Raw genomic sequence first — 72,089 nt, forward strand, 5'->3', positions numbered from 1 at the left:
GGTAATGGGGGGAGCAGGAAAAGGGGCTGAGCTGGACCCAAGGAAAGAAACAATAAGCATCCAAAACACTCCTAAGCTAGACTAGCCTACTTTAACAACAGCTAACTAACTAACCAAAAATACAGTGGGTGGTCCGCCCAGTTCTAACTAGTGTTTTTAACAAAGTCTACCTACGGGTAGTGTATGCCCATGGGCGACTTGTCTTGGTTTCCCCTTTTCCCACCAGCAATCAAACAAACACCATAACCAAAAACAATACTCACAGGAGATGACAAAGTGATTTGGAGGTGCTCAAACAAAAGAGGTTAAGACACAAAATGAGAGTGAAACACAGCGCTCTACATACATGGCATTTGCAGAGAGATTGCGCTGAAGAGCAAACAACTGATGGGGTTTTTAAACCAAGGGAAAGGAACTGTGATAGGGTAGGAAACAGGAGGAGGTGTGTCTTCTGATTGATGATTGATTGTTGACTGATTGGGGAGTGATGATTTTCACCTGTGAGGGGAGAAGGAGAGAAAAAAACACACAGGATACACACACAGGATACTTGTATCCGTAACAACAACACTGAATGTTGGCCAAGTGACAGTTTAGACTTAAATCTACTTGAAAAACTGGGGATCTCCCGAGTGGTGCAGTGGTCTAAGGTACTGCATCGCAATGCTATAGGTGTCACTAAAGACCCGGGTTTGATCCCAGGCTGTATTACAACCGGCCGTGATCGGGAGTCCCATAGGGCGGAGCACAATTGGCCCAGCGTCATCCGGGTTAGGGGAGGGTTTGGCCTGGGGGGCTTTACTTGGCTCATCACACTCTAACAACTCCTTGTGGCAGGCCAGGCGCCTGCAGGCTGACCTCGGTCACCAGGTGAACAATGTTTCCTCCAACACATTAGTTCTTATTATTGGTGTCCTTTAGTAGTAGTTTATTTGCAGCAATTCGACCATGAAGGCCTGATTCACGCAGTCTCATCTGAACAGTTGACGTTGAGATGTCTCTGTTACTTGAACTCTGTGAAGCATTTACTTGGACTGCAATCTGAGGTGCAGTTAACTCTAGGTAACTCTGGGTTTTCCTTCCCTGTGATGGTCCTCATGAGAGACAGTTTCATAATAGCGCTTGTTGGTTTTTGCAACTGCACTTGAAGAAACATTCAAAGTTCTTGACATTTTCCGGATTGACTGACGTTCATGTCTTAAAGTAATGATGGACTGTCGTTTCTCATTGCTTATTTGAGCTGTTCTTGCCATTAGATGAACTTGGCCTTTTACCAAATAGGGGTATATTATGTATACTACCCCTATCTTGTCACAACAAAACAGATTGGATCAAACATATTAAGAAGGAAAGAAATTCCACAACTTAACTTTTAACAAAGCACACCTGTTAATTCAAATGCATTCCAGGTGACTACCTCATGAAGCTGACTGAGAGAATGCCAAGCGTGTGCAAAGCCATCCTCAAGGCAAAAGGTGGATACTTTGAACAATCTCAAATATAAAATATATTTTGATTTGTTTAACACTTTTTTGGTTACTACATGATTCCATATGTGTTATTTCATAGTTTTTATGTGTTCACTACTATTCTACAATGTAAAAAAAAAAATCAAGAAAAACCCTTGAATGAGTAGGTGTGTCCAAACTTTTGACTGGTACTGTACATATGGCAACAGCCTCTAAGGTTCAGGGTTGAGTAACCGGGTGGTAGCCGGCTAGTGACAGTGACTAAGTTCAGGACAGGGTCCTGGGTGGAGGCCGGCTAGTGATGGCTATTTAACAGTCGGATGGCCTTGAGATAGCCTGTTTTTCCGTCTCTAGGTCCCAGCTTTGATGCACCTGTACTGACCTCGCCTTCTGGAAGATAGCAGGGTGAACAGGCCGTGGCTCGGGTGGTTGATGTCCTTGATGATTGTTTTGGCCTTCCTGTGACCTTGGGTGATGTAGGTGTCCTGGAGGGCAGGCAGTGATGTGTTGGGCAGACTGCACCACTCTCTGGAGAGCCCTGAGGTTGTGGGCAGTGCAGTTGCCATACCAGGCGGTGATACAGCCATACAGGATGCTATCAATGGTGCATCTGTAAAAGTTTATGAGGGTCTTAGGGGCCAAGCCGAATTTCTTCAGCCTCCAGAGGTTGAAGAGGCGCTGTTGCACCTTCTTCACCACACTGTCTGTGAGACAAAGTGGAGTCGCAATTCAGCGGCTCAGACATGAAACGAATGTGGCAGGGACTCCAGACAATCACGGATTGCAAAGGGAAAACCAGCTACGTAGCGGACACTGATGTCTTGCTCCCAGACAAGCTAAACACCTTCTTCGCCTACTTTGAGGATAACACAGTGCCAACAACGTGACCCACTCCCGAAGACTGTGGGCTCTCGTTCTCTGTGGCCAAAGTGAGTAAGACATTTAAGCGTGTTGTCGTGAAAATTCTTACACAGGGATACTCTCATTGTTTATTTGTCAGCGCGCTGGAGAGGTTCCAACCAACTCAATGCATCATAGTACACATGTCAATCAGGAGCTCTGCATGGGCAAAACCAGCAGTTGTCTTATATATGGCTATACACAGACAAGATATATTTGCATGATTTAGAATAATTAATTAATCAATGCCGTTTTGTTTCATTCATGTGACCGACCAATACAGTTTCATAACATGTGACAGACCAACGAAGCTTCTCCTCTAAGCTGAGATCTTGAAACTGAGATGTCTTTTGATTGTTCTCAAAACAAGGTCTGGGCATTCTGCAAAATTGCAGCTACTGAGAAGGATTTGTTCAGTCAACCACTTGCAAGAACACAGAAATTGGTTTATAGAACAGTACAAACATTAAAATATCACTTACATTCCATCCTCTTTTCACTCGTGAGATACTCATTACATTTTAATGTAAGCATTTAAATTTTAGCTTATGTATCAAAATATAATATACTCTATTAAAGTAAGGGAACTTCATAATTTCAAACCCTTCATTCTGGGTTGTACAATCCACATAGTATGGTAATACTTTAATCATAATAAAGGTTATACTTTATTAATGGGAGTGAGCATCAAAAATGCACACACATACACCATATGTAGATTCAGAGGTGAATAAATCTCTCAATCTTAACCATTATTTCCACATTTCTTACCACAATCGGGTTGCATTTTCACTAACTGTGTCACAGATCCCTCTGGAACTTTCATTGCGCACACCTGGCCTTAATCTCCCTCTCTCTCTGTCACAGAGTTGAAGGATTTCAACCTTCGAAGTCCGGTGAAGGCAGGGCCCTTCATGGCGGTGGACATCCCCCACAATATTCTGCTGAAGTACCGTAGCCATGGCCCCCCCATCACATGGACCCCTCTCAGCATCAGTCAGCTGCACTATGTAGCTAATTAGCTGGATGGAGGCCTCCCGGGTGGCGCAGTGGTTAAGGGCGCTGTACTGCAGCGCCAGCTGTGCCATCAGAGTCCCTGGGTTCGCGCCCAGGCTCTGTCGTAACCGGCCGCGACCGGGAGGTCCGTGGGGCGACGCACAATTGGCCTAGCGTCGTCCGGGTTAGGGAGGGCTTGGTCGGTAGGGATGTCCTTGTCTCATCGCGCACCAGCGACTCCTGTTGCGGGCCGGGCGCAGTGCGCGCTAACCAAGGTTGCCAGGTGCACGGCTGGTGCGGCTGGCTTCCGGGTTGGATCAAATCAAATGCGCGCTGTGTTAAGAAGCAGTGCGGCTGGTTGGGTTGTGCATCGGAGGACACATGACTTTCAACCTTCGTTTCTCCCGAGCCCGTACGGGAGTTGTAGCGATGAGACAAGATAGTAGCTACTACAACAATTGGATACCACGAAATTGGGGAGAAAAAGGGTAAAATATATATTTTTTAAATTTAAAAAATGAGCTGGATGGCCTGGCCGGGGGCCACTGTTGTAGTCATCAGTGTTTGGGCCCATTTCTGTACCTCCCCTGTGCAGGTTTACATTCGTCGACTCCGCCACATTCGAAGAGCGGTTGTGCGGCTTCTGAACCGGGCTCCGGGGACTGTGGCGCTCGGCAAACCTCCGGGCCCAAAGCCTAAAAGAGAGCCTCATCGTCAGTGACTGGTTTTCGGTTCAGTTGGATGGGGCCTCAATATCAAGTTAGTGGATGCCTGGGAGATGACCCTTGCCCACCACCTCCCACACAATATCCACCCGCACCCTCCGATCATTAAGAACATGATAAACACGTCTGCCCAATGAAGAAGTAGCAGAGAAAGTTAAATTATTTCTGGCACAATTTACAAAATAACTAGCATGGGTGGAGCGTTGTCCGACTAGGTCACATGATTCATCACTTGAGCCTGCTAAATTTTAACATCTACGAGCAAAAAGTATGTCTCTACGCAATTAATAGTCTAAATGGCAATGGCATCCTACTAGCATATCTAGTGACAGAAAGATAGCCTCAAATCAACACATCAACATGTAGCTTTTGTCACACACCTTTTTACAAAGGTGTGTGAAACTGGTGATGTCAGTCTTTTTGTGCCCACTTTGGTTTTGGAGAAGTGTTTGACGGAAAGACACCAAAGGGACACCTGCCCACGGGGCTCAACAGTTTTAATGATAAGGTTTCGTTTTAATGATAAGGTTGTGTCCAAGTGCCCTACAGAAACAAGGGTGTGCAGATTTGTTGGCGTCATGGTTGCACCACTACTACAGCAGAAACGGCCTGCTTCTCACCCAACCAGGTCAACAAAGTTTCTCTGGTAATATGAGTCAGATCATTTTTCTTCCTCTAGCGAATCTCCAGGACCGCATTTTACATTCATAAACCATGTAGTGGGCTGTTCTAAAAACTACTCAAGTGTCGTTGACCCTTTACACTTTGTTCAGTCATGTTACATCATTGGCTAGCTAGCTAACAACCTTGTAACTTTACAAGTATATCCAAACATTTCAGGGCACAGAAAGAAAGGAAACGGGATGGCTTCTTCAGGAGATCAATGATCATAGCAATGAATGCTTGACAGGTCTCTTGTATGTCATCATTACAAACCTGACATTTTTAAGGAGACAGTGTACAATTTTCAATGTATGCTGAACAAAAATATATACCCAACATGTGAAGTGTTGGTCCCATGTTTCATGAGCGGATATATAATACCCCAGGAATGTTCAATATGCACAAAAAGCTTATTTCTTTCAAATTTTGCGTACACATTTGTTTACAATACCTATTAGTGACAATTTCTCCTTTCCCAAGATAATCCATCCACCTGACAGGTGTGGCATATCAAGAAACTAATTAAACAGCATGATCATTGTGCTGGGGACAATAAATGGCCACTCGAAAATGTGCAGTTTTGTCACACAACACAATGCCACAGATGTATCAAGTTTTGAGGGAGCGTGAAATTGGCATGCCGACTGCAGCAATATCTACCAGAGCTGTTGCCGGAGAATTTTATTTTCAGAGGACCCATGGCTTTCGACCTTCGTCTCTCCCGAGCCCGTACCGGAGCTGTAGCGTTGAGACAAGATAGTAACTACTAACAAATGGATACCACGAAAAGGGGGTAAAGTTTAAAAAAAAAAATTCAAGTACAAGACCGTGACAGACAATCCAGTCAAAGGCACTCAGTAGCAGTTATTTTGGTCTGTCTTCACCTAAAGGATTCTGTTGCTTTATCAGGTAAGAGAGGACTACAGATGGTGTTCATGCATATATCAACAATCAAAGTTGATTTCAAGAAATATAAATGTAAAGTTAAAATAAGAAAGCATATCTTAGGAAAGTTATGTAGCCTCTTTATTCATTTTTCCATTTTTGGACTTACAAATGAATTATATATAAACATTAATTATTGAGGAATGTAACTGATAAATGTATCATGGGGGGAATTCCGACCTGAGTTAAGAACTAGTAAATGGAATGGAATTCCCTTTTCATGCACTTTTCTCTCTCCGGACCTTGAACTTAAGCATGAGAATAGCATGCTATTCACTAGCTATTTGTTGGCAGTGGAGATTAAATGTTTAATTTTTTTTTTTCACCTTTATTTAACCAGGTAGGCTAGTTGAGAACAAATTCTCATTTACAACTGCGACCTGGCCAAGATAAAGCAAAGCAGTGTGAACAGACAACAACACAGAGGGGATGGGGATGAGGTAGGGAAATTGGGTGGGCTATTTACCGATGGACTATGTACAGCTGCAGCGATCAGTTAGCTGCTCAGATAGCAGATGTTTAATGTTGGTGAGGGAGATAAAAGTCTCCAACTTCAGCGATTTTTGCAATTCGTTCCAGTCACAGGCAGCAGAGAACTGGAAGGAAAGGCGGCCAAATGAGGTGTTGGCTTTAGGGATGATCAGTGAGATACACCTGCTGGAGCGCGTGCTATGGGTGGATGTTGCAATCGTGACCAGTGAAGGTGTGGCGGATGTGTGTCTACAGATATACATTAATCTGAATTTGACTTTACAGGTGAGGAAATGTTGCGAGATATATACAGTGGTGCAAAAAAGTATTTAGTCAGCCACCAATTGTGCAAGTTCTCCCACTTAAAAAGATGAGAGGCCTGTAATTTTCATCATAGGTACACTTCAACTATGACAGACAAAATGAGGGAAAAAATCCAGAAAATCACATTGTAGGATTTTTAATGAATTTATTTGCAAATTATGGTGGAAAATAAGTATTTGGTCAATAACAAAAGTTTATCTCAATACTTTGTTATATACCCTTTGTTGGCAATGACAGAGGTCAAACGTTTTCTGTAAGTCTTCACAAGGTTTTCACACACTGTTGCTGGTATTTTGGCCCATTCCTCCATGCAGATCGCCTCTAGAGCAGTAATGTTTTGGGGCTGTTGCTGGGCAACACGGACTTTCAACTCCCTCCAAAGTTTTTCTATGGGGTTGAGACCTGGAGACTGGCTAGGCCACTCCAGGACCTTGAAATGCTTCTTACGAAGCCACTCCTTCGTTGCCCGGGCTGTGTGTTTGGGTTCATTGTCATGCTGAAAGACCCAGCCACGTTTCATCTTCAATGCCCTTGCTGATGGAAGGAGGTTTTCACTCAAAATCTCACGATAGCCCATTCATTCTTTCCTTTACACGGATCAGACGTCCTGGTTCCTTTGCAGAAAAACAGCCCCAAAGCATGATGTTTCCACCCTATGCTTAACAGTAGGTATGGTGTTCTTTGGATGCAACTCAGCATTCTTTGTCCTCCAAACACGACGAGTTGAGTTTTTACCAAAAAGTTATATTTTGGTTTCATCTGACCATATGACATTCTCCCAATCTTCTTCTGGATCATCCAAATGCTCTCTAGCAACCTTCAGACGGGCCTGGACATGTACTGGCTTAAGCAGGGGGACACGTCTGGCACTGCAGAATTTGAGTTCCTGGCGGCGTAGTGTGTTACTGATGGTAGGCTTTGTTACTTTGGTCCCAGCTCTCTGCAAGTCATTCACTAGGTCCCCCCGTGTGGTTCTAGGATTTTTGCTCACCGTTCTTGGGATCATTTTGACCCCACGGGGTGAGATCTTGCGTGGAGCCCCAGATCGAGGGAGATTATCAGTGGTCTTGTATGTCTTCCATTTCCTAATAATTGCTCTCAGATGAAACCAAAATGTAACTTTTTGGTAAAAACTCAACTCGTCGTGTTTGGAGGACAAAGAATGCTGAGTTGCATCCAAAGAACACCATACCTACTGTGAAGCATGGGGGTGGAAACATCATGCTTTAGGGCTGTTTTTCTGCAATGGGACCAGGACGACTGATCCGTGTAAAGGATCCATGTAAAGGAAAGAATGAATGGGGCCATGTATCGTGAGATTTTGAGTGAAAACCTCCTTCCATCAGCAAGGGCATTGAAGATGAAACGTGGCTGGGTCTTTCAGCATGACAATGATCCCAAACACACTGCCCGGGCAACAAAGGAGTGGCTTCGTAAGAAGCATTTCAAGGTCCTGGAGTGGCCTAGACAGTCTCCAGATCTCAACCCCATAGAAACTCTTTGGAGGGAGTTGAAAGTTCGTGTTGCCCAGCAACAGCCCCAAAACATCACCTCTCTAGAGGAGATCGGCATGGAGGAATGGGCCAAAATACCAGCAACAGTGTGTGAAAACCTTGTGAAGACTTACAGAAAAGGTTTGACCTCTGTCATTGCCAACAAAGGGTATATAACAAAGTATTGAGAAACTTTTGTTATTGACCAAATACTTATTTTCCACCATAATTTGCAAATAAATTCATAAAAAATCCTACAATGTGATTTTCTGGATTTTTTCCCTCATTTTGTCTGTCATAGTTGAAGTGTACCTATGATGAAAATTACAGGCCTCTCATCTTTTTAAGTGGGAGAACTTGCACAATTGGTGGCTGACTAAATACTTTTTTGCCCCACTGTATATCGCAGAATCTGTTTAGTGTTACATATTGAATAGAGCCTTTGGTTAAGGGTTAAGCAAGAACCCAGAGAGGTTAACGATAGAGTTGCGGGACAAACTTGCCACATGCAGTTGGGCTGAAACATAAACCATGGCTTTCCTTAAAACATTTCTGACCACAGATTTTATGCATATTGAAAATTATGCATGTGAGAACATTTGGGAATACATGTTTATGATTCTTCCTCTTTGCAAATTATACCCAACATATTTATTTGGACTTCGTCCCCATTTGTCAAACAACATAATCTACTAGATAAGGGTAACTGATCTTGTTAGCTATTGGTGGCACGTCTTAGTTTAACAAAACCAAAGTACTGATTGCACTTTCTCCTTGTCCATAGAGTGTATTTAAGGTAAGGAAACGAATGTATTGAAAAGGAAATACAGAAATATCTAATTTACATAAGTATTTCCATCCTTAGGATTTTGGCTGTGCTTAGCTTCATTCAATTTATTCTTTATCGTGAAAAACTCCCCAGCCCTTAATGATTACAAGGATACCCATAACATGATGCAGCCACAACTATATTTGAAAATATAGAGTGGTACTGAGTAATGGGTTGTATTGAATTTGACCCAAATAACACATTGTATTCAGGAAAAAAAGTAATTTGTTTAGTCACCATTGACCTAATGGGGAAATCCCTGAGGGGTTTCCTTCCTCTCCGGCAACTGCGTTAGGAAGGGCGACTGTATCTTTGTCGTGACTGGGTGTATTTATACACCATCCAAAGTTTAATTAATATCTTCACCATGCTCAAAGGGATATTCAATGCCTGCTTTTTAAATGTTTGGCGATCTACCAATAGGTGCGCTTCTTTGTGAGGCATTGGAAAACCTCCCTTGTCGTTGTGGTTGAATCTGTGTTTGAAATTCACTGCTCGACTGAAGGACCTTACAGATATCTGTATGTGTGGGGTACAGAGATGAGGTAGTCATGCACAGTCCATGCAATGTATTATGTGACTTGTTAAGCACATTTAATTTTTTTACTTATTTAGGCTTGCAGTAACAAATATGTTGAACAATTATTGACTCAAGACATTTCAGCTTTTCATATGTAATTTGTAAGAATTCCCCCTTGACATTATGGGGTACTGTGTAGACGCCAGTGACAAAACATCTACATTTAATCTGTTTTAAATTCAGGCTGTAACACAACAAAATGTTGAGCTGTGAATACTTTCTGAAGGCACTGTCATTTTAGAAGTTTCTCCCATTTCCACAGAGAAACTCTGGAGCTCTGTTAAAGTGACCATCGGGTTCTTGGTCACCTCCCTGACTAAGGCCCTTCTCCCCTGATTGCTCAGTTTGGCCAGCTCTAGGGAAGAGTCTTGGTGGTTCCAAACTTCTTCCGTTTAAGAATGATGGAGGCCAATGTGTAGGAGGAAACACTGTACATTTTGCAACCGTATCAGCGTGCACTGCGCCCGGCCCGCCACAGGAGTCGCTAGTGCGCGATGGGAAAAGGATATCCCTGCTTAGACCACTGCACTACTCGGGAGACCCCCAACTGTGGGACCTTATAAAGACTGGTGTGTGTGCCTTTCCAAATCATGTCCAATCAATTGTATTTAAGACAGGTGGACTCTAATCAAGTTGTAGAAACATGAGGATGATCAATGGAAACAGGATGCACCTGGGGATGCACTCGAGCTCAATTTCAAGTCTCATAGCAAAGGGTCTGAATACGTATGTAAAGCTAGAAAATGACCCATCGTGTGACCTGTTAAGAGGAAGTTTGTTATTGTTGCCTCATGTAGAGTGCTCTGTTTCAGTTGTCTGCCAACAATATTCATCCATCCTTTACGTTGTATGCCATAGGAAGCTTTGTCAGTGAGTATTTTCATTCCTTTTGCATGCGTCTTTCGTTTCAGAGCATTATCTCTGGAATTTGGATGTGTATGTTTACTTCGTGGACTAGATGGACAGCACTAGCTTAATTGCTACAGTATGTTAGCCTAGCTTTTGTTGTCAGTGAGTAAAATATCAGGTTACGTTCATATCTAGTTTGTATTTTAGGACAGATTACATTGTCTTATGCAGACATTATTGCCTTTGTTTCAGTTTCACACTATTTCAACTCAATGAATCTTGTGAACATGGAGATCATGATTTGAGGATTATTTTTGGGAAGGAGTTTTCTTGTCAAAATATGCACACTAACCAGTATAAAAACATACTTGGACGCTGTAAAAAGTGTTACCAAAATGCTAATAAGCTGTTACGTTCCCCAGCAAGAAACTCCAAATTGTCCTCCAAACAGAAGGGGGAACTAAAAAATAGTCACTAAAACAAAACAGGTGGTGTTCTGGGAGTGGTTTTGAAAGACACTCATGGGGATGTCCACTGAAATTTGACTAGCAACAACTGGGCCCTAAAAGACACCCAGAATGAGCACACACTAAAGTTGCCCAAGAGGCAAACAAAACCCACACCAAACTTAAAAGACAGGAAGCAAACCAAAACAAAAAAGAAGATCAGAAGGTTTTTCTTACAAATCAAAATAGGGAGTGCCAACTAATCTCACATAGGGCAAAACATGCAGTCAAACAAAATGTGTGCCAGGGCTACACTCTGACTAAACAAAGCCCACTCTTGAAAGACAATCATCAACCAAGTTGTCCCTACCAAGGACATGTTTGATTTCAAAGGGGAACTCCTGCAATATGAGACTCCAACGAAGGAGTCAGCAATTATTGGAGCTCGTCTTATGCAGGAAAACGAGAGGGTTATGATCGATATAGACCACCAGAGGGGTAGAGGCCGATGCATGAACCTCAGTGCTGAAGAGCCAGTAAAAGCGATCGTTTCCTTCGATAGTCAAGTACAGTTCCTTTGAAAAGTACCCCACTGGTTGCTCAACATCTCCTGCAGAGACTAAAAGGGTCTTTGTCGTCTCAAAAGCTTCCTTTCAACATTCTGTTTCAGACTAGGACAAAATTAGTTACGCAAAATACGGACATATGTCTTGTTGACCTACCATACTACCATCGTGAGTCAACCTCAGTATCTCTTGTCGAAGTGTAACTGGAACGACAATTTGAGATACTGGGCCTATCATCTTGCCCAGAAGTGGCACGTGAACGCCAAGGGGGAACTAACAAACAGTTACTAACAATCAAAACAAAACTGGTGGGGTTCTGTAAAACACTCATGGGGAAAGGAAACACTCACTGAAAGATGCCTAGCAATAACTGGGCCCTAAGACACCCACCATAAGCGCCCACTAAATTTGCCCAAGAAGAGGCAATTTCAGGCCGAGATGGAAATACACTTTCACTGTAAACTCAAACGACCTGAACTAGACATAGGATAGTACAAACTATAATGGACCAGTATGTTTAAATAAATAATCTTTGAGGACTAACAATCACCAAAATAAAAGACAGACAGGGCGAATTGAAAATTCCCCAAAACAATGAATTGAGCAGTATTGGTTTTGAAATGTATATATGTTCGAGCAAAAGAACACAGCATTAACCATGGCAAAATGTACATAACTGCAAGAAATTTGCTTTAAAACTTCAACATTTTCTCTCAGCTCCATGTCAAAATGTGTAGAATTGCAGGAAATGATCTTTAAAATTCTAAAATGTATCTACACCGACGACCTTTCGGGCCTCTATGTTCTCAAAAATCCTGCCACCTAAACATTTTTTTATCCAGAAAAAAAACCTGTTATAATTTGGCAAGCTGAGTTTGATTAGCTGAGCACCTTCCTAATGTTGGGACCACCTCCAGGAGCAGAGCCTAAACGACAATACTAAATTATCATTCACATGTTATGTTCAATGAAATGTGATGTCAACCGAATAATGTTCTCATGACAGAACTGTATTTTGGGTTAAGCTCACGGTGCATTAGAAGTTATTCTTCAAGAATAAATTGGTTAGCAGTATATCACTAGATGAAATTAACATTTAATAGCAGAAAATCTTCCAGATTGTTTCAGAAAATGCCCATACAGTCACTACCTCAAAAAAGCCAACAAGTTAGTTTTAATTACACTGATATGGCAGTCAGTACTAACTGAAATCCATGAGTGTAACAGGAATTTCCAGGTGAACCAAAAAGGAGAGCAGTCGTTCATAAAGTCAATTCATTCAATCTTCTTTACAAGTTTTTTTGTAAACAGGGAGAATATCATTCAGCACAGAAGCAGAGAGAAATGTCTACTTCGTCTTCTCTAGATCAGACCCTTATATTCTTATCACACTGCACCAAATGTTCTGTAAACACTGGCCTTAGAGGCGTGTAGGATGTAAAAACAAGACAGTGATGTCATTACCTGGAAGTGATCGGAAGGCAAGCATTTCGCTACACCCACAATAACATCTGCTAAATATGTGCATGTGACCAATGAAATTGGATTTGATCGCAGGTAAAATAAAACAGTAGTGTGTGCTTTGCCCAGTCTGGCGACATCCAAATCAACAGGTAGTTTCATCTTTACATTCAAGTCTAGAGACCTGCTCTCACACTTTTAACTAGTACCCACATTGGATATGATTGCGCCTTTCCACCTTCCAATCAACACCATTCGGTTGTTCTACTACTACAGTGCCTTGCGAAAGTATTCGGCCCCCTTGAACTTTGCGACCTTTTGCCACATTTCAGGCTTCAAACATAAAGATATAAAACTGTATTTTTTTGTGAAGAATCAACAACAAGTGGGACACAATCATGAAGTGGAACGACATTTATTGGATATTTCAAACTTTTTTAACAAATCAAAAACTGAAAAATTGGGCGTGCAAAATTATTCAGCCCCCTTAAGTTAATACTTTGTAGCGCCACCTTTTGCTGTGATTACAGCTGTAAGTCGCTTGGGGTATGTCTCTATCAGTTTTGCACATCGAGAGACTGAAATTTTTTCCCATTCCTTCTTGCAAAACAGCTCGAGCTCAGTGAGGTTGGATGGAGAGCATTTGTGAACATACAGTTTTATATCTTTATGTTTGAAGCCTGAAATGTGGCAAAAGGTCGCAAAGTTCAAGGGGGCCGAATACTTTCGCAAGGCACTGTACATTTCCGCATTAGTATTTAAATTCAACAAGTAAAAGATTGCAGCAGACAACCCAGTCAGTCGGTAGCGTTCTTTTGGTTTGTCTTCGCGATAAGGATTCTTTGGCTAAATGAGGTAACAGAGGACTACACATGGTACATTACAAGAAATATAAATGGAAGGTTGCTCAGCCATTTCCTGGTTGTATGGATTGTTAACGGTTTGCGTGGATTCAGTTTGTCACAAAACAAGGATAGTGTAGAGAATCATTGTGCAATTTAAACGGCTGTGAAATATCTGTTCAATAACCAAAAATTATGTATAGTGTAACTGGTATGTATAGCCTCTTTAAAGGGAAAATGTCACCCAAATTACAAACAAACCACTATCTCCAAATATTAACTTCTTATTATCTGTGTGTGCCCAAAATTCAATGTAAATCAGTATCCCACAAATTAGCATGTTTCGTGTCCAAATTATACCAACATTTCTACAAATGGATTGTGTTGCTCAATAATGTTAATTGTGAGATGATTTCAACATGAAACATGAAGGGTTGGGCTCAAATTTACCCTAGCTGCCTATCCTACCCAATGATAATGTATAGTGCATTTGGAAAGTATTCAGACCCCTTTACTTTTTTTCCACATACATTACAGCCTTATTCTAAAATGCATTAAATACAAAAAAATACAAATCAATCTACACACAATACCCCATAATGATAAAGCAAGAACAGGTTTTAGAAATAAAAAAATTAAAAAGCAGAAATGCCTAATTTACGTAAGTATTCAGACCCTTAGCTATGAGATTCAAAATTGAGCTCAGGTGCATCCTGTTTCCATTGACCATCATTGATGTTTCTACAACTTGATTAGAGTCCACCAATGGTAAATTCAATTTATTGGACATGATTTGGAAAGGCACACAGCTGTCAATATAAGGTCGCAGAGTTGACAGTGCATGTCAGTGCAAAAACCAAGCCATCAGGTCGAAGGAATTGTCTGTAGAGCTCCGAGACACGATTCTGTCTGCGGCAGAGATCTGGAGAAGGGTACCAAAACATTTCTGCAGCATTGAAGGTCCCCAAGAACACAGCGGCCTCCATCATTCTTAAATGGAAGCAGTTTGGAACCACCAACACTCTGCCGAGAGCTGGCTGCCCGGCCAAACTGAGCAATCGGAGGAGAAGGGCCTTGGTTAGGGAAGGGACCAATCACATTATCTGTTACTTTCTCACGGGAAACTTTCACTCTTGCGCTGACATTGAGAAACAAAACATGCCAATTTGAAAAAAAAAAAAACAGGAGTTTTTTGGCGAGAATTAAGACGACTTTCGAGTAGTAAGACGTATGTATAAATGCAACCAATACCATTAATAAGAAGGGGCTAGAAGCATCTTATGGTGAGCTACCGAGTGGCTAGGACAGGCAAGCCCCATACTATTGTGGAGGACTTAATTATTTCTGCTGCCCCAGATATGGCTGGGACAATGCAGGGGAAAAGGCAAATAAAACTACACAGACAATGCCTTCATCAAACAGCACTGCTTCACGATGCATCAGTGACATGGCAGGAGATGTTTTGAGACAATTACTGCTTCGCATACAAGCCAGCGAATTCTATGCATTACAGCTGGATGAGTCAACAGACATGGCGGGCCTGGCACAGCTCCTGGTATATGTCCGTTACATTTATGGGAGGTCAATTAAGGAAGACATTCTCTTCTGCAAACCACTGAAAACCAGGACAACAGGAGAGGCTATTTTTAAAGTACTAGACAGCTTTGTGACATCAAACAGACTTTTACAACATTCAGAAGTGTGCTGGTTATCAAGGGGCAAAGTATTGACACGTTTTTAAAAATTGAGAGACGAGCTTAAAGTTTTCTTTACTGACCATCATTTTCACTTGTCGAACCTCTTGCATGATGACGAGTTTCTCACACGACTGGCCTATCTGGATGATGTTTTTTCTTTCCTGAATGATCTAAATCTAGGATTACTGGGACTCTCTGCAACTATATTCAATGTGCGGGACAACATTGAGACTATGATTAAGAAGTTGGAGCTCTTCTCTGTCTGCATTAACATGGACAACTCACAGGTCTTTCCATCATTATAGGATTTTTTGTGTGTGCAAATGAACTCAAGCTTTCGGACAATGTCAAATGTGATATAGCGAAGCACCTGAGTGAGCTGGGTGCGCAATTACGCAGGTACTTTCCCGAAATGGATGACACAAACAACTGGGTTCGTTATCTCTTTCATGCCCTGCCTCCAGTCCACTTACAGATATCTGAACAAGAGAGCCTCATCGAAATTGCAACAAGTGGTTATGTGAAAATTTGATTTAATCAGAAGCCACTGCCAGATTTCTGGATATGGCTGCGCTCAGAGTATCCTGCCTTGGCAAAAGGCACTGTTAAGACACTGATGCCCTTTGCAACCAAGTACCTATGTGAGAGTGGATTCTCGGCCATCACTAGCATGAAAACTAAATACATGCGCAGACTGTGTGTGGGAAATGATTTAAGACTCTCTCCAAGACAACCCAACATTTCAGAGTTCTGTGCATCCTTTCAAGCACACCTGCCTCATTAACCTGTGGTGAGTTATTCACCATTTTTGATGAACAAATAAGGTTTTATATGTAAGATGGCTAAAATAAAGAGCAAATTTATTGATTATTTTTATATTATTATTTGTGCCCTGGTCCTATAACAGCTCTTTGTCACTTCCCACCTGCCGGGTTGTGACCAAAACTCACACTCATTCTTATGTTTAATAAATGTATCGTATAATGTGTGTGTGTGGCAGGCTTACAATGATGACAAAAACATTTGAGAGTGCTCTGACCCTGGTGCTAGAGGGGTACGCAGTTGTAGGTTGAATGTTTGAAGGGGTAAGGGGCTATAAAGTTTGGGAAGCACTGGCCTAGACTAAAAACTCAAGGAATGAGGTAACTCCTATTTCAAGAGAGAATAAATCAAATCAAATATTATTTGTCACATGCACCGAATACAATGAATACCATGAAATGCTTACTTACAAGTCTGCTGCTGCTACTCTCTGTTTATCATATATGCATAGTCACTTTAACTATACATTCATGTACATACTACCTCAATTGGGCCGACCAACCAGTGCTACCGCACATTGGCTAACCGGGCTTTCTGCATTGTGTCCCGCCACCCACCACCCATCAACCGCACTTTTACGCTACTGCTACTCTCTATTCATCATATATGCATAGTCACTTTAATCATATCGACATGTACATACTACCTTAATCAGCTTGACTAACCGGTGTCGGTATGTAGCCTCGCTACTGTATATAGCCTGTCTTTTTACTGTTTTATTTCTTTACCTACCTATTGTTCACCTAATACCTTTTTTGCACTGTTGGTAAGAGCCTGTAAGTAAGCATTTCCCTGTAATGTCTACACCTGTTGTATTCGAGGCACATGACAAATAGAATTTGATTTGATTTTTACCAAGAACGCAGTTAAGAAAAATAAGAGTTAAGAAAATATTTAGTAAATAAACTAAAGTAAGGAAGTAACACAATAAAATAGCAATAGCAAGGCTATATACAGGGGGTACCATGTACCGAGTCAATGTGAAGGGGTACAGGTTAGTCAAATAAATTGAGGTTATATGTACATGTAGGTAGGGGTAAAGTGACTATGCATAGGTAATGAACAGTGAGTCACAGCAGTGTAAAAAACGGGGGTCGATGCAAATAAGCCGGATATTTTGGTATTTTATTAGGATTCCCATTAGCTGTTGCAAAAGCAGCAGCTAAACTTCCTGGGGTCCACACAAAACATGAAACATGAAATAATACAGAACATCAATAGACAAGAACAGCTCAAGGACAGAACTAAATACATTTTTTCAAAAGGCACACGTAGCCTACATATCAATGCATGCACACAAACTATCTAGGACAAATAGGGGAGAAGCATTGTGCCGTGAGGTGACATTTGAAACCAGGTTTGCTGTTTATTTGAGCAACATGAGATGGAAGAAAGTTCCATGCAATAAGGGCTCTATATAATACTGTACGCTTTCTTGAATTTGTTCTGGACTTTGGAACTGGCATGTCTGGTGGGATAAGTGTGTGTGTCAGAGCTGTGTGTAAGTTGACTACGAAAACCATTTGGGATTTTCAACACATTGTTTCTTATAAAAATAAGAAGTGATGCAGTCAGTCTCTCTTCAACTCTTAGCCAAGAGAGACTGGCATGTATAGTATTTATATCAGCCCTCTGATTACAAGGAAGAGCTAAATGTGTCACTCTGTTCTGGGCCAGCTGCAGATTAACTAGGTCCTTCGTTGCAGCACTGGACCACACGACTGGACAATAATCAAGATTAGACAAAACTAGAGCCTGCAGAACTTGCTTTTTGGAGTGTGGTGTCATGATCATTGAATCTATATGTTTTTACCATGACAGTTTCAATCTAAGGTAACGCCAAGTGTCTCCTCAACTTGCTCAACAGCCACACCATTCATTACCAGATTCAGCTGAGGTCTAGAACTTAAGGCACAATTTGTACCAAATTTGATTAACTGTTCAGCAGGGGGTAGAAGATGTTAAGGAGCCTTTTGGACCTAGACTTGGCACTCTGATACTGCTTTCCGTGCGGTAGCAGAGAGAACAGTCTATGACAAGGGTGGCTGGAGTCTTTGACAATTTGTAGGGCCTTCCTCTGACACCGCCTTGTATAGAGGTCCTGGGTGGCAGGAAGCTTGGCCCCAGTGATGTACTTGGCCATATGCACTTCCCTCTGTAGCGCCTTGCGGTCGGAGGTTGAGCTGTTGCCATACCAGGTGGTGATGCATCCAGTCAGGCACTCTCGATGGTGCAGCTGTAGAGGTTTTTGAGGATCTGAGGACCCATGCCAAATCTTTTCAGGTGTCCTGAGGGGCAATAGGCATTGTCGTGCCCTCTTCACAACTGTCTTGGTTGGTGATAGTTTGTTGGTGATGTGGACACCAAGGAACTTGAAGCCCCTGTCCTGCTGCACTAATGCATGTGAATGGGGGTGTGCTCGGCCCTCCTTTTCCTGTAGACCACGATCATCTCCTTTGTCTTGATCACGTTGAGGGAGAGGTTGTTGTTCTGGCACCACACTGCCAGGTCTCTGACCTCCACCCTATAGGCTGTCTCATCGTTGTTGTTCAGGCCTACCACCGTTGTGTCGTCTGCTATCTTAATGAAGGTGTTGGAGTCGTGCTTGGCCTCATAGTCGTGTGTGAACAGGGAGTACACGAGGGGACTAAGCATGCAACCCTGAGGGGCCTCTGTTTTGAGGATCAGCGGGTCAGATGTGTTGTTGCCTACTCTTACCACCTGGGACGGCCCGTCAGGAAATCCAGGATCCAGTTGCAGAGGGAGGTGTTTAGTCCCAGGGTCTTTAGCTTAGTGATGAGCTTTGAGGGCACTATGGTGTTGAACGCTAAGCTGTAGTCAATGAACAGCATTCTCACGTAGGTGTTCCTCCTTGTCCAGGTGGGAAAGGGCAGTGTGGAGTGCAATAGAGATTGCGTCATCTGTGGATATGTTGGGACGGTATGTGAATTGGAGTGGGTCTACGGTTTCTGGGATGATGGTGTTGATGTTAGCCATGACCAGCCTTTCAAAGCACTTCATAGCTACAGACGTGTGCCATGGCTATGTCCATGTAATCTGTGTCATCTTCCAGGTCTATGTGCTTCTTTCTCAATGGACTGTAAATGGTGCTTACCTGTGTTCTCAACTCTTGCATTATTGTATTATTTTCCTGGGACACCTCCCGCCTTCCCCAACAGCAGCCAGAGTCTTGTGAAATCACAAGATAGTATTGTAGGAGAAAAAAAAGGTTTAATCAGCTAGTTTAACCGGTGTATGATCTGATTTGTTACAGCTTTCCTGCAAATTGAGTTGCTTGCAACTATGTTGTATTCGGATAGCTTCACGTAACACCCCAAGCAACTGATAAGCAATTACTCGGCAACTTGGTTGCATCCAGTTGCAAAAACATCTACTTTGTGAAACTAGTTGTAAGCAACAGTCAATCAAAACAAATGCTTTTGTCACCTGATCCATAGCTGTCATTGCTGCAGGATCCGCAATCAAGTTGAATAGAGGAGACATTAGCCTAATGGGAGCTTTAAATAAATATTGTCATCGTGGACAGTCATGGTTTATGTACATGGTTTATTAGTCAATAAATGTTATTTTTCTGGTGAGGCTAGGTTGTTATAGTATTTTTTACAAGAAGATCAACTTTTTTTCCTGCTCGCTTTCTTTCGAAATGGGTAAAGCAATAGTCACATGGGAAAATATGAAATTAAGATGAAATTCTTAATCTGGTGTGCCTCGCCCAGATCAACATGAATTTGTATGGGGTCTAGTCTAGGTCTGATAAACGCACACCGTGTTTTGGGATATCAAATACAGATAACGTCATTGGAGAAGCATGTTAACAGTTACCAGCTTCTATGTGTCCATATAAAGGGTACTGGAGACTGGGGCCATGTGGAAGTGCCTGTCCAAATATGTCTGCATCTTCCTCCTGCTGACCCTGTCAGGCGTCTTCTTCCTGTTCCGCAACATCAGCATTCTAGAGGTGAGGAGGAAAGTGATCTTCCCCAGTACAAGTCCAAGCTTACTTCCATCACAATCTACCTGTGTTACTCTATGACCTTCTCCCCCTCAGTGACCTCTACTCTCATCCACAGTGGAAGTTAGACCTATGCATCTGGGAACTATGCAGCAACCACTCAGAGGGCCCTACTCCCCTGGACCACAATCAAAGCTGTAACCACCTGAGCCAGGGCCAGGAGCGCACACCTGAGGAAGCTCTGGAGGAGCATTACCTCCTGGAGTCCATTGCCTGGCCAGAGCCTCCGCCCCGGCCCACGTCTATACCCCTGGAACAGACCAGTGACCCTGCGCACAGCCATTTTGCAGTGCTGCCAGCAGTGGGTGGGAGAGAGTGGCACGTGGGGGACCAGCTGGAGTCTCTGGTCCTTATGAAAGATTTCCAGGGACATCCCAAGAGCCATGGTGGGGACTTCTTGCTGGCTAGGCTGCACTCCCCAGAGCTGGGGGCGGGCGTTGCAGGACAGGTGTTGGACCACCAGAATGGGACCTACTCTGCCATTTTTCTGTTACTGTGGGAGGGGTCTGTACAAGTGGAGGTGACACTAGTTCATCCTAGTGAGGCAGTTGCTGTTCTACGAAACTTACGTGAAGAACGGCCCAACCGGGTGCTTTACAAGAGCCTGTTCAAATGTGGATTACTCTCTGAGACCACAATGTGTAACCTTTGTCTGCCGACCAACCAGGAGCCGCTGTGCAATTACACAGACCCCCACACGGGTGAACCCTGGTACTGCTACAAGCCTAAGCAGCTGCTGAGCTGTGACACACGAATCAACCACTTCAAGGCAGGCTACCAGAAAGATCTGATAACCGACAAAGAAGCACTGCTCTTCCAGAGGTTAGAGTGGGGTAAAAAATAGTGTGTGTGGCAATGAGCGTATGTTTTACCTTAGACCTACGCAGCCTTTTCTCCAATATACAATTACAGAATGTTGTTCAGGTGATTGTTATTGCTTGCGTTTAAACATTTCAAATTATTATTTTACTTTTTTAAGTGGCGTAAACCTCAAAACACGTATTCGGGCTAAGGGGTCTGCCAGTGTCACTGTGCTGCCTAAGAAGAAAGGTAGGAAAAATTGTTGCAGTGTGAAGACAAATCGGAGAGTGTATATAAAGTGATGGTAGCTGGTGCATCATGTTTCCTCTCTTATTTCAGACAAACCAAAGGTGGAAAGCAGCCATGCAAAGCCAGCGCCTGTCAGGACCACTCCCTCTGGGTATTACTTCCAAGGGTCATGGCAGTCCCTGGGTGATGTCGTGATGCGCCAGTTTAATGATCCAACTGCCATTACTCAGTGTGTGAAGGGCAAGGTGGTGTACATGTACGGAGACTCCACCGTTAGACAGTACTATGAGTTCCTCACCAACGTATTGCCAGGTGAGTGCTGTTTGCCAAACCTATTACATCTCACACTCACACATTCTCTCTCTATAGATCCGTTTATACAGGGCTGTTGTGGAGCAGGTTGAGAGCTTCAAGTTCCTTGGTGACCACATCACTAATTACCTAACATGGTCCACACACACCCGCACAGTCATGAAGAGGGCACGGCAGCACCTCTTCCCCCTCGGGAGGTTGAAAAGATTTGGCATGGGCCCTCGGATCCTCAAAAGTTCCTCAACTGCACCATCGAGAGCATCTCGACTGGCTGCAACACCACATGGTATGGCAAATGTGGACAGCCCAGTACATCACTGTGGCCAAGGTCCCTGCCATCCAAGACCTCTATATCAGACTCCAACCACTAGACTATATGTGCAAACCATATACACACTCACTAGACTATATATACACACACACTACATTGACACTCCTAAACAAAACCAACACATTCACATGCACTACATGCGCACATACACACATAACACACACGCAGACCGACATAACACATTACACACACACACACTCTCACACACACACACTTTCCATAACCGTCCTTTGCTGCTGCTGCTCTGTTCTTTATTTTACTCATATTATTATCTATCCTGATGACTAGTCACTTTACCCTGCCTTCATGTATATACAGTTAAAGTCGGAAGTTTACATACACCTAGGTTGGAGTCATTAAAACTCGTTTTTCAACCACTTCACAAATTTCTTGTTAACAAACTATAGTTTTGGCAAGTCGGTGAGGACATCTACTTTGTGCATGACACAAGTAATTTTTCCAACAATTGTTTACAGACAGATTATTTCACTTATAATTCACTGTATCACAATTCCAGTGGTTCAGAAGTTTACATACACTAAGTTGACTGTGTTTACATACACTAAGTTGACTGTGCCTTTAAACAGCTCAGAAAAATTTAAAAAATGGCTTTAGAAGCTTCTGATAGGCTAATTGACAAAATTTGAGTCAATTGGAGATGAACGTGTGGATGTATTTCAAGGCCTACCTTCAAACTCAGTGCCTCTTTGCTTGACATCATAGGAAAATCAAAAGAAATCAGCCCAAGACCTCAGAAAAAAAGTATGGTTCATCCTGAAGGTACCACGTTCATCTGTACAGACAATAGTACGCAAGTATAAACACCATGGGACCACGCAGCCGTCATACCGCTCAGGAAGGAGACGCGTTCTGTCTCCTAGAAATGAATGCACTTTGGTGCGAAAAGTGCAAATCAATCCCAGATCAACAGCAAAGGACCTTTTGAAGATGCTAGAGGAAACAGGTACAAAAGTATCTATATACACAGTATCTATATCCTATATCAACATAACATGAAAGGTCGCTCCGCAAGGAAGAAGCCACTTCTCCAAAACCGCCATAAAAAAAGCCAGACTACGGTTTGCAACTTGCTTGTACTTTTTGGAACAATGTCCTATAGTCTGATGAAACAAAAATAGAACTGTTCTGCCATAATGCCCCTCGTTATGTTTGGAGGTAAAATGGGGAGGCTTGCAAGCCGAAGAATAACATCCCCACCGTGAAGCACAGGGGTGGCAGCATCATGTTGTGGGGGTGCTTTACTGCAGGAGGGACTGATGCACTTCACAAAATAGATGGCATTATGACAAAAGAAAATTATGTGGATATATTGAAGCAACATCTCAAGACATCAGTCAGGACTTTAAAGCTTGGTCGCAAATGGGTCTTCCAAATGAACAATGACCCCAAGCATACTTCCAATATTGTGGCAAAATGGCTTAAGGACAGCAAAGTCAAGGTATTGGCGTGGCCATTACAAAGCCCTGACCTCAAACCTATAGAATATTTGTGTGCAGAACTGAAAAAGCGTGTGCGAGCAAGGAGGCCTACAAACCTGACTCAGTTACACCAGCTCTGTCAGGAGGAATGGGCCAAAATTCACCCAATTTATTGTGGGAAGATTGTGGAAGGCTACCCGAAACGTTTGACCCAATTTAAACAAAGTTGGAAGTTGGAAGTTTACATACACCTTAGCCAAATACATTTAAACTCAGATTTTCACAATTCCTGACATTTAATCAGAGTAATAGTTCCCTGTCTCAAGTCAGTTAGGATCACCACTTTATTTTAAAAATGTGAAATGTCAGAATAATAGAAGAGAGAATTATTTATTTCAGCTTTTATTTCTTTCATAACATTCCCAGTGGGTCAGACGTTTACATACACTCAATTAGTATTTGGTAGCATTGCCTCTAAATTGTTTAACTTTGGTCAAACGTTTTAGGTAGCCTTCCACAAGCTTCCCACAATAAGTTGGGTGAATATTGTCCCTTTCCTCCTGACAGAGCTGGTGCCAGTGCAAAATTGAATAATTGAAAACATCATGGGCTACATAAAGGCCAAGGACTGAATTTAAACTGAACTACAAATGTACTGGGAATGTATGGGACAGAGTATGATGGAGTTGCAGAAGAAAAGCATGACAAGTGTATGGCCTAATTCTCCGCCTGTAGGCTACCTTTAGATCTAGCCAGAATGAAAGGTGGATGGGTGGTGATTAGTCTATTTCGGTTGCTGTATCAGATATGAAAATGATACATTAGCATTGCAATCCTTTTCGATTTGATTCTATTCTTTAATATTCTGTGAATATTTGAGCATTTTCCAGCTGTCAATCAAGTGCAGCAGATGTCCAAACTGATGCGTAAAAAGCGCATAGCTTTCTGCAAGCATGAGCAGGGCCTTATCCAATATATTGCAGGCTTCAATATGAAGGCCTCTTTAAGATACCTTTTATATTTATACATGATTCCTTTATAAAGCCACTTGACTGACATGCTTCTTTGCACTTTTTATCATTTGCTGCTTTTATCCATGCATTTTCAGAATTTGACCACTCGTCTTGCTTATCAGAATTATTGAGGTTCCATTAGCGAATGATCAATGATTTGTCCTATACCAAAGGTTATTTAGAATACAAGATTACAATAATATAAAGACAACGTATGTAAACATCCATGCGTAAAGAACAACCCTGTCCAGACATGTTTGGATAATATGTTGCGCCATTCAGAGATGCAATTTGTATCCTACTCAATAACTTAACCTGTTTCTGTTTTTACCGTGTACATTAGGACCCAAGTGTCCTTTTTATTTATACTGTGCAATAATTGTATTTTATACACATATCCAGATGTGGTGACCTTTTTAGGGATGGGAGAGATTCACTGAATATTTATTTGAATGGCTGTGGACAGGTTGAGGTTATCGGGACAGTAGCCTATTGCGCCCAGTCTTAAATCGTTGGATAACAAAAGTAGGCTGTAATGATGAGTATAAAACTATTGTTTATAAAAGTGTGCTGTTTTCTGTTGATTTACACAGCTTGGGTCATAACGGGAGGTCCAAGGCAGTTTAGATTAATTTGCATACAGGTAGGGACCAAGAAATCTGGTCCAAATACGGACGAAGTGGGCAGAGAAGAGACATATGTAATTAAGTGTAGACAACAAATCTCGATCAGATAGTGATCAAATCTTGATCGCGATGGCGACAACCATGTTTATGCAAGGTGTAATCGTGGCTTCTGTCACATACATTCATCTCACTCTCTCTCTCTCTGTCACAGAGTTGAAGGATTTCAACCTTCGAAGTCCGGTGAGGGCAGGGCCCTTCATGGCGGTGGACATCCCCCACAATATCCTGCTGAAGTACCGCAGCCATGGCCCCCCCATCACCTGGACCCCTCTCAGCATCAGTCAGCTGCGCTATGTAGCTAATGAGCTGGATGGCCTGGCCGGGGGCTCAGACACTGTTGTAGTCATCAGTGTTTGGGCCCATTTCTGTACCTTCCCTGTGCAGGTTTACATTCGTCGACTCCGCCACATTCGAAGGGCGGTTGTGCGGCTTCTGAACCGGGCTCCGGGGACTGTGGTAGTGGTGCGCTCGGCAAACCTCCGGGCCCAAAGCCTAGAAGAGACCCTCATCGTCAGTGACTGGTTTTCGGTTCAGTTGGACGGGGTGATCAAGGCCATGTTTAGGGGCCTGAATATCAAGTTAGTGGATGCCTGGGAGATGACCCTTGCCCACCACCTCCCACACAATATCCACCCGCCCCTCCGATCATTAAGAACATGATAAACACTATCCTCTCTCACATCTGCCCAGTGAAGAACTAGCAGAGAAATTACATTATTTCTGGCACAATTTACAAAATAACTAGCATGGGTGGAGCATTGTCCAACTAGGTCACATGATTCATCACTTGAGCCTGCTAAATTTTAACATCTACGAGCAAAAAGTATGTCTCAACACCATTAAGAGTCTAAATGACAATGGCATCCTACTAGCATATCTAGTGACAGAAAGATTGCCTCAAATCAACATGTAGCTTTTGTCCAGGCTGCGCTCTCCAAATTCCAAAGATTGCAATTTATTGTACAATGAAATCGTTTTTTTTTACAGTTGTGGTTTTAGTCTTTGTACTGTACCTCTGCTTTAAAAAAGAAAGGAATTCACTTTTCAATTAAAAAAAAGCCATTTATGGGAATTTTTTCAAAGGTGTGTGAAACTGGTGATGTCAGTCTTTTTGTGCCCACTTTGGTTTTGGAGAAGTGTTTGACGGAAAGACACCTGCCCACGGGGCTCAAAAGTTTTAATGATAAGGTTTCGTTTTAATGATAAGGTTGTGTCCAAGTGCCCTACAGAAACAAGGGTGTGCAGATTTGTTGGCGTCATGGTTGCACCACTACTACAGCAGAAACGGCCTGCTTCTCACCCAACCAGGTCAACAATGTTTCTCTGGTAATATGAGTCAGATCATTTTTCTTCCTCTAGCGAATCTCCAGGACCGCATTTTACATTCATAAACCATGTAGTGGGCTGTTCTAAAAACTACTCAAGTGTCGTTGACCCTTTACACTTTGTTCAGTCATGTTACATCATTGGCTAGCTAGCTAACAACCTTGTAACTTTACAAGTATATCCAAACATTTCAGGGCACAGAAAGAAAGGAAACGGGATGGCTTCTTCAGGAGATCAATGATCATAGCAATGAATGCATGACAGGTCTCTTGTATGTGGGATGTTGGCTATCAACAACAAGGCAACTCCTATGACTAATTGGGAATGGGACGCAAGCGTAGGATTGATCACCCTGTCGCTGGCCGCCTTTGGGGAGGGTGTATAGTGTGAAAGGCCGAAACACCCTAGGAACCAAAGGTACACTACTGACGATGCGCTCCCCAAATTTCACCACGCTCACTGTTCATTAACTCTTGGAAGTGCTTGCACAAAGGATAGTAACATCTCATCCTGTGTTCTTATAATCTATGTCATCATTACAAACCTGACATTTTTAAGGAGACAGTGTACAATTTTCAATGTATGCTGAACAAAAATATATACCCAACATGTAAAGTGTTGGTCCCATGTTTCATGAGCGGATATATAAGATTTCAGGAATGTTCCATACGCACAAAAAGCTTATTTCTCTCATATTGTGTACACATTTGTTTACATACCGATTTAGTGAGAATTTCTCCTTTCCCAATATAAGCCATCCACCTGACAGGTGTGGCATATCAAGAAACTAATTAAACAGCATGATCATTGTGCTGAGGACAATAAATGGCCACTCTAAAATGTGCAGTTTTGTCACACAACACAATGCCACAGATGTATGTAAGTTTTGATGGAGCGCGCAATTGGCATGCTGACTGCAGGAATGTCCACCTGCGCTGTTGCCAGAGAATCTATTGTTAATTTCTCTACCATAAGCCGCTTCCAACGTCATTTTAGAGAATTTTTCAGTACGTCCAACTGGCCTCACAACACAGACCATGTGTAATCACGCCAGCCCAGGACCTCCACATCCAGCTTCTTCACCTGCGGGATCATCTGAGACCAACCACCCGGACAGCTGATGAAACTGTGAGTTGGCACAACCGAAGAGTTTCTGCACAAACTGCCAGGAACCGTCTCAGCCGAAGCTGTGCTCTTCATGGATGAAACCCGGTTTCAGCTCTACTGGGCAGATGGCAGACAGTGTGTATGGCTTTGTGTGTGCTACCAATTTATTTATATATATGTTTTTGTTTTTGCCCTGCCTGCTCATCAACATTTTCTGGTGCGGTTGTTTTTCTAACGTTCCTTTATTGCCTGGTCAGACTCTGGCAAAATATCATCAAATCAGATGGGGCTAGTCATAGTTCAAGTCTTTGAGACAAATAAGCCAATCGGAGTGCTAGGGCGTGACAGACAATCCAGTCAGAGGCACTCAGTAGCAGTTATTTTGGTCTGTCTTCACCTAAAGGATTCTGTTGCTTTATCAGGTAAGAGAGGACTACAGATGGTGTTCATGCATGTATCAACAATCAAAGTTGATTTCAAGAAATATAAATGGAAAGTTAAAATAAGAAAGCATATCTTAGGAAAGTTGTGTAGCCTCTTTATCCATTTTTTGACTTACAAATGAATTATATATAAACATGAATTCTTAAAGAATATAACTGATTAATGTATCGTGGGGAATTCCAACCTGAGTTAAGAACTAGTAAATGGAATGGAATTCCCTTTTTATGCACTTTTCTCTCTCCGGACCTTGAACTTCAGCATGAGAATAGCATGCTATTCACTAACTAGTTGTTGGCAGTGGAGATCGAATCAATGAAGGTGTGGCGGATGTGTGTCTACAGATATACCGTAATCTGAATTTGACTTTACAGGTGAGGAAGCCATGAGTAAGGTCAAGCAACCTGTCAGTTCCAAGTGCATTTATTTTTCTCCAGATCGAAATAACACCATTCTCCATGCACAGAAATGTATAAATTGACAATTGCTATTGATAAGAACTATAGAGCATTGGGAAAGTATTCTGACCCCTTGACTTTATCCATATTTAGTTACCTTATAGCCTTTTTTCTCTCGTCAATCTACACCAAATACCCCATAATGAAACAGGTTTTTATACATTTTTACATGTTTATTTTAAAAAAGGAACATGTAAATATCACATTTACATAAGTATTCAGACCTTTTACTCAATACTTTGTTGAAGCACATTTGGCAGCGATTATAGCCTCGAGTATTCTTGGGTATGACATTACAAGCTTGGCACACCTTTATTTGGGGAGTTTCTCCCATTCTTCTCTGCAGATCCTCTCAGGTGCTATCAGGTTGGATGGGGAGCGTCGCTGCACAGCTATTTTCAGGTCTTTCCAGAGATGTTCGATCAGGGTCAAGTCCGGCTTCTGGCTGGGCCACTCAAGGACATTCAGAGACTTGTCCCAAAGCCACTCCTGCATTGTCTTGGCTGTGTGCTTAGGGTCATTGCACTGTTGGGTACGTTTGCCCCGGGCTGAGATCCTGAGGTTTCTTGAGCAGCTTTTCATCAAGGATCTCTCTGTACTTTGCTCTGTTAATCTTTTCCTCGATCCTGACTAGTCTCCCGGTCCCTGCAGCTGAAAAACATCACGACAGCATGATGCTGCCACCACCATGCTTCACCGTAGGGATGGTGCCAGGTTTCCTCCACACGTGACGCTTGGAATTCAGGCCGAAGAGTTCAATCTTGGTTTCATCAGACCAGACAATCTTGTTTCTCATGGTCTGAGAGTCTTTAGGTGCCTTTTGGCAAACTCCAAGCGGGCTGTCATGTGCCTTTTACTGAGGAGGGGCTTCCGTCTGGCCACTCCCATAAAAGCCTGATTGGTGGAGTGCTGCAGAGATGGTTGTCCTTCTGGAAGGTTCTCCCATCTCCACAGAGGAAATATGGAGCTCTGTTAGAGTGAACATTGGGTTCTCGGTCACCTCCTGACCAAGGCCCTTCTTCCCCATTTGATAAATTTGGCGGGCGGCCAGCATCAGGAAGAGCCTTGGTGGTTCCAAACATCTTCCATTTAAGAATAATGGGGCCATCCACTGTGTTCTTGGGGACCTTCATAGCTGTAGAAATCTTTGGTACCCCTCCCCAGACTTGTACCTCAACACAATCCTGTCTCAGAGCTCTACGGACAATTCCTTCAATCTCATGGCTTGGTTTTTGCTCAGGTATTTACTGTCAACTGTGGGACCTTATACAGTATATAACCTTATATAGCCTTTCCAAATCATGTCCAATCAATGAAATTTACCACAGGTGGACTTCAATCAAGTTGTAGAAACATCTCAAGGATGATCAATGGAAACAAAATCCACCTGAGCTCAATTTATTTTTATTTTTTATAAATTTGCACAAATTTCTTAACCTGTTTTCATTTTGTCATTATAGGATATTGAGTATAGATTGATGAGGAAAACATATAATTTAATACATTTTAGAATAAGACTGTAATGTATCGAAATATGGAAAAAGTCAAAGAGTCTGAATACGTTCCGAAGGCACTGTAGGTAAATTAGTAATCCGTTTGGATAAGGGGTTTGTAAATATGAATGACAATTGTTTTATATCTATTTTACCTTATGATCGCTGAAAAGAAATGTGAAACCAGTCATGGAAACAAACTAAAAAGCATGTCAACACGACAGGTATTTATTCCCCTTTCCCACAGTAAAGTATGAAATGCGGTGCCGTTATGCAGAATTTAAATTTTATGTCCCAAGCTACAGTAGCGCCGAACCTACCAAGTAATTTCTGCGCTCTAGAATGTTTGAATTACCGTAACACTTGAATGAAATACAGTCTCAAATCACTGCCTATCCTACATTAGGCATATACTATGATTCGATGAACAATAACATTTCATTTAAAGATAAATATGGAAGGTTAAAAAGCAAGCCTATCTTGGGAAAGTTATGTATAGCCTCTTTAATTAAAACTACTTCAAGATTGGTGTCCCGTCCACAGGAGGGTTTAGCTAACGTAGGCTAATGTGATTAGCATGAGGTTGTAAGAAACCAAAAAAATCCCAGGACATAGACATATCTGATATGTGCAGAAAAGCCTCTTTAAGGCATATTGATAGAACTGACCTTTTTCTGAGACAGCTTACAATAAATTCAATTTATTGGACATGATTTGGAAAGGCACACAGCTGTCAATATAAGGTCGCAGAGTTGACAGTGCATGTCAGTGCAAAAACCAAGCCATCAGGTCGAAGGAATTGTCTGTAGAGCTCCGAGACACGATTCTGTCTGCGGCAGAGATCTGGAGAAGGGTACCAAAACATTTCTGCAGCATTGAAGGTCCCCAAGAACACAGCGGCCTCCATCATTCTTAAATGGAAGCAGTTTGGAACCACCAACACTCTGCCGAGAGCTGGCTGCCCGGCCAAACTGAGCAATCGGAGGAGAAGGGCCTTGGTTAGGGAAGGGACCAATCACATTATCTGTTACTTTCTCACGGGAAACTTTCACTCTTGCGCTGACATTGAGAAACAAAACATGCCAATTTGAAAAAAAAACAGGAGTTTTTTTGGCGAGAATTAAGACGACTTTCGAGTAGTAAGACGTATGTATAAATGCAACCAATACCATTAATAAGAAGGGGCTAGAAGCATCTTATGGTGAGCTACCGAGTGGCTAGGACAGGCAAGCCCCATACTATTGTGGAGGACTTAATTATTTCTGCTGCCCCAGATATGGCTGGGACAATGCAGGGGGAAAAGGCAAATAAAACTACACAGACAATGCCTTCATCAAACAGCACTGCTTCACGATGCATCAGTGACATGGCAGGAGATGTTTTGAGACAATTACTGCTTCGCATACAAGCCAGCGAATTCTATGCATTACAGCTGGATGAGTCAACAGACATGGCGGGCCTGGCACAGCTCCTGGTATATGTCCGTTACATTTATGGGAGGTCAATTAAGGAAGACATTCTCTTCTGCAAACCACTGAAAACCAGGACAACAGGAGAGGCTATTTTTAAAGTACTAGACAGCTTTGTGACATCAAACAGACTTTTACAACATTCAGAAGTGTGCTGGTTATCAAGGGGCAAAGTATTGACACGTTTTTAAAAATTGAGAGACGAGCTTAAAGTTTTCTTTACTGACCATCATTTTCACTTGTCGAACCTCTTGCATGATGACGAGTTTCTCACACGACTGGCCTATCTGGATGATGTTTTTTCTTTCCTGAATGATCTAAATCTAGGATTACTGGGACTCTCTGCAACTATATTCAATGTGCGGGACAACATTGAGACTATGATTAAGAAGTTGGAGCTCTTCTCTGTCTGCATTAACATGGACAACTCACAGGTCTTTCCATCATTATAGGATTTTTTGTGTGTGCAAATGAACTCAAGCTTTCGGACAATGTCAAATGTGATATAGCGAAGCACCTGAGTGAGCTGGGTGCGCAATTACGCAGGTACTTTCCCGAAATGGATGACACAAACAACTGGGTTCGTTATCTCTTTCATGCCCTGCCTCCAGTCCACTTACAGATATCTGAACAAGAGAGCCTCATCGAAATTGCAACAAGTGGTTATGTGAAAATTTGATTTAATCAGAAGCCACTGCCAGATTTCTGGATATGGCTGCGCTCAGAGTATCCTGCCTTGGCAAAAGGCACTGTTAAGACACTGATGCCCTTTGCAACCAAGTACCTATGTGAGAGTGGATTCTCGGCCATCACTAGCATGAAAACTAAATACATGCGCAGACTGTGTGTGGGAAATGATTTAAGACTCTCTCCAAGACAACCCAACATTTCAGAGTTCTGTGCATCCTTTCAAGCACACCTGCCTCATTAACCTGTGGTGAGTTATTCACCATTTTTGATGAACAAATAAGGTTTTATATGTAAGATGGCTAAAATAAAGAGCAAATTTATTGATTATTTTTATATTATTATTTGTGCCCTGGTCCTATAACAGCTCTTTGTCACTTCCCACCTGCCGGGTTGTGACCAAAACTCACACTCATTCTTATGTTTAATAAATGTATCGTATAATGTGTGTGTGTGTGGCAGGCTTACAATGATGACAAAAAACATTTGAGAGTGCTCTGACCCTGGTGCTAGAGGGGTACGCAGTTGTAGGTTGAATGTTTGAAGGGGTAAGGGGCTATAAAGTTTGGGAAGCACTGGCCTAGACTAAAAACTCAAGGAATGAGGTAACTCCTATTTCAAGAGAGAATAAATCAAATCAAATATTATTTGTCACATGCACCGAATACAATGAATACCATGAAATGCTTACTTACAAGTCTGCTGCTGCTACTCTCTGTTTATCATATATGCATAGTCACTTTAACTATACATTCATGTACATACTACCTCAATTGGGCCGACCAACCAGTGCTACCGCACATTGGCTAACCGGGCTTTCTGCATTGTGTCCCGCCACCCACCACCCATCAACCGCACTTTTACGCTACTGCTACTCTCTATTCATCATATATGCATAGTCACTTTAATCATATCGACATGTACATACTACCTTAATCAGCTTGACTAACCGGTGTCGGTATGTAGCCTCGCTACTGTATATAGCCTGTCTTTTTACTGTTTTATTTCTTTACCTACCTATTGTTCACCTAATACCTTTTTTGCACTGTTGGTAAGAGCCTGTAAGTAAGCATTTCCCTGTAATGTCTACACCTGTTGTATTCGAGGCACATGACAAATAGAATTTGATTTGATTTTTACCAAGAACGCAGTTAAGAAAAATAAGAGTTAAGAAAATATTTAGTAAATAAACTAAAGTAAGGAAGTAACACAATAAAATAGCAATAGCAAGGCTATATACAGGGGGTACCATGTACCGAGTCAATGTGAAGGGGTACAGGTTAGTCAAATAAATTGAGGTTATATGTACATGTAGGTAGGGGTAAAGTGACTATGCATAGGTAATGAACAGTGAGTCACAGCAGTGTAAAAAAACGGGGGTCGATGCAAATAAGCCGGATATTTTGGTATTTTATTAGGATTCCCATTAGCTGTTGCAAAAGCAGCAGCTAAACTTCCTGGGGTCCACACAAAACATGAAACATGAAATAATACAGAACATCAATAGACAAGAACAGCTCAAGGACAGAACTAAATACATTTTTTCAAAAGGCACACGTAGCCTACATATCAATGCATGCACACAAACTATCTAGGACAAATAGGGGAGAAGCATTGTGCCGTGAGGTGACATTTGAAACCAGGTTTGCTGTTTATTTGAGCAACATGAGATGGAAGAAAGTTCCATGCAATAAGGGCTCTATATAATACTGTACGCTTTCTTGAATTTGTTCTGGACTTTGGAACTGGCATGTCTGGTGGGATAAGTGTGTGTGTCAGAGCTGTGTGTAAGTTGACTACGAAAACCATTTGGGATTTTCAACACATTGTTTCTTATAAAAATAAGAAGTGATGCAGTCAGTCTCTCTTCAACTCTTAGCCAAGAGAGACTGGCATGTATAGTATTTATATCAGCCCTCTGATTACAAGGAAGAGCTAAATGTGTCACTCTGTTCTGGGCCAGCTGCAGATTAACTAGGTCCTTCGTTGCAGCACTGGACCACACGACTGGACAATAATCAAGATTAGACAAAACTAGAGCCTGCAGAACTTGCTTTTTGGAGTGTGGTGTCATGATCATTGAATCTATATGTTTTTACCATGACAGTTTCAATCTAAGGTAACGCCAAGTGTCTCCTCAACTTGCTCAACAGCCACACCATTCATTACCAGATTCAGCTGAGGTCTAGAACTTAAGGCACAATTTGTACCAAATTTGATTAACTGTTCAGCAGGGGGTAGAAGATGTTAAGGAGCCTTTTGGACCTAGACTTGGCACTCTACTGCTTTCCGTGCGGTAGCAGAGAGAACAGTCTATGACAAGGGTGGCTGGAGTCTTTGACAATTTGTAGGGCCTTCCTCTGACACCGCCTTGTATAGAGGTCCTGGGTGGCAGGAAGCTTGGCCCCAGTGATGTACTTGGCCATATGCACTTCCCTCTGTAGCGCCTTGCGGTCGGAGGTTGAGCTGTTGCCATACCAGGTGGTGATGCATCCAGTCAGGGCACTCTCGATGGTGCAGCTGTAGAGGTTTTTGAGGATCTGAGGACCCATGCCAAATCTTTTCAGGTGTCCTGAGGGGCAATAGGCATTGTCGTGCCCTCTTCACAACTGTCTTGGTTGGTGATAGTTTGTTGGTGATGTGGACACCAAGGAACTTGAAGCCCCTGTCCTGCTGCACTAATGCATGTGAATGGGGGTGTGCTCGGCCCTCCTTTTCCTGTAGACCACGATCATCTCCTTTGTCTTGATCACATTGAGGGAGAGGTTGTTGTTCTGGCACCACACTGCCAGGTCTCTGACCTCCACCCTATAGGCTGTCTCATCGTTGTTGTTGTTCAGGCCTACCACCGTTGTGTCGTCTGCTATCTTAATGAAGGTGTTGGAGTCGTGCTTGGCCTCATAGTCGTGGGTGAACAGGGAGTACACGAGGGGACTAAGCATGCAACCCTGAGGGGCCTCTGTTTTGAGGATCAGCGGGTCAGATGTGTTGTTGCCTACTCTTACCACCTGGGACGGCCCGTCAGGAAATCCAGGATCCAGTTGCAGAGGGAGGTGTTTAGTCCCAGGGTCTTTAGCTTAGTGATGAGCTTTGAGGGCACTATGGTGTTGAACGCTAAGCTGTAGTCAATGAACAGCATTCTCACGTAGGTGTTCCTCCTTGTCCAGGTGGGAAAGGGCAGTGTGGAGTGCAATAGAGATTGCGTCATCTGTGGATATGTTGGGACGGTATGTGAATTGGAGTGGGTCTACGGTTTCTGGGATGATGGTGTTGATGTTAGCCATGACCAGCCTTTCAAAGCACTTCATAGCTACAGACGTGTGCCATGGCTATGTCCATGTAATCTGTGTCATCTTCCAGGTCTATGTGCTTCTTTCTCAATGGACTGTAAATGGTGCTTACCTGTGTTCTCAACTCTTGCATTATTGTATTATTTTCCTGGGACACCTCCCGCCTTCCCCAACAGCAGCCAGAGTCTTGTGAAATCACAAGATAGTATTGTAGGAGAAAAAAAAGGTTTAATCAGCTAGTTTAACCGGTGTATGATCTGATTTGTTACAGCTTTCCTGCAAATTGAGTTGCTTGCAACTATGTTGTATTCGGATAGCTTCACGTAACACCCCAAGCAACTGATAAGCAATTACTCGGCAACTTGGTTGCATCCAGTTGCAAAAACATCTACTTTGTGAAACTAGTTGTAAGCAACAGTCAATCAAAACAAATGCTTTTGTCACCTGATCCATAGCTGTCATTGCTGCAGGATCCGCAATCAAGTTGAATAGAGGAGACATTAGCCTAATGGGAGCTTTAAATAAATATTGTCATCGTGGACAGTCATGGTTTATGTACATGGTTTATTAGTCAATAAATGTTATTTTTCTGGTGAGGCTAGGTTGTTATAGTATTTTTACAAGAAGATCAACTTTTTTTCCTGCTCGCTTTCTTTCGAAATGGGTAAAGCAATAGTCACATGGGAAAATATGAAATTAAGATGAAATTCTTAATCTGGTGTGCCTCGCCCAGATCAACATGAATTTGTATGGGGTCTAGTCTAGGTCTGATAAACGCACACCGTGTTTTGGGATATCAAATACAGATAACGTCATTGGAGAAGCATGTTAACAGTTACCAGCTTCTATGTGTCCATATAAAGGGTACTGGAGACTGGGGCCATGTGGAAGTGCCTGTCCAAATATGTCTGCATCTTCCTCCTGCTGACCCTGTCAGGCGTCTTCTTCCTGTTCCGCAACATCAGCATTCTAGAGGTGAGGAGGAAAGTGATCTTCCCCCAGTACAAGTCCAAGCTTACTTCCATCACAATCTACCTGTGTTACTCTATGACCTTCTCCCCCTCAGTGACCTCTACTCTCATCCACAGTGGAAGTTAGACCTATGCATCTGGGAACTATGCAGCAACCACTCAGAGGGCCCTACTCCCCTGGACCACAATCAAAGCTGTAACCACCTGAGCCAGGGCCAGGAGCGCACACCTGAGGAAGCTCTGGAGGAGCATTACCTCCTGGAGTCCATTGCCTGGCCAGAGCCTCCGCCCCGGCCCACGTCTATACCCCTGGAACAGACCAGTGACCCTGCGCACAGCCATTTTGCAGTGCTGCCAGCAGTGGGTGGGAGAGAGTGGCACGTGGGGGACCAGCTGGAGTCTCTGGTCCTTATGAAAGATTTCCAGGGACATCCCAAGAGCCATGGTGGGGACTTCTTGCTGGCTAGGCTGCACTCCCCAGAGCTGGGGGCGGGCGTTGCAGGACAGGTGTTGGACCACCAGAATGGGACCTACTCTGCCATTTTTCTGTTACTGTGGGAGGGGTCTGTACAAGTGGAGGTGACACTAGTTCATCCTAGTGAGGCAGTTGCTGTTCTACGAAACTTACGTGAAGAACGGCCCAACCGGGTGCTTTACAAGAGCCTGTTCAAATGTGGATTACTCTCTGAGACCACAATGTGTAACCTTTGTCTGCCGACCAACCAGGAGCCGCTGTGCAATTACACAGACCCCCACACGGGTGAACCCTGGTACTGCTACAAGCCTAAGCAGCTGCTGAGCTGTGACACACGAATCAACCACTTCAAGGCAGGCTACCAGAAAGATCTGATAACCGACAAAGAAGCACTGCTCTTCCAGAGGTTAGAGTGGGGTAAAAAATAGTGTGTGTGGCAATGAGCGTATGTTTTACCTTAGACCTACGCAGCCTTTTCTCCAATATACAATTACAGAATGTTGTTCAGGTGATTGTTATTGCTTGCGTTTAAACATTTCAAATTATTATTTTACTTTTTAAGTGGCGTAAACCTCAAAACACGTATTCGGGCTAAGGGGTCTGCCAGTGTCACTGTGCTGCCTAAGAAGAAAGGTAGGAAAAATTGTTGCAGTGTGAAGACAAATCGGAGAGTGTATATAAAGTGATGGTAGCTGGTGCATCATGTTTCCTCTCTTATTTCAGACAAACCAAAGGTGGAAAGCAGCCATGCAAAGCCAGCGCCTGTCAGGACCACTCCCTCTGGGTATTACTTCCAAGGGTCATGGCAGTCCCTGGGTGATGTCGTGATGCGCCAGTTTAATGATCCAACTGCCATTACTCAGTGTGTGAAGGGCAAGGTGGTGTACATGTACGGAGACTCCACCGTTAGACAGTACTATGAGTTCCTCACCAACGTATTGCCAGGTGAGTGCTGTTTGCCAAACCTATTACATCTCACACTCACACATTCTCTCTCTATAGATCCGTTTATACAGGGCTGTTGTGGAGCAGGTTGAGAGCTTCAAGTTCCTTGGTGACCACATCACTAATTACCTAACATGGTCCACACACACCCGCACAGTCATGAAGAGGGCACGGCAGCACCTCTTCCCCCTCGGGAGGTTGAAAAGATTTGGCATGGGCCCTCGGATCCTCAAAAAGTTCCTCAACTGCACCATCGAGAGCATCTCGACTGGCTGCAACACCACATGGTATGGCAAATGTGGACAGCCCAGTACATCACTGTGGCCAAGGTCCCTGCCATCCAAGACCTCTATATCAGACTCCAACCACTAGACTATATGTGCAAACCATATACACACTCACTAGACTATATATACACACACACTACATTGACACTCCTAAACAAAACCAACACATTCACATGCACTACATGCGCACATACACACATAACACACACGCAGACCGACATAACACATTACACACACACACACTCTCACACACACATACTTTCCATAACCGTCCTTTGCTGCTGCTGCTCTGTTCTTTATTTTACTCATATTATTATCTATCCTGATGACTAGTCACTTTACCCTGCCTTCATGTATATACAGTTAAAGTCGGAAGTTTACATACACCTAGGTTGGAGTCATTAAAACTCGTTTTTCAACCACTTCACAAATTTCTTGTTAACAAACTATAGTTTTGGCAAGTCGGTGAGGACATCTACTTTGTGCATGACACAAGTAATTTTTCCAACAATTGTTTACAGACAGATTATTTCACTTATAATTCACTGTATCATAATTCCAGTGGTTCAGAAGTTTACATACACTAAGTTGACTGTGTTTACATACACTAAGTTGACTGTGCCTTTAAACAGCTCAGAAAAATTTAAAAAATGGCTTTAGAAGCTTCTGATAGGCTAATTGACAAAATTTGAGTCAATTGGAGATGAACGTGTGGATGTATTTCAAGGCCTACCTTCAAACTCAGTGCCTCTTTGCTTGACATCATAGGAAAATCAAAAGAAATCAGCCCAAGACCTCAGAAAAAAAGTATGGTTCATCCTGAAGGTACCACGTTCATCTGTACAGACAATAGTACGCAAGTATAAACACCATGGGACCACGCAGCCGTCATACCGCTCAGGAAGGAGACTCGTTCTGTCTCCTAGAAATGAATGCACTTTGGTGCGAAAAGTGCAAATCAATCCCAGATCAACAGCAAAGGACCTTTTGAAGATGCTAGGGGAAACAGGTACAAAAGTATCTATATACACAGTATCTATATCCTATATCAACATAACATGAAAGGTCGCTCCGCAAGGAAGAAGCCACTTCTCCAAAACCGCCATAAAAAAAGCCAGACTACGGTTTGCAACTTGCTTGTACTTTTTGGAACAATGTCCTATAGTCTGATGAAACAAAAATAGAACTGTTCTGCCATAATGCCCCTCGTTATGTTTGGAGGTAAAATGGGGAGGCTTGCAAGCCGAAGAATAACATCCCCACCGTGAAGCACAGGGGTGGCAGCATCATGTTGTGGGGGTGCTTTACTGCAGGAGGGACTGATGCACTTCACAAAATAGATGGCATTATGACAAAAGAAAATTATGTGGATATATTGAAGCAACATCTCAAGACATCAGTCAGGACTTTAAAGCTTGGTCGCAAATGGGTCTTCCAAATGAACAATGACCCCAAGCATACTTCCAATATTGTGGCAAAATGGCTTAAGGACAGCAAAGTCAAGGTATTGGCGTGGCCATTACAAAGCCCTGACCTCAAACCTATAGAATATTTGTGTGCAGAACTGAAAAAGCGTGTGCGAGCAAGGAGGCCTACAAACCTGACTCAGTTACACCAGCTTTGTCAGGAGGAATGGGCCAAAATTCACCCAATTTATTGTGGGAAGATTGTGGAAGGCTACCCGAAACGTTTGACCCAATTTAAACAAAGTTGGAAGTTGGAAGTTTACATACACCTTAGCCAAATACATTTAAACTCAGATTTTCACAATTCCTGACATTTAATCAGAGTAATAGTTCCCTGTCTCAAGTCAGTTAGGATCACCACTTTATTTTAAAAATGCGAAATGTCAGAATAATAGAAGAGAGAATTATTTATTTCAGCTTTTATTTCTTTCATAACATTCCCAGTGGGTCAGACGTTTACATACACTCAATTAGTATTTGGTAGCATTGCCTCTAAATTGTTTAACTTTGGTCAAACGTTTTAGGTAGCCTTCCACAAGCTTCCCACAATAAGTTGGGTGAATATTGTCCCTTTCCTCCTGACAGAGCTGGTGCCAGTGCAAAATTGAATAATTGAAAACATCATGGGCTACATAAAGGCCAAGGACTGAATTTAAACTGAACTACAAATGTACTGGGAATGTATGGGACAGAGTATGATGGAGTTGCAGAAGAAAAGCATGACAAGTGTATGGCCTAATTCTCCGCCTGTAGGCTACCTTTAGATCTAGCCAGAATGAAAGGTGGATGGGTGGTGATTAGTCTATTTCGGTTGCTGTATCAGATATGAAAATGATACATTAGCATTGCAATCCTTTTCGATTTGATTCTATTCTTTAATATTCTGTGAATATTTGAGCATTTTCCAGCTGTCAATCAAGTGCAGCAGATGTCCAAACTGATGCGTAAAAAGCGCATAGCTTTCTGCAAGCATGAGCAGGGCCTTATCCAATATATTGCAGGCTTCAATATGAAGGCCTCTTTAAGATACCTTTTATATTTATACATGATTCCTTTATAAAGCCACTTGACTGACATGCTTCTTTGCACTTTTTATCATTTGCTGCTTTTATCCATGCATTTTCAGAATTTGACCACTCGTCTTGCTTATCAGAATTATTGAGGTTCCATTAGCGAATGATCAATGATTTGTCCTATACCAAAGGTTATTTAGAATACAAGATTACAATAATATAAAGACAACGTATGTAAACATCCATGCGTAAAGAACAACCCTGTCCAGACATGTTTGGATAATATGTTGCGCCATTCAGAGATGCAATTTGTATCCTACTCAATAACTTAACCTGTTTCTGTTTTTACCGTGTACATTAGGACCCAAGTGTCCTTTTTATTTATACTGTGCAATAATTGTATTTTATACACATATCCAGATGTGGTGACCTTTTTTAGGGATGGGAGAGATTCACTGAATATTTATTTGAATGGCTGTGGACAGGTTGAGGTTATCGGGACAGTAGCCTATTGCGCCCAGTCTTAAATCGTTGGATAACAAAAGTAGGCTGTAATGATGAGTATAAAACTATTGTTTATAAAAGTGTGCTGTTTTCTGTTGATTTACACAGCTTGGGTCATAACGGGAGGTCCAAGGCAGTTTAGATTAATTTGCATACAGGTAGGGACCAAGAAATCTGGTCCAAATACGGACGAAGTGGGCAGAGAAGAGACATATGTAATTAAGTGTAGACAACAAATCTCGATCAGATAGTGATCAAATCTTGATCGCGATGGCGACAACCATGTTTATGCAAGGTGTAATCGTGGCTTCTGTCACATACATTCATCTCACTCTCTCTCTCTCTGTCACAGAGTTGAAGGAGTTCAACCTTCGAAGTCCGGTGAGGGCAGGGCCCTTCATGGCGGTGGACATCCCCCACAATATCCTGCTGAAGTACCGCAGCCATGGCCCCCCCATCACCTGGACCCCTCTCAGCATCAGTCAGCTGCGCTATGTAGCTAATGAGCTGGATGGCCTGGCCGGGGGCTCAGACACTGTTGTAGTCATCAGTGTTTGGGCCCATTTCTGTACCTTCCCTGTGCAGGTTTACATTCGTCGACTCCGCCACATTCGAAGGGCGGTTGTGCGGCTTCTGAACCGGGCTCCGGGGACTGTGGTAGTGGTGCGCTCGGCAAACCTCCGGGCCCAAAGCCTAGAAGAGACCCTCATCGTCAGTGACTGGTTTTCGGTTCAGTTGGACGGGGTGATCAAGGCCATGTTTAGGGGCCTGAATATCAAGTTAGTGGATGCCTGGGAGATGACCCTTGCCCACCACCTCCCACACAATATCCACCCGCACCCTCCGATCATTAAGAACATGATAAACACTATCCTCTCTCACATCTGCCCAGTGAAGAACTAGCAGAGAAATTACATTATTTCTGGCACAATTTACAAAATAACTAGCATGGGTGGAGCATTGTCCAACTAGGTCACATGATTCATCACTTGAGCCTGCTAAATTTTAACATCTACGAGCAAAAAGTATGTCTCAACACCATTAAGAGTCTAAATGACAATGGCATCCTACTAGCATATCTAGTGACAGAAAGATCGCCTCAAATCAACATGTAGCTTTTGTCCAGGCTGCGCTCTCCAAATTCCAAAGATTGCAATTTATTGTACAATGAAATCGTTTTTTTTTACAGTTGTGGTTTTAGTCTTTGTACTGTACCTCTGCTTTAAAAAAGAAAGGAATTCACTTTTCAATTAAAAAAAAGCCATTTATGGGAATTTTTTCAAAGGTGTGTGAAACTGGTGATGTCAGTCTTTTTGTGCCCACTTTGGTTTTGGAGAAGTGTTTGACGGAAAGACACCAACCCAAGGGACACCTGCCCACGGGGCTCAAAAGTTTTAATGATAAGGTTTCGTTTTAATGATAAGGTTGTGTCCAAGTGCCCTACAGAAACAAGGGTGTGCAGATTTGTTGGCGTCATGGTTGCACCACTACTACAGCAGAAACGGCCTGCTTCTCACCCAACCAGGTCAACAATGTTTCTCTGGTAATATGAGTCAGATCATTTTTCTTCCTCTAGCGAATCTCCAGGACCGCATTTTACATTCATAAACCATGTAGTGGGCTGTTCTAAAAACTACTCAAGTGTCGTTGACCCTTTACACTTTGTTCAGTCATGTTACATCATTGGCTAGCTAGCTAACAACCTTGTAACTTTACAAGTATATCCAAACATTTCAGGGCACAGAAAGAAAGGAAACGGGATGGCTTCTTCAGGAGATCAATGATCATAGCAATGAATGCATGACAGGTCTCTTGTATGTGGGATGTTGGCTATCAACAACAAGGCAACTCCTATGACTAATTGGGAATGGGACGCAAGCGTAGGATTGATCACCCTGTCGCTGGCCGCCTTTGGGGAGGGTGTATAGTGTGAAAGGCCGAAACACCCTAGGAACCAAAGGTACACTACTGACGATGCGCTCCCCAAATTTCACCACGCTCACTGTTCATTAACTCTTGGAAGTGCTTGCACAAAGGATAGTAACATCTCATCCTGTGTTCTTAGAATCTATGTCATCATTACAAACCTGACATTTTTAAGGAGACAGTGTACAATTTTCAATGTATGCTGAACAAAAATATATACCCAACATGTGAAGTGTTGGTCTCATGTTTCATGAGCGGATATATAATACCCCAGGAATGTTCCATACGCACAAAAAGCTTATTTCTCTCATATTGTGTACACATTTGTTTACATACCGATTTAGTGAGAATTTCTCCTTTCCCAATATAAGCCATCCACCTGACAGGTGTGGCATATCAAGAAACTAATTAAACAGCATGATCATTGTGCTGGGGACAATAAATGGCCACTCTAAAATGTGCAGTTTTGTCACACAACACAATGCCACAGATGTATGTAAGTTTTGATGGAGCGCGCAATTGGCATGCTGACTGCAGGAATGTCCACCTGCGCTGTTCCCAGAGAATCTATTGTTCATTTCTCTACCATAAGACGCTTCCAACGTCATTTTAGAGAATTTTTCAGTACGTCCAACTGGCCTCACAACACAGACCATGTGTAATCACGCCAGCCCAGGACCTCCACATCCAGCTTCTTCACCTGCGGGATCATCTGAGACCAACCACCCGGACAGCTGATGAAACTGAGTTGGCACAACCGAAGAGTTTCTGCACAAACTGCCAGGAACCGTCTCAGCCGAAGCTGTGCTCTTCATGGATGAAACCCGGTTTCAGCTCTACTGGGCAGATGGCAGACAGTGTGTATGGCTTTGTGTGTGCTACAAGTGTTACCAATTTATTTATATATATGTTTTTGTTTTTGCCCTGCCTGCTCATCAACATTTTCTGGTGCGGTTGTTTTTCTAACGTTCCTTTATTGCCTGGTCAGACTCTGGCAAAATATCATCAAATCAGATGGGGCTAGTCATAGTTCAAGTCTTTGAGACAAATAAGCCAATCGGAGTGCTAGGGCGTGACAGACAATCCAGTCAGAGGCACTCAGTAGCAGTTATTTTGGTCTGTCTTCACCTAAAGGATTCTGTTGCTTTATCAGGTAAGAGAGGACTACAGATGGTGTTCATGCATGTATCAACAATCAAAGTTGATTTCAAGAAATATAAATGGAAAGTTAAAATAAGAAAGCATATCTTAGGAAAGTTGTGTAGCCTCTTTATCCATTTTTTGACTTACAAATGAATTATATATAAACATGAATTCTTAAAGAATATAACTGATTAATGTATCGTGGGGGGAATTCCAACCTGAGTTAAGAACTAGTAAATGGAATGGAATTCCCTTTTTATGCACTTTTCTCTCTCCGGACCTTGAACTTCAGCATGAGAATAGCATGCTATTCACTAACTAGTTGTTGGCAGTGGAGATCGAATCAATGAAGGTGTGGCGGATGTGTGTCTACAGATATACCGTAATCTGAATTTGACTTTACAGGTGAGGAAGCCATGAGTAAGGTCAAGCAACCTGTCAGTTCCAAGTGCATTTATTTTTCTCCAGATCGAAATAACACCATTCTCCATGCACAGAAATGTATAAATTGACAATTGCTATTGATAAGAACTATAGAGCATTGGGAAAGTATTCTGACCCCTTGACTTTATCCATATTTAGTTACCTTATAGCCTTTTTTCTCTCGTCAATCTACACCAAATACCCCATAATGAAACAGGTTTTTATACATTTTTACATGTTTATTTTAAAAAAGGAACATGTAAATATCACATTTACATAAGTATTCAGACCTTTTACTCAATACTTTGTTGAAGCACATTTGGCAGCGATTATAGCCTCGAGTATTCTTGGGTATGACATTACAAGCTTGGCACACCTTTATTTGGGGAGTTTCTCCCATTCTTCTCTGCAGATCCTCTCAGGTGCTATCAGGTTGGATGGGGAGCGTCGCTGCACAGCTATTTTCAGGTCTTTCCAGAGATGTTCGATCAGGGTCAAGTCCGGCTTCTGGCTGGGCCACTCAAGGACATTCAGAGACTTGTCCCAAAGCCACTCCTGCATTGTCTTGGCTGTGTGCTTAGGGTCATTGCACTGTTGGGTACGTTTGCCCCGGGCTGAGATCCTGAGGTTTCTTGAGCAGCTTTTCATCAAGGATCTCTCTGTACTTTGCTCTGTTAATCTTTTCCTCGATCCTGACTAGTCTCCCGGTCCCTGCAGCTGAAAAACATCACGACAGCATGATGCTGCCACCACCATGCTTCACCGTAGGGATGGTGCCAGGTTTCCTCCACACGTGACGCTTGGAATTCAGGCCGAAGAGTTCAATCTTGGTTTCATCAGACCAGACAATCTTGTTTCTCATGGTCTGAGAGTCTTTAGGTGCCTTTTGGCAAACTCCAAGCGGGCTGTCATGTGCCTTTTACTGAGGAGGGGCTTCCGTCTGGCCACTCCCATAAAAGCCTGATTGGTGGAGTGCTGCAGAGATGGTTGTCCTTCTGGAAGGTTCTCCCATCTCCACAGAGGAAATATGGAGCTCTGTTAGAGTGAACATTGGGTTCTCGGTCACCTCCCTGACCAAGGCCCTTCTTCCCCATTTGATAAATTTGGCGGGCGGCCAGCATCAGGAAGAGCCTTGGTGGTTCCAAACATCTTCCATTTAAGAATAATGGGGGCCATCCACTGTGTTCTTGGGGACCTTCATAGCTGTAGAAATCTTTTGGTACCCCTCCCCAGACTTGTACCTCAACACAATCCTGTCTCAGAGCTCTACGGACAATTCCTTCAATCTCATGGCTTGGTTTTTGCTCAGGTATTTACTGTCAACTGTGGGACCTTATACAGTATATAACCTTATATAGCCTTTCCAAATCATGTCCAATCAATGAAATTTACCACAGGTGGACTTCAATCAAGTTGTAGAAACATCTCAAGGATGATCAATGGAAACAAAATCCACCTGAGCTCAATTTATTTTTATTTTTTATAAATTTGCACAAATTTCTTAACCTGTTTTCATTTTGTCATTATAGGATATTGAGTATAGATTGATGAGGAAAACATATAATTTAATACATTTTAGAATAAGACTGTAATGTATCGAAATATGGAAAAAGTCAAAGAGTCTGAATACGTTCCGAAGGCACTGTAGGTAAATTAGTAATCCGTTTGGATAAGGGGTTTGTAAATATGAATGACAATTGTTTTATATCTATTTTACCTTATGATCGCTGAAAAGAAATGTGAAACCAGTCATGGAAACAAACTAAAAAGCATGTCAACACGACAGGTATTTATTCCCCTTTCCCACAGTAAAGTATGAAATGCGGTGCCGTTATGCAGAATTTAAATTTTATGTCCCAAGCTACAGTAGCGCCGAACCTACCAAGTAATTTCTGCGCTCTAGAATGTTTGAATTACCGTAACACTTGAATGAAATACAGTCTCAAATCACTGCCTATCCTACATTAGGCATATACTATGATTCGATGAACAATAACATTTCATTTAAAGATAAATATGGAAGGTTAAAAAGCAAGCCTATCTTGGGAAAGTTATGTATAGCCTCTTTAATTAAAACTACTTCAAGATTGGTGTCCCGTCCACAGGACGGTTTAGCTAACGTAGGCTAATGTGATTAGCATGAGGTTGTAAGAAACCAAAAAAATCCCAGGACATAGACATATCTGATATGTGCAGAAAAGCCTCTTTAAGGCATATTGATAGAACTGACCTTTTTCTGAGACAGCTTATTTTGTCTATTCAGTCAATAAAAAGAGTGAATAAAAATGCATTAAACCCTGAAGAATTTATAATGCACTAACATAATAAATTATTTGTGAAGCATCTAGCCCAAGGGTAGGCAAACTTTTTGTCTCGAGGGCCACATCAGGATTTCGAAATACAAAGGAGAGCCGCACAGATTTATTACATGGAAACGGTGGCACCAACACTGGGAGGACTTTGTAACTATAATTCATTATTACTGTGAGTGTTACTTTTATGACTGGGAGCAATAAAGGGGCAATCTGTAGTTCAAACAATTACAAACCAGGAACCCCCCCCCACTGTTTTGGTTAACAGCTGAGGGATAGGGCTGGAAAAATGTAACTACTCTCAAATAGACACATCTATAGACAGTGCTACCAAGAAACATCCAGCGCTATGATGGTCCTCTGCTGCAGAGGACAAGTTCATTAGAGTTACCAGCCTCAGAAATTGCAGCCCAAATAAATGCTTCACAGAGTTCAAGTAACAGACACATCCCAACATCAACTGTTCAGAGGAGACTGCGTGAATCAGGCCTTCATGGTCGAATTGCTGCAAAGAAACCAATACTAAAGGACACTAATAAGAAGAAGAGACTTGCTTGGGCCAAGAAACACAAGCAATGGACATTAGACCAGTGGAAATCTGTTCTTTGGTCCAAATTTGAGATTTTTGGTTCCAAAGGCCGTGTCTTTGTGAGACTCAGAGTAGATGAACGGATAATCTCTGCATGTGTGGTTCCCACAGTGAACCATGAAGGAGATGTGGGGCTGCTTTGCTGATGACACTGTCAATTATTTATTTAGAATTCAAGGCACACTTAACCAGCATGGCTACCCCGCCTCACCTAAGCCAATCAAGAGGTACTTCTGCGTTGCCTCTTTGGCGTACGACTAACTTTTTACTTAACAGTACGTGTTAAAATGAATAGACGATGAGTAAACAGTATGCAGTTTAAGTATGTAGTACACTATGATGGGTATTTTACATTGCCTGTGTCTTCTTTCAGGTCTGTGTGCTTCTCTCACAATGGACTTTAAAGGTGCGTATCTGTGTTCTAGACCCTTGCCATGTGGCTTGACGGTTTTTGAAACTGCACTTGAAGAAACTTTCAAAGTTCTTGAAATCCGGATTGACTGACCTTCATGTTTTCAAGTAATGATGGACTGTCGGTTCTCTTTGCTTATTTGAGCTGTTGTTGCCATCATATGGACTTGGCCTTTTACCAAATAGGGCTGTCTTCTGTATACCACTCCTACCATGTCACAACACAACTGATTGGCTCAAACACATTAAGAAGGAAAGAAATTCCACAAATTACCTTTTAACAAGGCACACCTGTTAATTGAAATGCATTACAGGTGACTAGACTACCTCATGAAGCTGATTTAGAGAATGCCAAGAGTGTGCAAAGCTGTCATCACAGCAAACATTTGCCCATTATTCTCTTCAAAATCCTTCAAGCTCTGTCAGATGTGTTGTTGATCATTGCTAGACAACCATTTTCAGGTCTTTCCATAGATTTTCAAGTAGATTTAAGTCAAAACTGTAACTCGGCAACTCAGGAACATTCACTGTCTTCTTGGTAAGCAACTCCAGTGTATATTTGGGCCTTGTGTTTTAGGTTATTGTCCTGCTGAAAGGTGAATTAATCTTCCAGTGGCTGGTGGGAAGCAGACAGAACTGGGTTTTCCTCTAGGATTTTTCCTGTGCTTAACTTCTGTTTATTTTTTATCCTGAAAAACTCCCCAGTCCTTAACGATTACAAGCATACCCATAACATGATGCAGCCACCACTATGCTTGAAAATATGGAGTGTTAGTCAGTAATGTGTCATATTGGATTTGCCCCAAACTTACTGTAACACTTTGTTTTCAGGACAAAAAGTTAATTGCTTTGCCAATTTGTAGCATTACTTTAGGGCCTTGTTGCAAACAAGATGCATGTTTTGGAATATTTGGTCTTTGTGATCTTTGTGGTTGAATCGGTGTTTGAAATGTACTACTCAACCGAGGGACCTTACAGATAATTGTATGTGTGGGGTATAGAGTTTAGGTAGTCATTGAAAAATCATGTTAAACACTTATTGCACAATCCATGCAACGTATTATTATATGATTATGTTACTGTATACTCCTGGACTTATTTAGGCTTGCCTAAACAAAGGGGTTGCATACGTATTCACTCAAGGCATTTCAGCTTTTCTTTTTTGATTTAATTTGTACACATTTTAAAAAACATTTTGGAGTGACAGTGGAATGAACCAATCACATTTTGAATTGCAATGGATGTGAAATGTATTTTTTATCTTTTTAAGAGACGTGTCTACGAAGGCCTAGATAACTCACTACTGAGAGCGCAAGAGGTAATGAATTCATAATACAGAATAGCAGGCTAATAACAGCCAATAGAGTAGGTGGTGGCAATACAGTAATACACAAAGGCTTTGATGATTTGAATCAGGTGTGTAGTGCTAGGGCACAAACAAAACTGTACACCCCTTTGGGTCACCAAGACCAGGATTGAGAACCACTGCACTAATAGGTTGTAGTCTGCCATAAAACCTTGAAGAAGAAAAAGCGAGCGCAATAGAAAATAATTTGTGTTTCAAGCAGTAGTTTTCCCACGCTAACGCTAACAACGTTCACTAGCTTGTGTATTAGTAGTGTGACAATGGAGACAGCAGCTGCAGCAGCTGTGGATGTTGTTGCACATTTTCTAGCATCACTTCTTTCAAATGTTGTTTACAAATTATCATAATCTGGTGAGTTGCACTGTTTTTTTGTTGCAGTTCGCTTTGAATCTCTGAAAATAATGACTGAAACATTTCAGCATTTCAACTTTAGATGAACGGTTAGTGTGATGAAAGTGATCAAATATATTTGCAAATGTACTAGCTGGTTTGTCAATTTAATTTTGGACATGGAATGGTGGTGCTCTTGTATTGTTCTGGCTAGATGGGGCCTACTGCAGTGAATGGGCTGCTTACACTTTAACATTATTTGATGTTGTGTGTGACTGCTGTCTCCTGTCGTCTATCAGCCGTGTCTGTGTTTGACCAAAATGGGCTCTCCTTCAGCGCCATGGAGTGCACAGGTATTATGGTCGCTGTCCTTTCAACACCATGAGCCTGTCACCATTGATGTGACACTGTTGTTGATGCTATTGACTGTGGTGTTGGTTACCATATGTTGTGTAAACAGTGCATTATTTTATGCTGTGGGTCATGATGTGTCCATGCTGTTTCTGTCTCTCTGCGTGTGCCAGCCCGAAGGGCCGCCAAGCCTGTCTGATTCATTCATAATGTCATCATAAATAATTGCTCCTCCTTCACTAGAATGGTCCAGACTACAGAAGATATAATGTTGGGCGCATTAAGTGATGTTATGATCTAGATTTAAAAAAATATATATATGTATTTCATATTGAAAGATTTTTTTGTCTCTCTGAAGGTCCTATAATTACGGTTCGCCACTGCTAAGAAATTGTATGCAATATTATAAAATGAGTTGTTTGGATCCTGGATGCTTATTGGTTGATGGCAGGGAGTTATTCACCACAATCCCCAGGTAATGGCTGTTAAAAGTTCCATTTAAACTATCATGTGCCTTCACTGTCCCACAACCCAGCCAGTCAATTCATAAACGTAATCTTCCCTGGAAAATGTCAAATATATTTCCCCATGCTACTAGGCTAGCATTTGGTTAGCAACAGTTGGGGTTTGTCCAAACCTTGCTTATCAGATTCTCTGACCTGCGCGGCAATATTGCAGTTTATTTTTCTGCGATCTCCATCATGCCATAGAGAATGAATATGTTTGGACGAGACTGACTGCTTCTCTGAGCCAGGCGAATTCATTTATCAGGATCCAGGAAATGGCAAATGAAAAGGCACAGTTTGCTGTCATTTCAGCAGCTTGATGTGATTGTGTGTTAGCTTTAGTTGGCTGGCTAGTAACACTGTCCCCAGGCTCTAATTGCCATTGTATTGAATCTGGTAACAGTGTGCGACCGTTTGGAACTTATGGTGTGTACATTTACTGAGTGACGGGAGAGGGAGGGAGCCGGCATTAGATGGGGCTTAGAAAAATCGCCAATCAAAATCATTAACCATATTATACATTTTTTGGGGATAGCAATCAGCATGTTTGGCTAGCAACTTCAGAATCTCAGAACTAACGACGGACTTTTTCCATGACTATATCATATGGTGTTATCATATGAATAAAAATATATTTACTGATTTTAAAATAAAGTTTTTAATCAAATCATGTTAATCCTTTTTTTAAATATATGTTGGCAACCGTTTTATAAAAGCCCTTAAACATGGTAATTACTGTGAATAGCATCCTCCTAAGGGTTGTTTCCCCAGCCCTTCGCGACCAGCCTAATTAAACAACGGGTTCGTCTAATACTGAATGCTGATTGGTTAAAACCACATTCCAGACGTTGTCTATTCCACAAGCTACCACAGGCTAAATCTATGGCGTTAAAATGCCTATTTACTCTGTTCCATCTGACTGCACAATCCACTGTCTCATCAGCTCAGCCAGGCAATTTAGAAACTTGATCTCCACTATAAAAAGCATCTAGACATTGTCTAATTACTTTTAAACGACTGTAACATTTAGTTTTCAACCAGGGATATTCGTATAAACCTTGCTCTCTGGCATGTGCAACATTGTTTCAATATTCAAATTCGATCTCCAGCTGTCCCATAGTAATGAAAGTGTTGGGATGAGACAGACAGGTAGGCAGCTTTTCTTAGCCAGTCGAAATCATGAATCAGCATCATTTTATGGATATACACAAAGAACTATCAATATAAAACAAAATAAAGTGTAGCTAGTTTGAAGTCTGTCCAGCTTCAGTTGGAAGTGATTGTGTTTGCTGTGTTGTTGGCTAGCTCCTCTGAACAACAGTGTCCCGACGAGAGAGCACATTTTCTATGCCAAGTAAAATCGCGCATCAATAGCTCATTGTTATGGATGTGTCCAAATAAATGTCACTAGAAAATGTCACTTATTCAAATAATGATGCATTTGTATTTGTTTATGTTGGTAACCCGCTGTATAAAAGTGATAATGCCTTCGAAGCCAGTGTTTGCAGGATATATTGGTGAAATGAGGTGTCATCCTTTTAAAAAATATATATTTTTTTTACTTTTTGGAGTTCACCAATATATCATCAACACCGGGTTCGAAGGCATTATCACTTTTCCCAATGTTTCTTGAACTTGGGATTTCTTTTGAACCTATCTTGTATTGTTATATATAATGCTAATTAGTCTTGTCATGTATTCCCCCAGAATTGATCAGTGTCATTATCATTACCAGTATTGGTTCAATTATCCCCTACACCCATGTTTTTATAGGTAAGTAGAAGTTACTTTGAAATGAAGTACACTTTGTACAAATAATGACAATGAAAAACAAATAGTGAATGCATCTCCATCATGGAAAAAATTATGATACACCTTGTTCTTTATTCCCCCAGCGTTGATCTCTCTCATCATTCGCTGTGTTGTTACAATCCTTGTTTCAGTTATCCCCTTGGTCCACTTTGTCATAGGTAAGTAGTAGTGAAGAAATTCCATTTCGCAAAAAACATTATTGCATAACCATTATGCAAAAGCTACCCTTCTAAAATTCCTTTACCTCTCTATCTTTAGGTGCTGAGTGCTTCAATGACTGCCCTGTTATGTTCTTCATCCCTATCTACCTGATAGGGTTGGGATGTTTTTATGTGGTCCTGGTGTTACTGTCTATGTTTATGGCCATCAAAGACTGTCAAGGGTTCTGCTCATGGGTCATATGGATCAGTCTGCTCATTCTGATGTTCTGCCTCTTTGCTGGTGAGCGAGATTCCCAATCCAGACACATGTGGCACTGTTTGAACTTATTTTGAAAATGCATCCTTTCTCCCTTCAAGGAACAATCATGGCACACACAAATTGTTGGTCCCATCTTTCATGAACTGAAATCAAAGATCCCAGAAATGTTCCATACGCACAAAAAGCTTATTTCTCTCAAATGTTGTGCACAAATTTAACATCCCTGTTAGTGAGCATTTTATACTTTGTCAAGATAATCCATCCACCTGACAGGTGTGGCATATTTTGTCACACAACAGGACTTTTAGTCATTTCCACCAGAGCTGTTTGCCAGAGAATTTAATGTTCATTTCTCTATCATAAGCCACCTCCAACATTGTTTTAAAGAATTTGGCTGTACGTCCAACCGGCCTCACAACCGCAGACCACGTGTAACCACACCAGTCCAGGACCTCCACATCCGACATGTTGCCTTTATATTTTTGTTCAGTATATTTTAGCTAGCTTGATAAGCTAGCTTACATTGCTAATAATAAAGTTAGCTATCTTGCTTAACATTGAAAATCGGGTACAGCTAGCTACATTATTCATATGGTTGAAAAGGTGAAAGGTCTGTGGTGAAAGTTCAGTTTTTTTTCTCAGTTTCCCATTTGTAATTACAACTTGGAGGGTCATTCAAACTTCCGATAACTTCAACAGCATGTAAACACCCCACTAGACTCCCAGTCTCCAAATTTGATACATAGGTTCCTCTCCTTACAAGGAAGAAATTTGTTTCAGGGATCCACCATGATCCAAGAGCTGTGAGTCCAATTTCAACTGATGGTGGTAGTATGGCACCGGCTTGGACTCTGTTAATTATAATATTATAAATACAAATATATTATATATATACATTTTATTTCCCTACCACTTTATCTACTATAGGTAGTGGGGTTGTTTTCTCTGTATTTCAAACAACAAGCTACAACCCGACCCTCAGCGACGGGAGCTCCAACCAGACCATTGCCAACGAGAGTTACAACCATACCTTCTGCAGTGGGAGCAACAACCAGTCCATCACCAACCCAGAGTACTGCAACAAAACTCTATACCTGTTTGCATTCTCTACCTCTCTGATATGGATCCTTATGGTTGTTCTGTTAACGGTTGGCCTCAAGTTCTATGGCTGCGTCAGAATTGAGATGATCTTAAAGAGCTTGGGGTTGTGGTTGTTAGGTCATGATCCTATTTATTTGTGTTTCGGAGAGTCCACTATACAATAAGAAACAGTAGTCATACTCATATGGAGGCTATTATGAAAGGCAGCCCACAGGTGCTTTAGTTGATTGTTAAATCTTTGGGTTACATTTTGGGAGGATGAGAACATCTTCAGAGAACTTGACCAATTAAAAGTGGATAGAAAGTATTAATAGACCTGTATACCTTTTTAAATAATTTAATCTTGGAGGACTCCTTTTGTCTTTAATCGTCTTTTCAAGGCTTGTCTGGTTGATTATGCCTGCTTCAAAACGATTAGAGGAAAAAGTGTTTATTTACAGTTGTGCTTTCATTCTTTGTACTCTACCTTTTTGATTCAAAATTAAGCCAGAGAAATTGTTTGATAGTGTGTAAAGTGAATGGGTCATGCAGTTTGACATACTTTATCACAAAAAGGGACAACCAACTACACCACCACTTTCAATCTATGCGCTTGATATCTGACCAACAGATCACTGACCATTTCGAATCCCACCGTACCTTCTCCGCTGTGCAATCCAGTTTCCGAGCTGGTCACTGGTGCACCTCAGCCACCCTCAAGGTACAAAACGTTATCATAACCGCTATCGTTAAAAGACAGTACTGTGCAGCCATCTTCATCGACCTGGCCAAGGCTTTCGACTCGGTCAATCACCGTATTCTTATCGGCAGACTCAACAGCCTTGGTTTCTCAAATGACTGCCTCGCCTGGCTCACCAACTACTTCTCAGACAGAGTTCAGTGTGTCAAATCGGAGGGCCTGTTGTCCGGACCACTGGCAGTCTCTATGGGGGTACCACAGGGTTAAATTCTCAGGCCAACTCTTTTCTCTGTATATTTCAACGATGCTGCTCTTGCTGCGGGTGATTCCCTGACCCACCTCTATGCAGACGACACCATTCTGTATCTGGCCCTTCTTTGGACACTGTGTTAACAAACCTCCAAACGAGCTTCAATGCCATACAACACTCCTTCCGTGGCCTCCAACTGCTCCTAAACGCTAGTAAAACTAAATGCATGCTTTTGAACCGTTCGCTGCCCGCGCCTGCCCCGACTAGCATCACTACTCTGGATGGTTCTGACTTAGAATATGTGAACAACTACAAATACCTAGGTGTCTGGCTGGACTGTAAACTCTCCTTCCAGACTCATATTAAACATCTCCAATCCAAAATAACATCTCAAATCGTCTTCTTATTTCGCAACAAAGCCTCCTTTACTCACGCCGCCAAACATACCCTCGTAAAACTGACTATCCTACCGATCCTCGACTTCGATGTAATTTACAAAATAGCCTCCAACACTCTACTCAGCAAACTGGATGCAGTCTATCACAGTGCCATCCGTTTTGTCACCAAAACCCCATCTACCATCCACCACTGCCTCCTGTATGCTCTAGTCGGCTGGCCCTCGCTACATACTTGTCGCCAGGTCATCTATAAATCTATGCTAGGTAAAGCTCCGTCTTATCTCAGCTCCCTGGTCATCCCCAAAGCCAACACCTCCTTTGACCGCCTTTCCTTCCAGTTCCCTGCTGCCAATGACTGGAACGAATTGCAAAAATTGCTGAAGCTGGAGACTTATATTTCCCTCACTAACTTTAAACATCAGATATCTGAGCAGCTAACTGATCGCTGCAGCTGTACACACTCCTTGTTGTCCCCAGTCCACCTGGCCGTGCTGCTGCTCCAGTTTCAACTGTTCTGCCTGCGGCTATGGAACCCTGACCTGTTCACTGTGCTTACTATTATTTGACCATGCTGGTCATTTATGGACATTTGAACATCTTGGCCATGTTCTGTTATAATCTTCACCCGGCACAGCCAGGTAGAGGACTGGCCACCCCTCATAGCCTGGTTCCTCTCTAGGTTTCTTTCTAGATTTTGGCCTTTCTTGGGAGTCTTTCCTAGCCACCGTGCTTCTACATCTGCATTGCTTGCTGTTTGGGGTTTTAGGCTGGGTTTCTGTACAGCACTTTGATATATCAGCTGATGTAAGAAGGGCTATATAAATTAATTTGACTTGATTTATATAGCCCGTCTGTAAATAGCCCATCCAATCTACCTACCTCATCCCCATATTGTTTTTATTTACTTTTCTGCTCTTTTGCACACCAGTATTTCTACTTGCACATCATCATCTGCACATCTATCACTCCAGTGTTAATTTGCTAAATTGTAATTACCTCGCTCCTATGGCCTATTTATTGCCTTACCTCCTCACGCCATTTGCACACACTGTATATAGACTTTCTATTGTGTTATTGACTGTACGCTTGTTTATTCCATGTGTAACTCTGTTATTGTTTGTGTGGCACTGCTTTGCTTTATCTTAGCCAGGGCGCAGTTGTAAATGAGAACTTGTTCTCAACTTGCCTACCTGGTTAAATAAAGGTGAAATAAATAAAATATCTGCCAGCCATATTTGTGCCCCAGAATAATACAAACAAGTTTGGTTTTCCTTTTCTCCTCCTGCAGCCTACACCTGCATCCAATTTGACTGGACATGAGTAGAGAGGGAGAGGGAAGGAGTCTTGGTTAACATATTTAATCCCAATGTAATTTAGGAGGGTGAAAGCTGCATGTCAGCAGTAACAAAAGAGGGTTTTGTGGTCGCTTGAAAGGTTTTCATGACAGCTAGGTTACAGTTACTCTTTTTTTTGGTTATCTGACAAGCCGTGCTGATGAGGTGGACAGACGGCACATAGCTGGAATAGTTCCTCCTCTGAAGATGATTGTTCGATAACATACAAAAATGCTATAGTTTTTCCACCCAAACACATTCAACTACTGTATTATAATATATTACATGTTTGACTCCACTCACTATAACATTTTATTTTTCACCTGCCCCAGTTATAGGAAAATACACTGTACATAGCTTACAGTAACAGGACAAGGGGTAAGTCGAAGTGAAGCTTGTCATTTGTGTTCCGACTGTGTTCCCTGCATCTCCTCTCATATTTCAACGAAACAGTCCCCACCGCAGCCAAGGAATGCATCTCATGCCATAAATCTGGGCCTTGATAGGAACTTGGCTGCCCGACAGCAGTGCAGCACAGCTATGTGATGTACACTGTATGGTAAAAATGTTTTGAGGTGAACATTACCACCGTGAAGGAGGATGTAATGTACAGGGGTATAAGGACAAGGTCTCCTACAAAGAAGGAATTGGGGGAAATGGCAGAACAACGAAAACCAACTTGTCTCACCACTTGGGGATCCTGCTGTTGACATTCCTTCACTAGCAAATCACTATGATCGAATGAAGAATAGGCCTACGTGTCTCTACTGTGGTCGGACTTTGTCATTTGGCACATGCTGTACAGCTATGCTCCGATCCCATTATAGCAGACAGGCAGTATCTTCTGTCGTCTCCTGAGTTAAAGCGCCCCCTGTTGTCTGAATGCACGATGGTGTGACAGTTTGAGAGAGACCGTGTGTTTGTGTGGTGTTGGGCACGGTTCTTCAGAGAGGAGGGAGTTAATGAAAAAGCCAGCCGGTACTCTGTGCCAGGTTTGTTTGTCATATCTCTCTTGTCTGTGCCTTATGCAAATAGGCAGGGGGCTGCGCAAGAGGATCCATGGGAAACTGGTGGAGCTAATCCACCACGTTGAAGAGTCTAGGAGAGGAGGACTTTTCAATACAACCCCCCCCATTTAACCCCCTCCTAACACACACAAGCGCCCACAAAAACACGCACAACCGAACACCTGTTTCTATTCCACACCTCAATATGTGTGTAAATCCTAAATCCCACGGTCTGAAGAACATCCAAATCTATATGTCCCACACTAAATGGCCTCAGTGTGTTGATTGTGGATGGATGACAATTTGTATGGGAATTGTCAGTGTTTTTTTTTCTTCAAATAATTAAGCTATGATTGGTTTTATTGATATAAAAAAATACTTACAGTGCCTAGTTAATTAACTATACACACCCCTCGCTCCATCTAATCATTTTGCTGCTGTAAAATGTTAGCTATATTATTTGTTTCCTACAGATCTACACAACCCCTCAACATTTTCATAGTAAATACAATTATTAAGCATTTTCCAAATGAATAAGAAGATGTAAAAAAACAAGATGTCTTGATTGTGTTTGTCTTCACACCCCAGAGTTAATACTTGGTGAGAGCACCTTTGGCAGCCATTACAGCTGTGAATACTTTTAATAAGATTCTACCTACATTTTATAACTTAGGGTAGCATATACAGTGGGGCAAAAAATGATTTAGTCAGCCACCAATTGTGCAAGTTCTCCCACTTAAAAAGATGAGAGGCCTGTCATTTTCATCATAGGTACACTTCAACTATGACAGACAAAATGAGAAAAGAAAATCCAGAAAATCACATTGTAGGATTTTTAATGAATTTATTTGCAAATTATGGTGGAAAATAAGTATTTGGTCACCTACAAACAAGCAAGATTTCTGGCTCTCACAGACCTGTAACTTCTTCTTTAAGAAGCTCCTCTGTCCTCCACTCGTTATGTGTATTAATGGCACCTGTTTGAACTTGTTATCAGTATAAAAGACACCTGTCCACAACCTCAAACAGTCACACTCCAAACTCCACTATGGCCAAGACCAAAGAGCTGTCAAAGGACACCAAAAACAAAATGTAGACCTGCACCAGGCTGGGAAGACTGAATCTGCAATAGGTAAGCAGCTTGGTTTGAAGAAATCAACTGTGGGAGCAATTATTAGGAAATGGAAGACATACAAGACCACTGATAATCCCACTCGATCTGGGGCTCCACGCGAGATCTCACCCCGTGGGGTCAAAATGATCACAAGAACGGTGAGCAAAAATCCCAGAACCACACAGGGGGACCTAGTGAATGACCTGCAGAGAGCTGGGACCAAAGTAACAAAGCCTACCATCAGTAGCATATTACGCCGCCAGGGACTCAAATCCTGCAGTGCCAGACGTGTCCTCCAGCTTAAGCCAGTACATGTCCAGGCCTGTCATATGGTCAGATGAAACCAAAATATAACTTTTTGGTAAAAACTCAACTCATCGTGTTTGGAGGACAAAGAATGCTGAGTTGCATCCAAAGAACACCATACCTACTGTGAAGCATGGGGGTGGAAACATCATGCTTTTAGGGCTGTTTTTTTGCAAAGGGACCAGGACGACTAATCCGTGTAAAGGAAAGAATGAATGGGGCCATGTATCGTGAGATTTTGAGTGAAAACCTCCTTCCATCAGCAAGGGCATTGAAGATGAAACGTGGCTGGGTCTTTCAGCATGACAATGATCCCAAACACACCGCCCGGGCAACGAAGGAGTGGCTTCATAAGAAGCATTTCAAGGTCCTGGAGTGGCCTAGCCAGTCTCCAGAACTCAACCCCATAGAACATCTTTGGAGGGAGTTGAAAGTCTGTGTTGCCCAGCAACAGCCCCAAAACATTACTGCTCTAGAGGAGATCTGCATGGAGGAATGGGCCAAAATACCAGCAACAGTGTGTGAAAACCTTGTGAAGACTTACAGAAAGCATTTGACCTCTGTCATTGCCAACAAAGGGGATATAACAAAGTATTGAGATAAACTTTTGTTATTGACCAAATACTTATTTTCCACCATAATTTGCAAATAAATTCCTTAAATCCTACAATGTGATTTTCTGGATGTTTTTTCTCATTTTGTCTGTCATAGTTGAAGTGTACCTATGATGAAAATTACAGGCATCTCTCATCTTTTTATGTGGGAGAACTTGCACAATTGGTGGCTGACTAAATACTTTTTTGCCCCACTGTATACATTATTTTAGTCAAAATTGCTCAAGCGCAAACTTCGGTTGGGAATCATTGATGGACAGCAATTTTCAAACCGTGTCTCTGATTTTTAAGCAGATTTAAGTCAGGACTGAGAATGGACAGGAACACTCAACATCTCTTGGAAAGCCATTCTGGTGTGTCTTTGTCTTTACAATTTGTGTAATCGCTCTGCTGAAAAATACAACTCTATCCCAACTTTTTACTTGGGCTTTGCTCTTTTCAAATTTCTTTTGATGCTGACAAACTCCCCATCCCTGCTGTTGACAAGCATACCCATAACATGATGCTGCCACCTCAATACTTGACAATAGAGAGGGTTTCACTCTGTGTTGTATTGGATTTGACCAAAACCTGTAGTTTTTCATTTAGGCCAAATGTTTTATTAATTTGCTGTGTTGACTTGCAGTATTACTTAGTATTACTCAGTATTAATTACTGTTGTCAACAGAATGGATGATTTGGAGTGGATTGTTTGACACTGGCTTTCTTCTTTTCACTTTGTCACACAGGCCAGTAATGTGGAGTGAATGCAATGTTGTTGATCCTCTGTATTTTCAAGTATTGTGGTGGCAGCAGCATGTTATGGGTATGCTTGTCAACAGCAGGGACTGGGTGTTTGTCAGGATCAAAATAAATATAAAAGGAGCAAACCCTGGTAAAAAGTTAAAGGAAAACCTGCCCATTGGAAAACGTTGAGGTGTTCCTGAATGGTCCAGTCTTAGTCCTGACTTGAAAATCAGAGACAAGGTTTGAATATTGCTGTCCATCAATGATTCCTAAACGGATTTACTGAGCTTTTGCAATTTTGTCAAAAGCAATGGACATATGTTCACCTAAGAGTTGTGCAAGTTTGGTAGAATCTTATTCAAAATTATTCACAGTTGTAATGGAAAAAAATACATATTTGAGGTTGTGTAGATCAGTAGAAACAGTGTGTACACTTTCACTATGAACTGTACCTTTCTGTTTAGATATTTAGGCAGAATAATCTCCTGATGTGTAGCGTCTCATTTTCAAGAAGATCATGATAAAGGTATGAACTTTCAAAATGAACTGTAAACATATTATTTGACATTTCTCTGTTTGACTGCACCCAGGGTTTAGTTCCTGTAGGTACTCACATGTTTGTGTTAGAGAACTGGTTGTTCCTGTCTTGCTGAAGTAACTCCGTCCTCCCCTCCTTCCCTCTCTCTCTCTCTTTACACTGCAGTAGTTTACTGAGAGCGCTCAGGGAAGAGCTTCATGTTTCACGAGCCTCCACAAAAGGTCCACCCCGGAAGAAAAAAGGCCAAAAACAAAGGCAATCATGAAATCCCCTTTACTTGAGGCCCGAGAAACCTAATAAGAGCGAATCGCCATCTATTTAGTTTCTTCAAATCACTGACAGCAGGCTTTGATAAAAAAAGAATGGAAAATATGTACGATACGAGAACCGCCAAAACCCTACAGACTGTAGCTCCTCTATTGAAGCCAGATGTTGACTTTAACTGGCCAATTTTGATAAATGGCATAATGATTACTATTATACATCGGGGTAATTTTCTATCAGTCCAGCACATTGTTGTTCTTCTTTTATAGACCAAATGAACTCAGCTTGGTGCTCAAGGCCAGGTGCTAGTTTCACCTTGATCAGAACCATGGCATGTGTGTCTCCACAGCGTCCTGTCCTAGAGCAAATGCGGCGGCAGCCATTTTTGTTTTTTGCAGTGGCTTATCTTGTGGGCACAGCGATGGGGGTTTTGATGGCAGATGATATTGTAGAGCATAGCAATGGGGTTTCGGTTGGCTTTAATAGGAGTATTTGCCTGCTTTGTGCCTTATGCAATGTCCAGAATCCCATTAGGTCTGTGTGAAGGGCTTAGGAGTTCAATGTTTCATAGTCATGACCAGTGTTGGGGGTAATGCGTTACAGTAAATATATTACTTTTTCTGTAACAAATAATATAACAGAGTACTGTTTCCGTTTGAGTAATAATATGACAGTTACTGATCAAATATAGGTCGTACTGTAGTTACTTTGTTACTTTTGTTATCATTCCCTTCCTATTACAGTTATTGATCCAAATACATATTTGTGATGATTATTATTCCCTGTTGGTGCAACATTTAAAATCCCCCCGCCCCAGATTCTAATTGTTTTCGTCCTAAGTCCTCTCGCCAAGGGAGATGAAAAATTGTGTCTGAAACGTTTTCTCCGCTTGGAAGTACTCCCATTACTTTGATTGGTTAAGAAAGACAAATTGAATATAACTGTTAAACGTCTACTGTACCCAGGTGAGAAACACCTCTCCACTGCTAGAATCACAACTTCCAATCTCTTGAAGCACCTGCAAAAGTAACACGCCAAGACAAAACTCGTAGCGATAGACCCCTTGATCACTGCTGCTGAAGATAACTGTAGGCCTACCTCATCCAAACAACCAAGGCTGTAACCCAGGGAAAGCTGAACAATCTTGTAGCTGGGTGTATAGTAGATTTTGTGTCTGTCATTATTAGGTTACTTGTGTTGGTGTATAGGCCTACATAACATTGACATTGTTCTGAGTGAGGACACACAGCATTTTGGGTGTAACGTAAAAGTTATATAACGATTAGTGTAACTAATTACTTTCCCCAGGGAGTAATAAGTCAAGTAATTTGTTATTGTTGAAAGAAGTAACAAGTAATATTACTTTTTTTGAGTAACGACTGGTCGTGTCATAGTGACCCACATGGGGAAATACATCCCTAGCTCCTCTGTCTGCAGTCAGCTCCCAACTCAACATATATCAGAATATTCCAAGTTAAAAGGCCCATGTGTAGACACCCACAAAGAAACCAATTAGCTTGAAATATAACCACACAACTTCTCCATACCAATCTTCCCCCTTTCCTTGCTCTCAATCGGTTTGATAAAATAAAAATGCCTGCAACCCTTTTGAATGCAGTGATGAAGTCAGTTGATGCTCTAGGCATGTTATCTCGTTCATTGTGATTGATGTCTCAACCACAGAACAGTTCATACATTTTGAGTTTTGTCATTTAGCTAAGTGAGTGTCTCCAATAGTTGACTTAAAACAAAGTAACTATTCCAAAATAAAAAGGTACAGTTGTATGGAAGTATGTAGTCCTGAGATGTTTAACTGACACAGAGAAGACATAATACAACAGACATTTTTGTAGCATAGCTCATTTTATTGTTTAAACAGTTTTGCATAGGAAATATATCCACGTCCAGTAATTGACTGCAGTAAAAACAGCTGCTAGCAGTATAGGCTGGATATTACAGTAACAATCACAAAAAAATGTTGAGCCTTATTTACATTGATTTTAATCTTGTGGCAATTTTAGCCCCTGCACCAAATGTAACCATCTCAAAGGCATTGCCTACTGCTTTAATGTTCTAAAATCAATTTAAAAAAAGAAGGGATATCAAGGCCTTCGCTATACAGTTCACAACGGATACCTGTGGTTCCTAAACTGTAAAATAACAAGATATAAACAAAAAGATTTCAAAAGTTCTCTAAAACATACATTCAATACATACATAGACCTTTTGTACACACCTGCAGTGTTACTACAATTCACTACTGGAGACTGTTACATTATTTCGTTGGTGTTGTTGTTGTTGTTGTGTTTTTAATTCACCTTGAAGTGATTCGCCATCGTAATAATGTGTGCGCAGAGGGAGTAAAAGTGCCACAAGACCCATAAGAAGTCAACCCTGCGGAGAAGTTTGCAAGCATTCGTTTCTAAATGACATTAGTTTACATAATGTAGCAATTGACAATCCAAATAAATACACTGTCCAAATGACATGTACACATAGTTTTTCCCCCTCAAAGAGCAAGCATGAGACGTGTGCACCCAGTTGACCAAGACCTTCAAATGAATGAAGCACAAAAAAAACGCTCTTGTGAAGCCACATCTCAAACCAAAACAACAAAAGATTTGGGAGAACACGCCAAGGCGCCCCAAACATACCGCTTCATTTTAAGTTGTTGAACTTTTTCAGATTTCAGATTTATTAACAATGGACACTCCACTGACACGGTGAGCTTGAACAGGCACTGAATTAATAATATATTTTGTTTGGTGATTAATAATACATAAAATGCTGGTTTTTATGTTTCCTGCTTACAACAACAACCTGATGTTAATAATCAATACATGGAACACGTCTATTGCTTGCGTAAAAACACACCTCATGAAAGCGTTTTCGGCCATCCATCTGTCCTCTTAGACCCTAGAGCACTAAACATTCAGTAACTAGAACTACACAGATATTGCATGATTGCCACTGGTCCTCCTTGCATAAGGTACTAACTGAACGGTTGACCATGGATCGCTTTCAACAATCATAACTGAATATTACTCATCTCTACCAAGCCTTTCTTATCTGTAGGCCTACATGTCACTCTGTGAAAATGGTTTCACCTGTGTACATACTGTCCAGAGATGATCAAATTAAAGTAGCCCTTTGAAAATAAATATTACCTTAAAAAATGTGTGCAACAAAAAAAACTGCCAATACCTGTACATCTATGAAAGATATACCATGAGTGAAACACTGATATAAAAGGTCTGGAGAATCTAAGGGCAATTTCTATACGAGTACTTGAAGGGCTTGAATCAAATGTAGGTTAAATTATGGAAAGTGCAAAAATGTGTGATGCCTGGGGGCCACAAAGGACTTACATCACCCAATCCTCACAGCGGAATTACTTGCTTGATGTTCCATACACATGCCTGTTCCAAAACCCTAATAGACATATCAAAACATTGTCAAATGCTAGCGCCAAACTTCTCACGGATTGTTGCATCATCCTGTAATTACGATTTTTCTGAGCGAAACGCTATACGGCACATTTCTAAAGGAGGACTTACGTACGATTGACACAACACACTTTAGCACAGTAGAACAACCTATGATGTCACTTAAGACGTTACCCTGGTATTCACTGGTGGTAGGCTCAAATCAGGTGACTTTATTGTAAAGTGACATGAATAGATATCCCCTACCGTTAAACATAGAACGCCAATCAAACCTCTATTTCTCTCACTCTCCGACATGGATTCAAAACCACATAATCACATCACACTCTGTACTATGGCCACACTAACAAAAACAAGAATTTAAAATATTACTGAAATGTTTCCAAAATGGAAAGTTTATAAGCACTAAACACAATTTTAAAAAACATATATATTTTTTTACATTTTAGGGTTCTGTATAGGATACTTCCCCTAAATACAGGAATATGGAAAATTGATAAAATACTTTTATTTTCGATTATTTGGGGAAAGCTGGAGAGTTGTAACTCAAGTCCTGCCTCCGCAACCAATTTATTGTTTTTTCTTTTTTTCATAAAATGGAATTGACTCATATTCCCCAAGATGTTTGAAAACATTTACAAACAAGGGCGTCAAAGAAAAAATCTTGAAAAAGACTACAGTGTACAAACTCCTGCCTATAAGGCAGGCTTCTCATTAGAAATACCCTCATCTTCGCTCGTTGTGTAGTTTCACCCTCTCTATCCCTCATTCTCTCTTACAAGTACACACACACACAAACACACACATACTCACACATTCTCAAAACACACATTACCCACAAACGGACCCCAAAGGACTACTGCTATCGACACCACCACAGTATTCACCTTTATATACACACAGTCTTCTACCCAAATTTTCAACACCGCATCTGACACGTTTCTATCACACTTGACTCAGGGAAAATGTCCTTCAGTGGGGTCTCCAGTGGCCAGAGGCTGCAAAGCACTTACGTTTTCACTCAAAAAAAGGCATAACAGTGCACATAGAACGGGGGGTGGCTTTTGTTTATGTCATGTTTTTTTTCTTTCTTCACAAAATCAGAATAATTGTCTTGGGTGAAGGAGGAGAGAATAAGCTTGACTTGAGTTTAATACGTTTTATATACTTTCTGGCAGGTAACAAAACAGGTAACAAAACATCAATGTGGATAGTGTCTATTTGAGTTCTAAAAGTAGTTTATCGTAATACAAAGTGGGAGAGTAATCGTTGGAATTCTTAATGCCCCGTAACGCCTGAGATTTTGTTTTTGTTTCTTATATGTACGACTTTTTATCTTTTATTATTATTTATTATATTATTTATTATGAACGAGTTATATATTTGACACAACACACTTGGGGAAGACGATTAACCAATGCCTATGTGCTTATGCAAGGGCTCCATTTTTGTTCTTCTTCTTCTGGCCCTACAGAGTACAAGGAAAATAGTAGATATCCTTCCTCTGTAGTCCATAGCTTATTACATGATAAAATACAAGGCTCTCTATAGCGATAAAATAACTCCCCCCAAATGGGTAGAGTTATCCCTGGGATTTATACAGATCTAGTGCATAAATTTGACTACTTCCAAATACTTCCTGTATTCTGATTTGACCGGTCTCACAAGCGTTTGTCGGTTTGTTGATTGTAGCACATGTGTAACAGGTAACTTTATATATAGTTTAAGGCATCTACTTGGGAATTGCACACAGCGACTGATAGAATGGCACAGATGATTGTTAAGGGTTAATGCTAATATAGCTTCCTGTGTACAAGCGGTATGAGCAAAGTGTTGGCTTTTCACAAGTACGCAGTATGATTTCAGCTTGAAATTGCGGGCCTGATTAAGGTTAATGTGAATATTATGATTTTTTTTTGTTAAATGATTGTCACACTCAAGTCAAGCCGTCTCTCCTGTGAGAACGAGCTTAGTCAATCTCACATGCTAGCACCCCAGATGGGAAGTTGAAAGAAAAAGAGTACATTTTGTCACAGTAGACAGATCAGTGACTTTGCAGCCATATGAGACCAACGGGTGCATTCTTTACAGACAAACTGTAAGGTTCGAAAAAATACCCCCTCCCTCCCCCACCTAGAATTCAAAACACACTGAAACATGTCTCTCCATCTCTCAGTACACTAACAAAGACCTTGTCATACACTGCATCGAAAGCAGTCCCCGCTTTGGTCAATTAAAAAAGGAAAACAACAACAACAACAACAACAATATCAACAAAATAGATGCATTACAATAGTCTCCAAACTAGCCTCTAATAGTTGACGTATCTATAAGCACTACCTACATAGGCAAAAGTTGGTATTGCATAATTTTCATACATCTGAATTCCTCCCTCCCCGATAGTAACTGGAAGATGAAAAACAAAAAAACGAAATGACAAAAACAATAACAAAAATTAAAGGTTATTAAAAAACCACCGGAAATACTGAAAAATAATGATGGTTGATTATAAACTTTAAAACGGCGACGATACACAGCCTTGATATGCAACGTAACTGTGAGATAAAGTAGTAAATGAAAAAGTTACAAATCAACAATGTCACAATTGTCATTCAGAATACAAAACAATTATCTTATCATAAAAATGTTAATTTCTTTTCTATAATGGTAATAAATGCAGCAATAAAACAAGTGTAGTGATGTCTCTATGTTCAAAAGGCAAGGCACGTAATGTGGACTAGTATGTCATCGTGCAAATTAAGAGTATTGGAGAGATTTGTCATAGAAATATATCTGGACTTGGAGAGAGGCCAAGGCAATAGACCTGCCGTGCACAATTCTAGATTTCAGGGACTGACACCACTGTATCTGGGATGTGAGTGTTCAAGAAGCAAAATGTGCAACCCTCTGCAACCTTGAAGGTTCAGGGTTGCACAAAAGTGTAGATTTTTTTGTGACATACATTTTTATGAATGACTTTAACAGCCTGCATTCTTCTTCTTTTTTTCCCTCGTCAAGTCATATTATAAACACAAGCTTCATAAGCTGATGGCCAAATGCATATGTTCTTGATTTCAGATGTCATTTTATACACTACGTGTGTTTCAATAAAAAAACGATTTTTAAATGTCTTTTTTTTCTCTCACAATAAATAAAAAGCTCCCCATGAGACTGAGTAGGGCTTAATAGAAGTGCTGTCTTGTTCATATTCAGTTCTGCACAGGTAGCTTAATGCGCACCTTCAAACACATCACTGCATTTCAGGCTTAGTATTCTTTACTTTCCATATTTAGATACACAGAAATGCGACTGAAATCAAATCAAATGTTTGTTTTTTTAAACCTTTTTTATGTTTATGTATTTAAAACAACAAAGTTTCATATTTACCCTCCCTTTCCTTTAGAGTCTTAGGGCTGACAGACATAGCTTCCCTTCAAAAATTCAATTGCACTTGCCTCTTTCGAGATTTTTAGATCATTTTTTGTCTTTTTTTAAAATCCTTTTCTAAAGGAGATACGAATTCTTAAAAAACGGGTCAAATCTCTAACCTAAAAATATAGTGTCTTTCTCTTTTTTTTTACCATAGTAAGAGTTCACAACTCTAAGGAGTATAACTAACTTTTAAGTGGATAGCAGTACAGAATCAACAGGATAACGAGTTTCAGACAAAATAAAAATTGTATCACAGTAAATTGAAATCAAAGAAGAAGAAAAAACACTGAATTCACAATTTGTTCCTATGGTTACATAGTCAATAGTTTGACATGGGAGCCTCTTCTGCAGAAGGGGTAAAGGTCAGAGTTGAATAACTTACAGTCGGGTAATCTACTACCAGCCAGCCTTTGTGTGTTTCAGATGACTTCCCCTGTTTGTAAACCAAGGTTAAAAACTCCCAACAACAGAATGAAGAAGACCACCACCATCAGACTAAGAGTTGTCATGCTAAATATTAAGGCATCTAAATGTTTTTGTACAGAATACGTCACAGCATTTTGAATGGAAAGGCTCTTCTCACACAATGACTGACTGGCATGGCATAGGGTTAAGCTAGAGCGGACCGGATCAGATTCGCTCCAAACCAACTCTTCTTGGCCAATGTCCCGATGGGAGGAGGGGTTTGGGGAGGAAAGGGTGGAGGGTAAGGGGGGGACAAAGGACAAACGCAATTGTTTTAAGTGCTGCTTGCTGATTATTTCCCCTGTTGCCGACACTTCTCCCCCTCCCCCGACCCCCCGACGGGTCTTCAGTTCTCTGCCTCTGTGTGGAGGAGGGGGGGCTCACCAATGATGTTTATGCTGTAGTTCTGGTGGACATTTGTTGGCAGAATCGGAGTCCCGTTCGTGACTTGGAATGGAACTAAGCTCGCCCAGGTACCAGGACTGTGGAAACACAACAGAGAGAGAAGGAGAGAACAGAAGAGGGTTTTGAGTCGCCTGCATTGAGCATCGGAAGCTTTTGAAAGCATGAGTAGAGATAAGACAACAGCACCAATCAGATGCTCTACACGCACAATGATGAAGTGCTCTGCAGCAAGTCATTACATTTGCTGCATACTGTAACACATCACTATTAAATGAACCGTTACACTTTAGAGGGATAGTCAGCTGAGGGGGGAACAAAAGGGTTTATTTATAGTGTTAAAAACCATATTCAACTACACAATTATTTTGTTAGGCAGAACACAATTCTGAGTAATTGGCATAATGTGCTGTTAACATCCGTCATTATTATGTACCGCCAATCAAATTTCTACGAATCAGATTCCATGGCAATGTTTAATGAATATCCCCTAAAACTATTTCAACAAAATGTTCATGCAGACCATTTGACAACGGCATGTCCCAAGTCCACTATAGACTCATCCCTCTCACCCAATCACTTCCCACCGGGCACAGACATAGATTCAACATCGATTCCACGTTGGTTCAAAGTAATTCCCTTGAAATGACGTGGAAACGACGTTGATTCAACCAGTGCGTGCCCAGTGCGTTTGCTTTACCCAGGAGGAATGATGTAAAGGCCTTATGTCTAGTCTAATCAGTCTATGGTTCGAGGGGGACACAGTCAGACAAAGCGCTTCCGGTGTTTTCCACCGATTCCTCTGAGAAGGATGTCAAGCGAGGATCACACCTAATTCCATATCAACAGACCCTCTCCATGTTGATCAATGGTGCTACAGAAGGGGGGGTGGAGGTCTTTACAAATCCGCCCCGTCCCTATTCAACGCACACTAATGCAACACAACACAGCGATTGTTCGCAGGAGGCGCAAACTGAAAACGAAGGTCTGCCTGCGAAACAAACCTGGTGTTGTTCTCAAGGGGCTCAATGATACGTACATGTTGAATAATTAATCAATTACCCCCACCGCCCACTACATCTGCAATACCTGTCTTGAACAATTGCTACATTATAGGCCAACACTATATACAGAGCCTAGTACACAGACACTAGACAAGAGGAGGATATAGCGTTTTTGGGGTGCAAAGAATGAGGGATATGTTTGAAAGGTAATGTAGGTTAACCAAGTCCCTCCACTGTTTCCATGCAGATGTAAGACTTCCTCAATAAAGAGAGAGAGAAGAAAAAAAGTTGATTATTGTTGTCAGTGGGATAGGAAGACGAGCTAACGGGGGAGGAAGAGGAGAGGAGTGGAGACCCCCCCCCCCCGAGGCTGTCCCATCTGACACGAATGTCTGTCTCCGTCCATGAATGGTGTCCAATGATCTGGTCTGCATTTCATACAAGACACTTCTCCGAGTGGCTCAGCCTCGACTAAAACCAATGGGAACCACATATTCAACACATGTTTCTAAGGAGATCAGACTCAGAAAATAAAACAAGAAAGGAAAGAGTGAAGGAGAGGAGGGAAGGAGAGAGAAAGAGACTAAGAATGAAAGAAAGAAAGAGCGCGAGAGAAACAGAACATTTGACAACTACATTTTTAAGTGGAAAATGTTAGAAGCCAGATCCAGTCCTATAAAGGGTTAAAACACGAGACAGAGGCTATTTGGGCAGGGCTTTTTTCTCCTCCTCCTTACTCCCTTCTCTTTGGACCCCTTCCCTTTATCATTCTCACTCTTAATTTCTCTCGCTCGCTCTCTTTGCTTCTAACTCTTGCTCTCTCCCTCGCTCTCTTTGCCTCTAACTCTCTCTCTCTTTGCCTCCAACTCTCGCTCTCTCTCACTCTCTTTGCCTCCAACTCTCTCTCCCTCTCTTTGCCTCTAACTCCCACTCTTTGCCTCTAACTCCCACTCTTTGCCTCTAACTCTCTCCTCTCTCTTTACCTCTAACTCTCACTCTCTCTCTTTGCCGCTAACTCTCTCACTCTCTCTCTTTGCCGCTAACTCTCTCACTCTCTTCCTCTCTTTGCCGCTAACCTCTCGCTAACCTCTTTCTCTTCGCTTCTAACTCTCTCTCTCTGTCTCTAACTCTCTCTCTCTTTGCCTCTCACTCTCGTCTCCTCTAACTCTCTCACTCTCTTGATCTTTGCCTCTAACTCTTTCTTTGCCTCTAACACTCTCTCTGCCTCTCACTCTCTCTGCCACTGTCTCTCTCTGCCACTCTCTCTCTTTGCCTCTGCCTCTGACTCACTCTCTCTCTTTGCCTCTGCCTCACTCTCTGCCTCTAACTCACTCTCTCTCTCTGCCTCTCTCTCTCTCTTCGCCTCCAACTCTCTCTCTCTCTCTTCGCCTCCAACTCTCTCTCCCTCTAACTCTCACTCTCTTTGCCTCTAACTCGCTCTCCATCTCTTTGCCTCTAACTCCCTCTCTTTACCTCTAACTCTCCCTCTCTTTGTCTCTCACACTCTTTGCCTCCAACTCTCTCTCCATCTTTTTGCCTCCAACTCTCGCTCTCTCGCTCGCTCTCTTTGCCTCCAACTCTCGCTCTCTCGCTCGCTTTCTTTGCCTCCAACTCTCGCTCTCTCTCTCTCTCTCTTTGCCTCTAACTCTCTCTCTCTTTGCCTCCAACTCTCTCTCTCTTTGCCTCCAACTCTCTCTCTCTTTGCCTCCAACTCTCTCTCTCTTTGCCTCCAACTCTCGCTCTCTTTGCCTCCAACTCTCGCTCTCTTTGCCTCCAACTCTCGTTCTCTTTGCCTCCAACTCTCGCTCTCTTTGCCTCCAACTCTCGCTCTCTCGCTCGCTCTCTTTGCCTCCAACTCTCGTTCTCTCTCTCTCTCTCTTTGCCTCTAACTCTCCCTCTCTTTGTCTCTCCCTCTCTTTGCCTCTAACTCCCTCTCTTTGTCTCTCTCTCTCTTTGCCTCCAACTCTCGCTCTCTTTGCCTCCAACTCTCGCTCTCTTTGCCTCTAACTCTCTCTCTCTCTTTGCCTCCAACTCTCGCTCTCTCTTTCTCTTTGCCTCCAACTCTCGCTCTCTCTCACTCTCTTTGCCTCCAACTCTCTCTCCCTCTCATTGCCTCCAACTCTCTCTCCCTCTCTTTGCCTCTAACTCTCACTCTCTTTGCCTCTAACTCGCTCTCCATCTCTTTGCCTTTAACTCCCTCTCTTTGCCTCTAACTCTCCCTCTCTTTGTCTCTCACACTCTTTGCCTCCAACTCTCTCTCCATCTCTTTGCCTCCAACTCTCGCTCTCTCGCTCGCTCTCTTTGCCTCCAACTCTCGCTCTCTCGCTCGCTTTCTTTGCCTCCAACTCTTGCTCTCTCTCTCTCTCTTTGCCTCCAACTCTCTCTCTCTTTGCCTCCAACTCTCTCTCCCTCTCTTTGCCTCTAACTCTCTCTCCCTCTCTTCGCCTCCAACTCTCTCTCCCTCTCTTTGCCTCTAACTCTCACTCTCTTTGCCTCTAACTCGCTCTCCATCTCTTTGCCTTTAACTCCCTCTCTTTGCCTCTAAC

At 41.9% G+C, this 72,089-nt stretch overlaps 4 protein-coding genes across 14 annotated transcripts in view; 3 read left to right on the top strand and 1 right to left on the bottom strand.

Annotated features, from left to right (window-relative positions):
• Positions 1 to 5,308: 5,308 nt before the first annotated feature.
• On the top strand, positions 5,309 to 26,043 carry LOC112260007 (NXPE family member 3). Its single transcript, XM_024434780.2, is given in 7 exon segments — positions 5,309 to 5,662; positions 19,925 to 20,057; positions 20,170 to 20,933; positions 21,091 to 21,161; positions 21,252 to 21,473; positions 25,094 to 25,576; positions 25,579 to 26,043. Coding segments are annotated over 6 exon segments (1,698 nt in total). The 5' UTR covers positions 5,309 to 5,662; positions 19,925 to 19,964; the 3' UTR covers positions 25,644 to 26,043.
• A 1,667-nt stretch (positions 26,044 to 27,710) lies between these two features.
• LOC121847434 (NXPE family member 3-like) lies at positions 27,711 to 42,180 on the top strand. 2 transcript variants are annotated; one of them, XM_042328420.1, is made up of 6 exons: positions 27,711 to 27,797; positions 36,077 to 36,188; positions 36,302 to 37,065; positions 37,222 to 37,292; positions 37,383 to 37,604; positions 41,227 to 42,180. In XM_042328420.1, the coding sequence occupies exons 2-6, from the start codon at positions 36,096 to 36,098 to the stop codon at positions 41,775 to 41,777; spliced, it is 1,701 nt and encodes a 566-aa protein (XP_042184354.1). In that variant the 5' UTR covers positions 27,711 to 27,797; positions 36,077 to 36,095; the 3' UTR covers positions 41,778 to 42,180. The 2 variants fall into 2 exon arrangements, with proteins under 2 accessions (XP_042184354.1, XP_042184353.1); XM_042328419.1 differs by having other exon boundaries at positions 27,727 to 27,797; positions 36,056 to 36,188.
• Positions 42,181 to 43,833: 1,653 nt separating this feature from the next.
• LOC112260009 lies at positions 43,834 to 53,936 on the top strand. Its single transcript, XM_024434783.2, has 6 exons — positions 43,834 to 43,953; positions 47,641 to 47,673; positions 51,939 to 52,004; positions 52,127 to 52,201; positions 52,302 to 52,484; positions 53,391 to 53,936. Exons 2-6 carry the CDS (start codon positions 47,661 to 47,663, stop codon positions 53,726 to 53,728), a joined length of 675 nt encoding a protein of 224 aa, XP_024290551.1. The 5' UTR covers positions 43,834 to 43,953; positions 47,641 to 47,660; the 3' UTR covers positions 53,729 to 53,936.
• Positions 53,937 to 62,636: 8,700 nt separating this feature from the next.
• LOC112246641 (nuclear factor 1 B-type) overlaps positions 62,637 to 72,089 on the bottom strand; it is a 95,511-nt gene continuing 86,058 nt past the window's right edge. For all 10 annotated transcript variants that reach the window (XM_042328418.1, XM_042328410.1, XM_042328417.1 and 7 more), the window contains one exon: positions 62,637 to 68,619. In XM_042328418.1, coding sequence (XP_042184352.1) covers positions 68,518 to 68,619 — 102 coding nt within the window. In that variant the 3' untranslated portion in view covers positions 62,637 to 68,517. The remainder of the gene's footprint in view (positions 68,620 to 72,089) is intronic.

This window comes from Oncorhynchus tshawytscha, linkage group LG10 (assembly GCF_018296145.1).
Source record: "Oncorhynchus tshawytscha isolate Ot180627B linkage group LG10, Otsh_v2.0, whole genome shotgun sequence".
Lineage (NCBI taxonomy): Eukaryota > Metazoa > Chordata > Actinopteri > Salmoniformes > Salmonidae > Oncorhynchus > Oncorhynchus tshawytscha.

Bases quoted from the DNA above. Each gene is read 5' to 3' on its own strand.
- LOC121847434 (XM_042328420.1), top strand. From the start codon at position 36,096: ATGTGGAAGTGCCTGTCCAAATATGTCTGCATCTTCCTCCTGCTGACC. The intron at 36,189-36,301 runs GTGAGGAGGAAA...TCTCATCCACAG, and splicing joins GCAACATCAGCATTCTAGAG to TGGAAGTTAGACCTATGCAT. The intron at 37,605-41,226 runs GTGAGTGCTGTT...TCTCTGTCACAG, and splicing joins CCTCACCAACGTATTGCCAG to AGTTGAAGGAGTTCAACCTT.
- LOC112260009 (XM_024434783.2), top strand. The intron at 52,202-52,301 runs GTAAGTAGTAGT...CTCTATCTTTAG, and splicing joins CTTGGTCCACTTTGTCATAG to GTGCTGAGTGCTTCAATGAC. The intron at 52,485-53,390 runs GTGAGCGAGATT...TATCTACTATAG, and splicing joins GATGTTCTGCCTCTTTGCTG to GTAGTGGGGTTGTTTTCTCT.